The sequence below is a fragment of the Lactuca saligna genome, chromosome 8 (assembly GCF_052625555.1).
Source record: "Lactuca saligna cultivar CGN05327 chromosome 8, ASM5262555v1, whole genome shotgun sequence".
In the NCBI taxonomy this organism is placed as follows: domain Eukaryota; kingdom Viridiplantae; phylum Streptophyta; class Magnoliopsida; order Asterales; family Asteraceae; genus Lactuca; species Lactuca saligna.
The window spans coordinates 205,423,358-205,495,446 of record NC_136424.1 but is presented as its reverse complement, the minus strand read 5'-3'; the positions used below and the strand labels follow the sequence as shown (position 1 = coordinate 205,495,446).

The following is a 72,089-nucleotide window of genomic DNA, read 5'->3' as shown; positions in this document are numbered from 1 at the left end:
GATAAGGATTCTGAGAGATTGAAGTAAAAGACTAATTGGACTTAGTCTGACTACCTACTTGGATAAGGTGCTGAAGAGTTTCAGCATGCAAGATTCCAAGAAAGGAGAGTTACCTATCCAGAGTAATGCCAGATTGAGTAAGACTCGGAGCCCGAGTACCGAGGCTGAGATAGAAGAAATGATTCGAGTACCTTATGCTTCCACTGTAGACTCGATCTTGTATGTTATGACTTGTACTCGTCCTGATGTGGCCGTTGCCATGAGCATGGTCAACAGATATCAGGGGAACCCTGGCAAGGCTCACTGGACTGCGGTAAAGAATATTCTTAAGTACCTTCGGAGGACCAAGGACTGGGTCCTTACCTTCGGTGGGAGTGATGACTCGAGAGTTGTAGGGTATAGTGATGATAGCTTCCAGACTGATAGGAATAATTTCCGCTCTCAGTGAAGCTTGGTCTTTACCTTAAACAGAGGAGCAATTACTTGGAAAAGTTCCAAGCAGGAGACAGTGGCGGATTCAACTTGCGAATCAGAGTATATAGCAGCACGCGAGGCAGCAAAGGAGGCGATATGGCTGAAGAACTTCATTGGAGACCATGGAGTAGTACCAGCTATAAAGGAGCCTATGGAAATTTTCTGTGATAGTGAAAGTGCAGTTGCCTTAGCGAAAGAACAAAGGGATCATGGGAGATCTAGACACATCGACAGAAAAACCATTTCATCAGACATTGAATAGAAGAAGGAATCCTCGTGGCAAAGAGGGTATCATTGGATGAGAACCCAACAGATCCCCTCACGAAGGGACTGGGTAGGGTTAAGCATCTCCAACATACGAGGCGCATAGGGCTGAAGGATGATATTGGGCTAGCAGTGCAGCTTGTTGCCCGTTTGCCTTCAATCGATATGTATTGAATTCATGTCCAGCTGTAATTGACTCTAATTGACATTTGATGATGAATAAACATTGTGTTTATTTATGAGTAAAGTGTTGCTATCTTTTGTCAATCGTTTACTATAATTTCTTTTGCATGTTTTCACTTCCAGAATATTAATGTTGTGTATTACATATTATTCAAATTCTCCACAGTCGGTCATATGTCGGAAGTAGATATGAATCAAGACTGTCATGAAGTTGGCTTGTAGCAAAGTGGTGCTACAACACTTCATGAGTACTCATATGTTCCGAGTATTGGACTCAACCCACACTCACTGGCATCACTTCATGGAATTTATCTCAAGTGATCATGGGATGGTAATATCATATAAGTCTTGAAACCTAGAGATATGTGTTGTTGCCTATGAGTTGGTTATACATTGATCGTACGAAACCTCATTGGTAACTCGATGCTATAAAACGTGCTTTTGTGTATGATTCAACAAGTAGTAGAACAAGCATATGAGTCGAAGTTTATATGTTCCTTCTTGGATTAGAAGTGATATCTAGGCCCCTTGATGATTTTGTTTTGACCTATGTACCAAGCCCAGTCAGAACTAAAATGATGTGTTCGATTAAGTTCTTTGTCAAACAAATCGAAAATCGGGAAACAAGTTGTTGGACAATAAGTAAGGCTTTGTTCCATGTATTTGTCTAGGTCATATCTAGAACAGAGGATTATATGATCACTTGTCTTAAATGGCGTATCATCATCATCTCAGTTCCAAGAGACCTTGAAAGATCTATAATTGCTAATCGGTTCCTGAAGTCATACTTGCAGTTATAGTTATTAGACTAATTCAAGTGGGAGACTGTTGGATAAGGTGTCTAAGTCCATAGCTATTTCTGGTATGTACTTGACCCGGTTTGGCATGGTCCATTTGGGTTGTATGGCATCATGCATTTAGATAGACTAAAATGAGAGAAATAACATGTATGGTTTATTAATATATTATAAATTCTAATATATTAATAATAGTATTTAATTAGTGTTGATCAAGAATTAATTTAGAATTAATTTAGAATTAATTAAGTGATCAAAAGGTGACTAATTAAATATATGGGTTGATTGTGTAAATCACTCATACTTGTATAGTGGGCTTAATACTACATGTATTATCAAGTTTGGCTAAGGCTCATAGGATGCTCCATGGTGTTTATAGGACCCATGGGCCATAGAAATGAAAGGTCATGACAATTAGGGTTAACTTACATGGTGTAACCCCAATTGTAACACACTATATAAGCTTCATGTTACACACAAAATCGGCACCTAAGAGAACAAGTGAGGTCAAGTCGATTTCTAAGTGTTCTACATATCTCTCAAGTTTATTCCAAGTGCATTTGGTGTTGTGTGAGACATTTGAGGCATCAAACTTGGGGTGCTAGGCTCACAAGGTCTCAAGTTTATTCCATGTACACCTTAGGAGTGTTAGAATGCTCAAAACCCTACACAAGGTACCTCATGGATTAGCCAAATCTGAACATGAGGCAGCGTCGGCGGTTAGATATGGTTAAGGGTTACGATTGTGAGATCCTTTACCACCCGGGTAAGGCCAACGTAGTGGCCGACGCCTTGAGCCGCAAGGTTGTAGCGCCAAAAGTGCGAGAGGATAGTGGGCCGAGTAGCTTTGTTTGATTATGATAGCCGAGGATTGTTGACCTTGCATGGGAGGGTATGGGTACCGTAATGGGGCGGAGTACGACAAGTGTTGATGGATGAGGCCCACAAGTCTCGGTTCTCCATCCATCCAGGGGCGACGAAGATGTACATAGATCTTCGACCTAATTATTAGTGGCCCTACATGAAACAGGACGTAGCTTGGTATGTGGAGAGATGCCTGACCTGCAGGAAGCTCAAGGCAGAGCACCAGAGGCCCCACGACAAGATGCAACCGTTAGACATTCCCTTGTGGAAATGGGAGGATATCACTATGGATTTCATTACTAAGCTTCCTAGGACCGCGCATGGGGTTGATTCGTCATGGGTCATCGTGGATTGGTTAACCAAGAGCGCCCATTTTATACCGATCCAGGAGAGCATCTCGGCTGAGAAGTTGGCCGAGATTTATGTGCGACAGGTAGTGGCATGTCATGGAGTGCCTGTCTCGGTGGTGTCAGACCGAGACGTCCGGTTTACTTCCAGGATTTGGAAGCGGTTTCATGATGAGATGGGTATTCGTCTCCATTTTAGCATTGCTTTCCACCCTCAGATGGATGGGTAGAGCGACAGGATGATTCATATTCTCGAGGACATGCTTCGGGTATGTGTGTTAGATTTCAGTGGCAATTGGGATACATATCTTCCATTAGTGGAATTTTCGTATAGCAACAACTACCAATACAGTATAGATCGTCCTTCTTTCGAGATGCTTTATGGGAGAAAGTGTAGGACCCTAATTTTTTGGGGTGAGGTCGGACAGAGAGTCATGGGGAGTATGGAGGTAGTACTCAAGACCACGGAGCGGATTCAACAAGTCTGAAGTAGGCTCCAGACTGCTCAGAGCCGGCAAAAGAGTTATGCCGACAAGCGGCGTTCGGACTTAGAGTTTCAGGTGGCCGACATGGTCCTTCTAAAAGTGTCACCCTAGAAGGGTTTTATCAGGTTTCGGAAGCGGGGAAAGTTTGTCCCCAGGTTCATTGGTCCATTTAGTGTTTTGGCCCTGGTGGGCCAGGTTGCGTATCGGTTAGATCTTTCAGCAGATTTCAGCCAGATCCACAACACATTCCATGTTTCTCATTTGCGGAAGTGCTTAGTAGATGATCCAGCAGTGATACCTCTTGAGGACATTCAGGTTGATGATAGCCTGAACTACATCGAGAGACCCGTGGCGATTTTAGAACACAAGACGAAGGAGCTAAGGAACAAGAGGGTGGAGTTAGTGAAGGTGCAGTGGCAACACCACAAGGGTTCGAAGTGGACATGGGAGCCCAATGAGGAAATGAGGGAGCACTACCAAGAGTTGTTTCCTGAGACAGCTGACTTCGAAGACGAAGTCTAAGACAAGTGGGGGAGAATTGTAACACTCGGTCTCAGGTACACATTTAAATTTAAGTCAAACTTCATATTTTTCCCCTTGGACTCGACGAGTTGAAGGCTCAACTCATCAAGTATGATCGACTCCGGATTGGGAGATTAAGTGACCTACTCGATGAGTCCGAAGACCAACTCGGGGAGTAGGAGCTGTCTGAGTGAAACCCTAAATTCGAGGGTTTGCACCCTATTTAAACAACTTATGGGGCTTTCACCCCAGCCTCCATCACCCCCAAGTCCTGTCCTCGAAACCCTAATAAGTTGTGAGCATCTTTGGGCTATATTGTACTTTTGCATCTTGATTTGAAGCTAGAAGAAGGAAGGAAAGTTTGGTAAATCAAGGAGCAAGTCAGTGGATTCCTAGTTTGGTTACATTTCTAGTGTATTTGAGGTAAATAGCCCCTATCTTGACCTCATATGTATTAGATCTAAATTGGGGATTGAATCTTGACATCTTTAGGGGCATTTCCATGTCATTTCGGATTCTAAGGTGTAATATAGGGTAGAAGCTTTAGATCTGGAACCTTGGACGGTCCTCTTGGCATAAAGGTGCCATCTTTATGGCCATGAGAACCCCATGCATGTAATAAACTCCATTTTTGGTCCTTTAAGCTTAAAAGTCCCATGCATGGACGTAAAGTTCATGACTTTACGTGTTATATCGGCCTTAGGAGTCCAGATCTACCTTTTGGATGAGATTTGCACAACAGAAATCGAGCTATGGACTTGGACATAAGTCGACTCGACGAGTTGAGGGTTTGATTCCCCAACCTTTCCTGATTCGAAGGGATCTAGTTGAATCTAGAAGGGATCTAGATGAGTCCAAAATGGGGACTCAACAAAATAGACGTAGATATAGACCTGGAAACCATGGGACTCGGCAAGTGGATGAACGCACTCGGCGAATGCAAGGCAATTTCCCAACCCATGATGACGGACTCGACGAGTTGTTCATACAACTCGGCGAGTCACAAACTGAACACACTCATATGATGAAGATGAACTCGACAAGTTCAAAAAGGAACTCGACGAGTCAGTTGAAGATTATCCCAATGATTGATAGAAGGAGAACTCATCAAGTTCTTGCTATACTCAACGAGTAGAGTCGGGTTGGGGATAGATAAAAGAATAGGGACCCGGCGAGCTGGCGGACCAGCTCGGCGAGTCAAGTCAACTGGATGTTGACTTTAGCCAGGGGTAAAATGGTAATTTTACCCTAAGATTAGTTATCAGTTTTTGACTAAGTACCTTTATGGAATTTATAGTCGGAGAGTCGTCAGAGCAACAGACAAAGATTTCTCACCCAGAGTTGCAGCAGTCAGTTTCTCGAGGTGAGTTTCCCCCAGTAGGAATGGGTCTAAGGCACCAATGTCGGCCCGTTTATATATTTGTAGTATGTCGGGGTTAGCTCGAAACAGTTTACATGTTTCCGGACTTCGTTCTGATGCCGGGGTGGTCCCGAGATGTAGTTATGTGTGCTTGATGTCATTGTGATTCATGCATGTTTATGTTATGTGTGATATGTTCCGGACTCCGGTCCGATGCTGGGCAAGCCTGATGCAGTTTATGTGAATATGTTATATGTTTAAGTTCATGTTATGTTCAGTTTATTCCGGACTTCGGTACGATGTCGGGCGGCGCCCGATGCAGTGGGCGGGACCCAAGTTATTCTGGACTTTGGTCCGATGCTGGGCGGGGCCCGATGCAGTGGGCGGGGCCCAAGTTATTCTGGACTTTGGTCCGAGTTATTCCGGACTTCGGTCCGATACTGGGCGGGGCCCGATGCAGTGGGCGAGGCCCAAGTTATTATGGACTTTGGTCTGATGTCCGGCGGGGTCCGATGCAGTTGGCAAGGCCCACTACTTGTTTTATGTGTTATTGTATGGTATGTGCTAGTTTGGGGGAGCTCATTAAGCTTCGTACTTACAGTTTTCAGTTTTGGTTTCAGGTAATTTTTCTAGCAAAAGGAAGGGCTCGGGATGATCGCATGGCACACACCACAGCTTCAAGCATGGGATTTATTGAGACTTTGATATATATATATATATATATATATATATATTCTCATTTGTTTTGATATAGTATTTGATATGAGATTTTGAGATGCATGATACTTGGATTTCTTATTGATCATGGATGATTTTGGTTTTTATTTTATTTCAAAACGAAATTTTTGGACCATGTTTTTTGGATGTTTCAAAAATTTATCCCATTCCCAAAGGAATCAAAATCTTGTCCCCGAAGGAACCTCGATCTCATTCCTGATAGAATCATATCTTGTCCCTGAAGGAATCATACACTTGTCCCCGAAGCAACATCTTTCTCATTCCCTAAGGAATCATAATCTTGTCCCCGAAGGAACATCTATCTCGTTCCCAAATGAATCATAATCTTGTCCCTGAAGGAACATCTATCTCTTTATGTCATTAATAGATCTTTTATTTCTCATCTAGTACTTAACTCATTAAGTACTTAATCTTTATTTATGTTTAGTGGCATATAGATATTCTAGACAATAACATCATGTCTAGACATAGATATATACACTTATGATTATATTACATATAATCATTCTTTATCTATATCTAAACTCTCTTAGGTATACACATATACCTTTTCTCATCATCTACTCTTGCATTGAATTATAAGGCATATAATCACATACTTTCTTTATCTACTCTTAAGGGTATTTCGCATAACACCCTTGTTCTCTCTCTATACATATCTACATACTTTGATTATACACACATGCTCAGATACATGATCTTGAGTGTATAATTACAAGTACATGTCCTTACTTTAGATTATAATGCATATAATCCTCTTCTTTCTTTCTCTTTGTCAAGCTTCGATACAAGATTCTCATATACAAACATATATATATATATATATATATATATATATATATATATATATATATAACAACGAAGACTCAAGAATGAAACTTCAATACACCCTGAATGCAAGGACTATGTGGATGCTAATCAGAAGGATTAAACATGGAACGATCAAGAAACTATAGAAGATCACAAAATCGAAGAGAACACGGGTTAACTCTAGAAAACTCAAATAATTTGTTACAAAGGAAGTTCAGATTTCTTCAAACTTCAAAGTCCAAAGTTTAGTAACTTGGGATTATGAATTAGTTATGGGGAAAATGCTAAGAAGATAAGATTCCAAGTGTGACCATCCAAGTGTTCCCGTTACATTTTCCCCGTTACCGTTAACGGAATATTCCACTGTATAAAAGTTCCGTTAGTTAGAGGGCGTCAATTCAATAAACATCCCATTTGTTTATAGTGTATATGCCGATAAGTCGTGATATAAGGGAATAAAAACACATGACACGCATTTCCATTAAATTGGAAAATGTCAAGTTTTATAGTTACGACCACTAAATCGGGTGCGACCAAAAGCCTCGTTTGACGGCAGTATAGGGTAAAATACCACTGAGCCCCGACTCAAAACCCTATATAAGGGTGAGTGGAGTCTAATGGAGACTTGTTACACTCTCTCTATATATATACTCTCTCTCTAGACCTGTTTTCGCCCCGAATCTACAACCAAACGTTTCCAAATCGTAAGTCCGCTTACCCTAGCTTATTCTAAACATTATGATTTGTGTTTATAGCCCAAAACTCGGACTTAAAAGCAATGGAAAAGGAGTTTACGGCCTAAGCTCCTCCTTAGGCCGTAAACACCTAAAATGAGGCCAAAATGACCCAAACTTGTCCTTAATGGCTTGGAAATAAATTGAGGTATTAGCCTAGGAGTGTTTAAACATTAAAACACAATTATTTGAGGCATAAAAGAGAGTTTACGGCCCAAGCACATGCTTAGGCCGTAAACACCTCTAAACTATGTCAAAATGCCTCCAAAACACTCCCAAACCACCCTTAGGCTTCATACATAATTTAGGGACTTAGTATTTGGGGTTTTGATCACTTAAACACATCAAAATGAGGGGGAAAAAGGAGTTTACAGCCCAGACACATGTCAAGGCCGTAAACTCCCCAAAACATGCCCAAATGTTGGTTTTTGCCCCCCAAATGACCTTAGACTATTTCTATAAAATACTAGGAAGGAGTTAAGGACTTAAACACATGAAATGGAGGTGTAAAAAGGAGTTTACGGCCCAAGCAAGTGCCTAGGCCGTAAACTCCCCAAAACACACTCAAATGGTAGTTTTAATCCCCCAAAATGGCATCACACTTCATTATAAATTGCTAGGAAGGTATTAAGGGCTTAAGACTTCACAAAATCCAAGGTATGAGAGTTTACGGTCGTAAACTCCCATGGGAGTGTCCCTAGGCTGTAAACTCCAATATAATGCCCTTAGAAGCCTCAAATCCACTCATGCCTTTTATGAAAAGTACTTAGAAAAATCCCATGAACAAGCTAGAAGCATAAAACACCCAAGAACATACCCTTGGGAGTTTACGGCCGTAAACTCCCTTGAGTTGGGCTGTAAACTCCAAATTTGGTCCATGTTAATGCTTTAAACCCATTCACACACTTGATATTTGAGTTTAGCAAAGTTCCACAACTGATAGGAGACCCTTAGCACCCTTAAACGCTACCCAGGACACCCAAACACTTAGCCAAAGTGTTTTCCGCTGCTTTGAGTGTGTATATTTGTTTAATTAGTATTAAATATACTAATTGTAAGTGAACATATGATATCATATGTTAAATAGGTCATTGAGTGTGTTCGAGTCCTTACGTGGCACCGAACGCCCAAACAGCACTCTCGTCGGACCTACTTACACCAAGTGAGTTCATACCCCTGAATGAACCTTTTTAAATGCTTTTAAATGTTTTTATAGGGGGGGATTACAAGCTAAACATGCCAGTTATCATATCAATCACATGTGATTGATAACCCACATGCACAAGATTTTGCCACTATACACTGCTTTACCGAGTAGGACGCTATAACGCTTTTCAATTGTTTTAAAACTCTTACTTATACCTTTTTAACTAAATTCATTCTAAACTGGTTTGTGAAGGATTTTTTGAGATTTTCAAACATATTTTACAAAAGAATACAACTTGTGAAAGTTTCTGTTCATAAAGGCTTTTCATTAAAGATTCCCTTTTGACGTATATTTTTACTTGAAATTTATGCTGATTCGCTTATACTTATTTCGTACTCCTACTCTGTAATGCTTCCACCCATACTGATAGACGCTTATACTTGATGAACGCTTATACTTATCCACACACTTACTTAAAAATACAAATCTACTTCACTTATACTTGATATCGACTCTACTTCACTTATACTTGAAACGCCCCCGTTTCAATTATTGTTGTCTTTGCTTCGTGATACGCTTATACTTATTCGACACTTCTACTTCACTTGCGACCGCTTTTACTTCACTTGTATAGACGCTACTACTTCACAAGGATCACTTCTACTTGATTTACACACCCAGCTGTAGTTAGATGTATGTATGTGCTTATATAGATACATATAAGTAACGATTGAAAGACTTAGGAAGGCTCGTCCGCCCTATTTCCTTTTCTTCGTTTAGATGTGGTCTGGTGGGATCGGGTGGTCGTCCGAAGGTCGTTTGATTCATTAATTATATACTATGTATATTAGTATGGACATACAGGAAATTCTCTAGTCAATTCAGTTAAGAGTCTCTACCTCTATTCTACACTTACTTTAGAAACACACTACCCACTGTTTGGAAGTCTCTAGTACGCCACTTGCATCAGAAATCCACTCCCCTCTAGAAACACACTATCCTCTATTTAGGATGCATCTTCGGGATGCGTCCTTCTCCGTCATCTAGTTGGTAACCAGAGTCTCCTGTAGGGAGAGAGGACATTGTGTGTATAGGCCTATATGGGATTGACAACCCCGCACCCTGACTGATAGCTATAGTCTCGGCCTACCAAGCCAACGGGTGACAAATGTCACATTATATAGATGCTTGTAGGGCATCTAGAACTCTAGTCAGTATGGTTATGAGTATCCTGGGTTGCCTTATAATTCATGGCTTTAAGGTAACGGTATTTCGTCAGCAATTTACACTGTATGCTGATGTCCTTTTTCAGAGTCACACTGTTTTGACCATGGTAGACGTATCTTTCATTTGATACTGTCTGCGGTCTGTAGTCACTGTTTTGACCGTGCTAGATGTATCTTTCAATTGATACTGTCTGCGGTCTGTAGCCTTTGTTTTAACCTTGAGAGATGTACCTTTCATTTAGCATCATCTTCGGTTTATATTCACTGTTTTGGACCTTACCAACTGTACCTTTCAATTGGTACCTCATGGAGTCTGTGTCTTTATTTGTTAGACTGAACCAGGCGTGTCATTAGTTCGATACTCTCCTGGAGTCTATGATTCTTTAGCCTTAGATAGCAGTCCTCACTGCTAAGGCATATGTATTTCCCTGATGTCTCTTGCTTTCTTTAAATCAAATTCAGCATTTGAAAATAATAGCAATTAAGGGAAAACTACATCTTACCACATTTCACTGACCAGCCTTGGTAGAAGGCTGCTTTTATTAAAGAAAATATAGGATTTTCTGGAAAGAACACTGATGTACTGAAAACACTTAACCTACTACTTTATAAAGTTATTTGACAAAATGACACTTAATACTTATGAACTTACCAGCATTTGTAAAAATGTTGATACTCGCTTTTCAAATAACTTGTAATCTCAGGTCAGCAACTAGACAGGTACATCCCCGGAGCTGCTGATGAAGATGGCTTAGTACCTTGCTGCACTTTAGATATATTTGCTTGTATTACTTTCATTCTATGTAATGTATCCATGTAAAATTATGACTATTAATGCAATGTTTTGTTGTACTTTGGTTACTATATTCATGTGTTGTGATACTTGACATGATGTCATCCACCCCAGAACGTTTCCGTCGTTCCGGTTTTAGGGTGTGACACCAAGAGAGGTTCAACGAATCACAATTGGGACTTTGGATTCATGTACCGACTACATAGAAACAAGTTCAGTTTTATTTCGGTGATTCCGATGACGGAATCCTTTTAAGGGGTAGATATTTTTTAACATCCTAAATTTAAGACTAGATTATTAAATTAAAAAGATAAAGGGCAAAATGGTCAAAGAAGGTAAATGGGTTAGTTTACATAACCAACAAGGGATATAATAGTAAATATGTCATCATTTTACAAGTTATATGAGTTTTATATGCTTATGGCGTAAGGGATTAAGTTCAAGGGCAAAAGTGGAAGAGAATATGAAATTGTAATTCCATATAAAAGTGATAAAATGCCAACTTTGAAAGCATAAAAGCTAACCTTAGAGGAACGGTAAGGAAAAATGGTATAAAGGTAACTTGTAGTAGAATTGAAAATGAAGAAATAGAAAAAGAAATCAGCTTAAAAGAAGTTCATGCGAAGAATCTAAAAAGTTGAAAAGTTGTACCAAAAGTTAATGAAAAGCTGTTTTGGAAATTTGACAGCTGCAAGGTGCCAACTTTGGTGCTTAATAAGTCGATATCTATATCTATTTAGAAGTTACATTGTTCAGGAAAGTTGTATTATGTAAAACAAAGAATACTCAAGAAAAAGAATCGGACAGAATGGGTGTGTAATGAATGAGATATGGTCGCTTGAAGTTGGTTGTTCAAACACATGTAATGCTGAAACGTTCATAGACCACCATGTTCACGGCTAAATAACTTCAGATCTGGACAGATTCGGATGAAACAAATAACATGGAACTTTTAGTACTCCTAACAGGCTTTCAAAATATATAAATTTTGTCCAAATTTGAGTTCGTATGACCGAGTTACTAGGCTGTAAAGATAGGAAAAAAATCATAAATTTTGCTGATAAATTATCCAAATCAAGAAATTAAGTATTAACCATCAAATCTCTCTATTTCTTGCAAAATACGTCTAGCAAGAATGAGGGAAGTATGCTTGCATCTTATTTCCTCAATTATTCACTTATGGTCCCTCTAGTTTGAGCATTTTGCTAGTTAATACCATTACTTTGCATTTTCCCAACTCTAACATGTTATTTGACATATTTTATCCATTAATATCCTTATCTCATTTTTAAATTAAGTTTTAGGCTGTTACATGACATGCCACGAGGCAAAGTGAATTGTCATTTCTTCTTATGCAGATAACTCGCGCTGCATCGTGGAAATTCATCCACTCGCCACGGTGCGTGTTTCACATTTTTCCTTGATAACTTCTTCGTTACTAACCCGTTTTCGATGTTCTTTATATCCACGCGAAGGTGAGAACATACTCTACACATTTTTTAAGTCATATATCAATGACTTAATACTGGTCTTAATCTATTAAGTCACAAACTTGGCTCAAAAGCATTAAAATACCAATTCTACCCATTTAGCCAAAATGCATCTTCTCATGCATTCTTTCCCTTAAACTTACTCATCTAACCTCTTCTAAGTGACTTAAACTCTTATTGGCATTTTTCAAGAAGTCACAACTTCATAATCTTATCTATTTCTCATAATTGTCCATTTTGCCCTTTTGGTCAATATTTGACTAAAATGCAACTTTCTAAATTTCAGGTTCATCAACAATATAACAATATTTTTTTTATTAGTTTTCTTGTTTATATTGTCATAATTTTGAACAAATTTTTTCTTGTCTATATTCATAGTACTTGTGTTCCGCCCCTGAAAACATGGTGGTGCTTGTTTCTTCTATATTTTGAACTCTTGATGTAATTCTTCTATCCTTCATGGGCTCAATGACAACACGGGTAAAAAATTTACCTGTATTTGGGATACTTTCAACTGATTTTCTATCTTGGGAGAGGGTCATTCATAGCATGGTGTAGCCTTGGTGATGTATTTTCTTTTCACAGAATGGTGTGTGTTTGGTGTGTTTCTTCTTTCATTAGGATAAGTACACGTTTTAGGTCTTTTCCGTGAAAGATTATAGTTTTTTTGCGTGTGGGATAAAGTCCTTTGTGGTATAATAACCAATGGATGGGTAGTTTTTTGTGGTTTGAGTTTCTATCTATTCCTTTATTCACTGTTATTTTGGCTTGGTATCTCAATTTTGTGGCTGTCAATAAGTTCCATGCTATTAGGTGATACACGTATGTGCATAAATTTCTATGTTTTTTGAGCACTAAGTTCAAGTCATATGGATGAATCTTTGGTGTTTTCACAAGTTCGATGCTACCTCTGATATTCACACAAAGTATATCGCTATTTAGTGGGTAACAGTCCAAGACAGGTGGATACATTGTTGGTTAAAGTGGTTCATGTTTGCTGCTGATATTTGTGCTAAAAGTGTTGGTGGTTCTCTCAAGCACTCAGATTGATATTGCCTCCAAAATGCATTAATTCTCTCGTCTGAAATTTCGGTGTTGTTGCTGATTTGAAGTGCATTGCATTCTGATTGTTATTGACCTGATGTGAATTGAGTTCCTGGTAATTTTGTTTTCCTACATTGTCATCTGATGTTGTTTTGTGGTATTAATTAGCCTATGTTTACTCGGTTTGCTTGTATCCTTATAAAACTTCTGTATTGGACAGCTTCCTGTTGGTTTATTTTATCTTTTAATAAATCTTTGTCGTTCAAAAACAAAACTTATTTGTGATTTCGTATTTATATATGCTTTTGTGTTATTAGTTAGCTTGTTTGTTTCAAAATCCATCACATATCAATCTCTGTGTCATTTTAATAATTATTTGGCAAACAATTTATTTAATTAAACACTGGCTCTGTTTAAAAGTTACAAATTTGATCCTTATGGTATTTTGCTTTTTACGACAAAATCGTCATTTGTAACTAATTAATTTAATAATCAAATGTATTAATAAGTTTAAAAGTTATTTAAAATATATTGAGTTTGTTTATTTGAAAAAAAGAAATCAGGAGTAAAAAAGTTTGTGATAATCTTCTAAATGAAGGTTTTTTTGCCACATGTCCTCTTCTCATTCATTTGGACACATGGTTTTATTGTATTTTTCATTTTATTAAATTAAAATTCCACATTTAATGTGTAAGATAATATATATGTAAAGTAATCAATACATTAAAGTCTCATTAATTTTAATAATTCAAAATTTTCTTATAAATTCAAACTTTTCAAATTATTAAAATTTTATATTTATTTTTTTTAATTAAACTCATGTAATACATGGGTCTCACACCTAGTTTTGAATAGATGGAAGAATTAAGAATTATATAAACATATATTCGTATAAGAAATAACTGAAATTACAAATGAGTAAGTATCTTAAGTAATAAAATAACATACTTTATATGATTTATCTATTAGTTCTTTAACTTTCGTTTTGACTAATTCTGCCAAAAAAACATAGCTTATTGATATTGCCATCATTTTATTAAAAGTTATGTTTTTCAAATGCAAATTAGAAACAAATACTATTTTTACCCTACTCTTGTTAAAAAGATAAAAATTAATAAACTTCACATTTGAGTTTATTTGACATATTTATGAATCATCAAGTCATGACTTATACCAAATCAAACTCTTATTAATATGTAACTTACTAATATCGATCCATATGGGACTATTTGCAAAGTAAAAACTGTGATTTGAGTTTACAGAATGATAAACATTTAAATGATGATTGCATAATCTATTGTGCAAAAGAAAAGAATTTTATTTTTCACTGTGTTTTGTAGAACTTTATACTTCTAAAATTTTACTCGTCTACTAAACCTTAGGGTATCCTATATCAATATTTTTCTTCTCCTTTCTATTTTGTAAAAAGATTTTGATTTTGTGATGATACAATTCCTAATCCAACCAGTACCAAATGCATATTATTAAGCCTTATAAACTATCATGATTAGTATATGATGTACATAAAACAATATGGTTTAGTAGCATCAAAACATAGAAAACAAAATGCTTTAGTAATTCAAGTCAAAATGTGGATGAAATATTCTGTAAGAACTTTAAATGAATAACAAAATCATATTGCTTCATACCATACCAATGTAACCCCAACAGGAAAAAAAAATGTTTTGGTTTTTAAACCAATAGAATAAATAACAAAATCATCCTTGGGATTTCATTGAATTGTAATTTTTTTTTTTAATAAACATTGTGCTTTTTGTATCATGAATAGTTTACAATGTACCCTGAAGACTTTAATCAAGTACTTGTACACTTCATCCTATAGAATGGAAAAAATCTACAAAGCGGGTTAGTATATCTTTTTAAACTCTCAACTCCATTATTTCATCTGCTCAACCTCTACCAGGAAAACTAATTTATCTAGATTGCACTAATCGTTTGTTTGTGGATTTTTCTTCTTTGGTGGTTAAGATAGGATCACCAGTGATTGCTTTAGCAGATCAAGAAAAAATTGAAAAACAAAAAAACTTAGTAAACATAGTACATCAAACCTAACATTAACGATGTTGGAATCGGTGATGATGAAGGTTAGTTGTTTAATTTATATATAACATCCCAAAAATCAAGACCAAAAAATTTTGTTTTAATTATAATGCTTACATAACTTTTTTGAAGAAAATATTACTGATAACACATTAAATCATAAACCATAGTTGCATGACTCAAAAACTATATCATCAAATAGTAATAACGTCAGAGTATAATCCCAGAAATGTCAATGCGGAATCATGTGTGTGTGATGCGCTGCTACCCCGTCGGCTCTTTCCTCTTAGACGAAGAGGTGCCTGAAACCAAAACTGAAAACCGTAAGCATAAAGCTTAGTGAGTTCCCCTATACTACCACATACCACATAATAGTGTCTATTCCTCGATATCTTTCAACCAGTAGTCGGGAACTAACCTCCCTTTCGGTATCTTTCAACCGGTAACCGAGAGCTAACCTCTCCTTCAGTATCTTTCAACTGGTAGTCGGGAGCTAATCTCCCCCTCGGTATCTTTCAGCCAGTAATCGGGGACTCTTTCACCCCTACCGCTATCACATAAATATGTAACATGATAATACTACTAAGCATACATGGGTACTATCCACCCCTTCAATATCTTTTAACCAGTAATCGGGGACTATTTCACCCCTACCACTACTACAATATATCATAGCATCCTAGCACACAATATAACAGATTCAACATACCAGACGATTATCACAAAGACAATCATCTTTACTATGTGTAATGCCCGTAGATCCGGGATAGTCAATTTGGGGACAATAAGCATCAAAAATGAGTTTTTGATGGAAGATTATTTAGAAGGATTAATATTAACCAAGTTTTATTATATGTTACAAGGGTTCAATACATATAAGGAATGCCGAAATTCGAGTTATAACGAAGAAGTTATGACCCGTCGAAGTTTTTCGGCAAAACCGGCACGGCACCGGGAGAAGTAAATAGTGAATTTATGATAGATGACTTTTTAGCCTTAGTAATCTAAACAAAACTCATAGAATATGTTAAACTGAGAGCGTCCATAAAAAGAACACCCAAATTTGACTTCGTATGAGGAAGTTATGAATTTTCTAACATTTGGCATAGCAGTCCACAACCCGAAACTCGAATTTTAGTTCGAGCGGTTTTTGGCCTACGCGACCTAAATGAGAGTTTAAGATCTCATTAATAGGAACTCAAAGGTAAAAAGACAGACGAAAACGAAGTCCGTATGTAGAAGTTATGAATTTTACGCGGACATTCAACAATATAATCTTCTCCTACTGTTAAATTTAAGATCTGTCGAGAATTAGCCGATGGAGTCTAAATGAAAGTTTTAGATCTTGTTTTTACCTACACGCACGATAAATTCGAGCGTGATAAATTCGATACAGTTTTGTAAATCTGAGATAGAATGAGAATTAGTTGACTGCGTATAAATGAAAGTTGTAGTACTCATAAATACCAACGCGTAGATATAAATAACGTCAAAATGGAGTTCGTATGAACGAGATTCAAATTATAATAGCATATTTATGTATTAAAATAAAGTATAAATCATATATACGTAAACATATATATACAAATGTATATATCATTAGCAAGGTATCGATGATGCGGTTATTATAAGACTAGTGTTGACTACTTTCGACATTAGTTTAGTATAAATATCATTAAATCTATTTAAACTAGTATTATGAAGGGGTGTTTAGTCGTTTATATAACTATAAGGTCATTAAGTAATTATGGAGGGTAGTTTTTGTAAATTCAATTACTATAAATAAGAGGCTTGGGGTCTCATATTTCTTGCACCATTCTCTTGATTCAAGAGTCTTTCTCTTTTTATCCCCCGAGCATTTCGGTCCCTTATGATTCGGCTTCTCTTTCTGTAGTTTTTGTATAGTAAGGTGAGCGTTGAAGCGCTGCACAAATCTTTCTTAGAAAGATTCAGCGACAAAGTTCTGCCCCTGCAGATCCCAACTCCTAGCTAAAACCCCCTTGTAAGTAAGTTATGCTTACCTATTTTAATATAGTTTATCTTTAAAATTAGTATTGTTATTATGAACTTTTAATAAATATTTGAGCTATTATTATATAAGTGTCATTATAATATCTTTTTAACTACTCACAAAGGAGATTCATCGGCTTCTCTTCAACACTGCCATCCCAAACAATCAGCAACTGGTTGATGTTCTTAAAGCTCAATTTAAGGAGGTGTGTGCCAAGGTCGATGGTCTCAAACAATGGCTTGAGAAGTCTATGGGTTTGAACTCCTCAAGAGGGGGAAGTGAAGGACACCATCATGAAGAAGAACACTATGAAGAAGATCATCAATCCAAAAGTGCTTCTCATAAAATTCCTTCACCGCAACCGTTACCGAAACCATCTCCTCACAAGAGTCCAAGCAATCAGTCTCCCCCACCGCAACAAAAAATCATTCCCTCTCCTGAACGACCTAAGACTCCCCCTCACTTCAAGAATCTAGCGGATCACATGTCATCTCCAAACTCAAATGACTCTCCCGTCACCAAATAGAAGAAAGCTGACTGGAAAGTAGCTAAATTTGCTGAGCTCATATGGAGAGAATGCGGTTTCGACACTGTCATAGATGAATCCTTGACAAACTCTTGGATCAATCCCCACCGCAGACTGTTGGACGATGACTACAAACCATATCTCACTTATGTTAAACCCCCTCCTGATGGCTACTGGGATGTTCCAATATCCCCAAATGTTAAATACTTCACAGTATTTGAGTAGTTTGACCAGAGCCTACCAGATCACAAAAGACTACCCATGAAATTCAAAAGACTCAATCGATTATATGCCAAACATGCCTCTTCCATAGAGAAAATCTAGTCTAATGACAGACCATCCGCAGTCAAGAACTTCAAGCCCCGCAAATTCATGAAAGTTGACTTCATCCAATACACTCACAAGAAGGAATCAGGACTACTTCCGCACCACGCTGATTTCCCCTGTATGAACCCAGAAGAAGTCTTTCTTATAGCAAAGGTGTTCCAAAACAAGTGTGAAAAGTATCCTAAAATGAAGATAGCATTTGAAAAGGCAAGCATTTTCTGAAGGAAACCGTCTGCGACTTCACAAAGATTAATGCGGACATCCACCCAACCCTTGCCAAGAAGTTCGATCTACCACCACTAGATCCTGCACCAATGCCTACTGAAGGTTATCAAGAAAGATCCCTAGGTGCAACAAACTTCCCTGAACTTGGAGTCATCTTCAAAAAGGAAGATCGATCAGGTCAAATACTTCATTCCCATGATCTTCGTGAATCGTCTTACAAGGAAGCAGCTTGAAATCTGTCGAACCGCAGTAGAAAAATCAAAACACACGACTGCCGAAGTCAGGTTCGAGATTTTAAGAAGGATTACCTGGTTGGAAAATATCAGGAACTTTTGGTGGATTCTAATCAAGTTCCTTACACTTGATAAGTGAAGAAAAAGTTAAAGAGATCACTTAGGGGGGAATTGTTGAAGCATAAAGTGACCCTCTTAACTTAGTCTACCGCAACCCACAAGGATCCGCAGTCAAGGTCTCATCAGCAGCCTCATCTGAAGTCATCTATCCAACCGCAGTCTTACTTACTTTACTTAGTTTAATTTTATCTATCCTTTCTGTAATACTCTCTATTGTCCAGCATGCCTTGCATGGCTACTCTTAGAGAGTGGATAAAATGTAATTCTTGAGACTCTATATATAGAGCTCACTTTTTCCATGAAATAAAAAACATCTATCAATCTGAACTATCTTCAAGTATATCAATTACATTTCTCTTACGCATCTTATATCTTTCTTACTCTCTAAATCCTCTCGAACCTAACTGCTAATTACTTCTCTTCGGAGCAAGTCATTAGTGACTTTATCACTAAGCTTGATCACACTCACTAACTTGGTTTGAATGCATTCCATGTTATGAATCAACTTATGTGTTTACTTGATATATCACCTGCTGTCATTTATACTTTCTTACATTTCCGCAACTAATTATCTAACTATCTAACTCGTTAACTTATTATTGTTGAGCTTTTAGATCCTTTGAGATTAACTAATTCCGCAACTATACTTGTTCTAACGTTTATTCAAGTGTGTCTCAAGTTTTTCTCTCAACACATATTAGAATATGTACACACAAAAAAACCGTAATTTTTTTTTAGTTAAATAAAGTTCCAAAAACAATAATTAAAAAAAGAATTTTTGGATTTTTTCCTTTTATTTTGCATTTTAAAATTATTTTTAGATTTGATCTCACTGTTTCACAAAATTAACATGGTCTCAAATGAACTTGAATATATATATATATATATATATATATATATATATATATATATATATATATATATATATCTTTACTACTTATAAAAGAAATCTAACTATTTCTATAAATAGATTAAATATAATAATATTATTTTTTTAAGACGTCCAAACTATTAAGCTTGAAGTACAACCTATTTATAATATAATAATATTAAAACTTTAATCCTATCCTTTATCCCCTAAAAATCTCGTATCAAATTAATAGAAGAATTCATTTGCAAATTGAACCCGTCAATCTCAACACTTCAGCCATTTGAAGCGGTCAATGTCAACAATTTATAGAAGATCTCTTCTCTCACATTGGTAACAAGTCATCTCATAATATCTATCTTCGTAATCCCTTCAAAGTAAGAAATATACGCACACTCTCTCGAAGAACCTAACCAGTAACCAAGATAGTATAACCACCACCACAGCCACTCTGCCTCCTTTCGCTTTCAACTAACCACTATCACGACTACCGTCATTCCTCTCACCCACGACATGAACTTTCTTTTGGAACATAACATTTTTCTTAAAAAAATATCGTTGAAAGAAGCTATTTGTCCCCGCAGCTGTGCGCGGGTAACGGCTAGTATATATATATATATATATATATATATATATATATATATATATATATATATATATATATATATATATATATATATATATATATATATATATATGAAAAAAATACATTAATAACATTTATGTTGCTTGAAAGCTTTAAAACTTGCGTTAATTCATATCTTAGTGGTAATAGTTGTTTATCTATCAAAAGTTTAATGGTTTTTTATTTTGAAATCGAATATTACAGAATGCAACATGTTTATTTCGATAATATTATAATATGTTTTACATTTAATAGTTAGAAATATAGAGTTCGTTGCCTCATCTATTTATTTTAAAAATCAAACTTTTGGACAAGGTATAAACAAATGTGAGACAAATAGGTTGCATCAAAATGTCAACTGTAGTTGGTGTTGTTTGGTAGTTGGTTCCACTCATGGTGAACCATTTCCATATAATAGTTTCCTAACACAAATTGGTATAACAATATAGTATAAAATCGAACCAAACCAATCTTAGGTTCAATTTACCATTGTTTTCTACGAAATTTCCTTTACAATATTGAATGTTTTATAGAAAAAACTTGGTTAAGTGGCAGGGAAGAAAGATAGAAGGTTTATTTTTTAATCATTTAGTTTGATAATGACAACAATTGTGGAAAAGTTCGTTGCTTCTACTCTCTCTATATATATACTTCATTTCATTCATCTTCATCTATGGAGACCATCAAACAAAATTTGTTTCTCTTAAAATGGTCTTAAAATCACGATATTTCCTTAGTTTTTCTCTTATAATTGTTTCCACTATTGCAAGTTTGAATGTTGAGCCTTCAAGAAGAGCAATTTGGAGAGGCAAACCTTGATGTGGTGAAGTGTTATTTTTTTATACTTTATTGACAAGGTATCAAGATATTCTTATAGACCCAGGCTATGGAGGCCAATGTGTCTTTATGATTAAGTTGTGCATGAAGTTGTTGGTTCGAATACTAATCGACATTTACAACTTCAAGCACGAATTACTCATGGGACACATTGGCCAACAAAGCTTGGGACTATTAGAATTTCTTGATTCCCTGTTAATCAAGTATTAGAAGCCCAACTTCACCAAATGCATATGCATCAGTTGAACAAAATGGTAATCGTGATTATTTTACTTTCACAGCTTTAATTCAGACACTTACTGACTTTTTCTGTTTTGTTTCTATAAAATAACATATTTATACTTTCAACTGACAATCAAATTGTATTATTGTTTGGGATGCAACATGAAGACGTTACATCCATAGGCGATGCAGAAAGGAAAGTTTTTGAAAATTGTGATAGTCGACACATGGGTGTCACAGACAGTTGGTTTGTATTTTGTAATGTTTTTAGTTTAAAAACATAAAAAAAAAAAAAAAAAAAAAAAAAAAAAAAAAAAAAAAAAAAAAAAAATTAAAAGCTTTGGTGTATTAATATGAAAATTTTGCTGCATGGCAATTGGCAATAATGGATCCTAAATTGCATTGTTTCTTAGTATTCTTTGACCCTTTAACTTTGGCTATTGTTAGGATCCTAATGTCGGAGGGATCTATCTTTAAAGGGGAATAAACCTTAAGCATTGTCGATTTTTGTTGTAGAGATAGCGACCACATTTTCTTATTTCAACAGAAAGGGGTAAAGTGAGGGCGAAATGCAGCTTATTGATCATTCACATATGGATAAGGTTGGCATTTGTTTTCAATGCTAACTAAATCTTCATACCCTATCATGATGAAGAGAGGAAAAGGTTTAGAAATATTTTACAAATACAAATAGAAATTACGTTTCACATACATGTCCCATATTTTGATGATCAACAAAGGATCCGTAACACCTTAGCAAAGGGTTCATTTGAGAAACTGATGATTAAGAATTTGTATTATAAATTTATAAGTTATAACGAAATAAAGGATCCAATTACGTAAATAGAAAACTAATTTATGACGTGTTGGATATTAATTATCATGTTGATATAAATATTTAACCTTGATAAAATCATATGCCAAAATGAGACTGGTACAATAATACAAGCAAAGCTAAACAGCTATAATTATAATTACACACACCTAACAAACACTTTGATCTTTTTGTTCATAGAATAATAATAATAACAATAATAATAGTTTAGCCTTAGTCTACTAGTCATCATTTTGGTCTTGTTCTTGTTGTGTTTTAATAGTTGGATCATTTTGTTCATCTGCTTCCTGTGTTGTCCCCAATTTATTCAGACCATTTTCAGTGGAACCTTCTTCTTGTTTCTCTTTCTCTTTCTCTGATTCATTTGGTGTTTCAATTTGAGCATCATCTTCCTCCTGCTTCTTGTTATCATTGTCATCATCTTCACAAGGTTTGGCTTCCGTTTCCACCACCATGGGAGGAAGTTGTTCATCCTCCATCTTTTCACAAGATTTCTCTTGCTCTTCTTCTTTATCCCCCTCCTACACAATACACATACGTAGAAGAAACCCAATTAAAACACATTGAATTCTTTCATTTTTTTTAAACATGAAACATAAACTGAGAAACTCAACAAGGAAATTTTGGCTTACTGTAATGACAGGAAGTGCTTCAGCTTCAGACACATCCTCCTTAATCACACCGGATTCACTTTCTTTCTGGGAAGCATCATCAACCTTTTCAGTGGGTTTAACATCTGTATCATTATTATTTCTTTCAATTTCAATGTCATCATCCCCTTTACCCTGAAAGAACAGATTATAGGTATGATTTAAACATAATCCTTTTGGGAATTTCTGTACATGATGAGCCTTAAAAACTAAATAAATGAACCTGTGGTGATGTCTTGTTGGTATCCTCCACATCTTTAGATGACGTGGCCTCAGTTTGAATCTGCATATCAAGAGATGGTGACTTCTGCACAGAATCAGTAACACTTTCTTCAACAGCAGGAGGATTAGCCTCCAGAGTCAGGGTGTCTCCATCCTTGATTACAGGATCTTTCTCTTCATTCTGTAAATCCATAAATCATCAAACCACTAAGACCAGATAGATATTACTATTACATATATATATATATATATATATATATATATATATATATATATATATATATATATATATATATATATGTATGTATTATTAAATGCATTCTATTAACCTTGCCACCATCTTCTGAAGCACTGCACTCTGTTTCTGCCTTCAAGCCCTCATCTTTTTGAGGCTGATTAATTTCAACTTCTTCAGAGGGTTTAGACTGAGTCTCTGATTTTGACTCACTTTCAACCTGCACGAATCGTTAATGATATTAGCTACACAAGTGAGAGCAACCTTAAAACACATAACAGTTGTTAGACCCAAAAATGGCATGAGAGAGAGAGAGAGAGAGAGAGAGAGAGAGATTACCTCCATTAGTTTTTTGGAATCCGAATCTTCCTTGGACTTGGTATTTTCAACAGCATCATCAGTCATTGATTGTGATTCAGTTGCCTCTGAAACGTCTTTTTGTTTCTCGATCTTCTCCCCATGGAGATTTATGGTATCAGCTACATTGCTTGACTGTTGTTTCACATCTGGGGAATCTTTGAGTGGTGTTTCAGCTAACTTAGAAGCAGCTTGGGTGGACTGATCATCATCATCCATGTCCATCATCTTCTGAGCTTCATTTCTTAACATACTTCTTGTAGCAACAGTTTTTCTACTAGAAGAGGCTCGTGTCCTTTTCTGTGGTGGTTCATTAGGTTTTTGCTCCTGAGCTTCTACTGTGTCCAGTTTCCTCCTTTCCCTGCGACGCGGTGCCTCCGGTCTACTTTGAACCTTCCTTCCTCTTCCTCTCCCTTGTTTCGGTGCAGATTCAGAAGGAGATTCAATTGGGGTAGCTACCGGAGTATCAACAAGTGGGGTGGCTGCCGGAGTATCAACAAGTGGGGTGGCTGCCGGAGTACTAGCTGGGGTGGCTACCGGAGTAGCAACAAGTGGAGTGGCTGCCGGAGTACTAACTGGGGTGGCTGATGGAATACCAACTGGAGTGGCCGCCGGAGTACCAACTGAGGTGGTGACAAGTGAGGTGGCTTCCAGAGTACTAGCTGGGGCGGCTACCGGAGTATCAACAAGTGGAGTGACTGCCGGAGTACTAACTGGGGTGGCTGATGGAATACCAACTGGAGTGGTGACAAGTGGAGTGGCTGCCGGAGTACCAACTGAGGTGGTGACAAGTGGGGTGGCCGCCGGAGTACCAACAAGTGGGGCGGCTGCCGGAGTACTAACTGGAGTGGTGACAAGTGGGGTGACTGCCAGAGTACCAACTGGGGCGGTGACAAGTGTGGTGGGTTCCGGAGTACCAACTAAGGTGGCTGCCGGAGAACTCAAAGTTCCAAGCTCAGTGGCCTGAGCAACAACAGACACCGGTGGCGGTGGTGGTGTCGTGATGGATGCTGGAGAACTCAATTCTTCAACCCCGGTGGCAACTGGGGTGGCTGTTTCAGGCTCAGTGGTAACTGGAGCGGCTGCCTGAGCACTCGTAGTTTGAAGCTCGGTGACCTGAGAATCAACAGAAACTGGCGGTGGTGGTGGTGTAGCCCCCACATCAGTATCCGGCACAGCCTGACTGACTTCCGGCAAAGTAGAAGATGTAGGTAGAGATTCAACAGGGAGAGATGGTTCTGGTATTGGTATATCAGATTTAGAAGTTTCAGAAGGGGGTGGTGTTACTGTTACAGCAGGTATACTAACAGTCCCTGGAGCTGCTGCTGGAGTGTTACTAACAGCAGTTGAGGTGGAAACTGGAGGCTCATTGGTGGTGGAGGGAAGTGTTTCTGACATGTTGATTAGAGAAGATGTCCGAAGACCTGGCATAGCTAATACCACATGATGTTGCTTTGTAACTGTATGTTGTGGCTGTGGCTGTGGCTGTGGCTGTGGCTGTGGCTCAGCCTCAGCCTCATCAACTCCACTACTTCCAATTATTTGACCACGGCCTCTACCTCTACCTCGTGGTCTACCCCGACCCCGACCCCTACCTCTACCCCTACCCCTACCACTCCCAGGTGTCACTGATGGAGATACAGCAGACTCTGAGTCATGAGAGGATGGAGAGAACACTGGGATTGAAACGGGTAATGTAGGGGTTGAAAGAGTGCTAGGAGTGGGATTACTCGGTGGGATATTCTGGTTGGGAGGAGTCATGGTGGTTGTTGGTTGAGAACTAGGAGGGAGGGTAGAGGTAGATAAAGGAGTGATGGTGGTGGCCTGAGGAGGTGGACTGATTTTAGGTTGGAATCCGGGGGGTGGAGGAGTGGCTGTGGGTGTAGGTGTGGCTATTGGTTGATAACCAGGAGGGGTGGTGGTGATTGGCTGATAGCCCGGAGGGGGGGAGGTGAGTGGTTTATAACCAGGAGGAGGTGCGACTGTTGGCTGAAAGCCAGGAGGATGACCGGCTGGTGGCTGAAAACCAGGTGGCACAGACAGGGCAGCAGAAGGCAAAGTAACAGTTGGCTGACCACCATCAGAGGGGGTTGACTTGGGAACAGAAGGGGTAGCAACACTAGGAGGAGGAGGAGCAGCAATCTGTAAACCAATCGGATGAAGAGGTGGAGGAACAGGTAACGGAGAAACCTGAAGAGCCGCCATTGGAGGTGGAACTCCAATTCCAGGGAGTTTCTTTTTAGGCGGCCTTCCACGACCACGTTTCATCGGTGGACTTGCCCCGATTTGTTGAACTGAAAAAGCTGCAGGTGGAGGAGGTTGCATTGGGTGTTGTATGTTTGGCAACCCTGTGCCTTCTGCACCAATAACCATGCCAGATTCACTAGTTGTGACACTGACACCACCAGCCAACTCCCCTTCTTCCTTGGTGGTGTTTGGTGACTCTGGTGCTTCAACTTGACACATTTTCTCAAATTCATCTTCTGTCCATTGCTCCTCATAAGAACGCACCTAGGTAAAGTAGCAACAAAAAATTATAACAGGGATTCAAACAACAAAATGCATCAAAATATATATATATAAGTTGAGGAGAACAAACCTCCCTTGCTCGTTTTCCTCTTCCATAATTATGTGTGTCCAAGTTCCCAAGCTCACTCTTCCTTTTACCTCCATAGCCAGGTATAACAACTGGTTTTGGAACTTCAATTGCCTTCATAGCTTCACAGAATGATTTCATTTCATCTTCTGTTACAAGTCTTGAAGGAAGGGGAGGTGTGACTTCATCACTTGTCCCCCCTTGTTCTGATACCACCTGTTTCCACAGAGCCTGCACAATTTTACATATTATTATTAATCAAACTGAACAGACAAATGCAGGATGCCTTTTTCTAGGTTGAAGGAAAATAGATTGAAGAGCATTCAATGTAAAAAGGGTATACCATCTCTTCTTCCTGCCTTTTTTTATCGAGTTCCTCAAATACGTCAATTTCAGACTCACTGCCATCATCAAAATTACAAGTATGAATAAATACCACAGCATATTTAAGATTGAAATTTCTGAAAATCAAAGTTACTCGACTATTTAAATTTAACTAACATCAGTTGGCCACACATACAATAAATGGCATTTCAAAAAGTTGTCAATCATAATGGTTTAATAAGAACCGGTTTTCATTTGGATGCTTATGTTAATGCATGCAAAAAGATTTTTACCATAGTGCTCAACAAAGTAAATGGTTAATTTTTTACCACATTTCCACATCACGAATACACATAAATTATATAATTAGCAGGTTATGTTATGAATTTCAGTTAGGATAAGCCTTTTGCATCTTGTTCTATCAAATAATTCACTTCCTCACTTTGTTTCTGATCCCTTTTTCTCTTAATAATTATGGTATGTCATGGCAATATTTTGATCAACTATTTTGGTATGTGAAGAATATCAAGAAGATTTTGTTTCCTTTGTTGTAATTATTTATTGTATTATTGAAGAATATCAAGATAGTGTTTCCTTTATTGTATTGATTGTATTTATGAAAGTTACTCTATTAGAGTTTATAGATGCTCATATTTGCCTATATATGATTTCATTTTAGAAAAACAATTAGGTCTTTTATTCTTCTCTATAACCAAACTTCATCATAGAGTTTCCACAATCATTTTCCTCGTCTGATTCCTCAGATTGGTCTACAGATTTGCCTTCTGTTTCACATCTACTAATATGATGATTACAAACAAAAAAGAGAGGATTGCTACTGCTAATATTCTATCTGGTTTGTTGATAATTTACATATTCCAGCAAAGGTGATTGATCTGTTCGGTTTTTCATCCTGTTATTAGTTTGGTTAGTTTGATTTTACTGTGTTTTATATTATGGTGTCAATCTTGAGAATATTAATGTAATATGCTAACCTCCTGGCTATAAGATCATTAAGACCATCATCATTCAAAACAGGAGCAGCTTCCTCTTTCTTACATTCACGCAGCAGGGCCTCCAAGTATTCTCTTCGATCTTCAGCACTATGATCCAATCAACCACATAAATAACATGTACAGGTCATGTGTGTGATTGTGTGTGTATAACTACATGTATACTCGATAAAAGTAACAAAAACTACCTTGTGTTATTGTCAAAGAAGCCAGCAGTAATGCTCTGATTAGCAACTCCAAGTTTATGCTCAGCTGAAGCTCTAACTTGTTCTTCAACAGATTTAACCTTACATGATCAACACATTTTTAATGAGTTGAAATGTACTTTAAAAGCAGACATGTTAACCTAAAAGATTCCCAAGTAGTGATGTGAATGTGAGGTCAACATACCGTTTCTAACCGAAGAACAAGCACCTCCTTCTTCTGACCAATTCTGTGAGCTCTAGCCTGTGCTTGCAGATCAACCTAACCACACACATGAACATAAAACCATTAAGCATAAGAGAAAATACAAATTACTATTAAATTAGAATAATTGTTTTTTTTTAAGTATATATTGCCTGTGGGTTCCAATCGGTGTCGAAAATGATAACTGTATCAGCAGCTTGAAGATTCACTCCAACGCCTCCAGCACGTATACTATGAAATAAAAAAGGATATATGGAATAAGAAATAGAATTTTTTTTTTTTAAATAGAATACAACAAAATGTTGATTACCTGAGAAGGAATATGAAAAATGGAGATCCAGGTTTGTTAAACTGGTCAATTAAGGAGCCACGATCACCACCACTTGTATGTCCATCAAGGCGAAGGTACTTGTACTGTTTATAATATAAATAATCCTCCATCACATCAAGCAGCCTAGTCATTGTTGAAAACAGAAGAACCTGCATTTTGTACTTCCAATATAAGCATCTAAAGAGAAAATGATAATTACAAAGGGAAAATTAAGGTAAATTAGTGATATTATTATACCCGATGATCTGTAGCTTTTAGTTTGGGTAGTAGTCGATCTAACATCTCAAGCTTCCCACAAAATCTTATCACATTAGGAAGAAAATGCTTGGGAATGAAATCATGGACCTGAAATTGAAACAAAAACAACATTCAGCATCAACAACTCCACAATGAGTTTGCATTGATAATAGAAGAAAGAAAGAGAAAAGCAACCTGTTCTGTATGAAGTTGGCTGAGGTAAGGATGATTGCATATATTTCGTAGCTCAACAACAGAATTGTGCACTGATCGACTCTGGTGGAAAGATAAAAAGTTAGAGCAAAGATACCTTAAAAACCTAATTTCAACCTGAAAGCAGCTGAATTTTATTATGATTTATGCCCTGTTTGCCTGTTTGGATCATGGGTTCTGAAGGAATCCAAAGGAATTGGAATGGGAAGTTAACAGATTAGTGTCGATGACAAATTTGTGTATTTTATTTCTAGTAAATCTGTTTATTTTGCTTCATAAATAAAATAAAATAAACATAAACTGGTAAATGATCATGTTTATAAAAACAATAAAGACTATTTTGGTCATTTAAAAAAATTTATTTTCCAATGCCTTGGTGAATTCATGCAAACAATACATTTTGTATAGTATTCTTGCTTCAAAACTCAAGTATTATTCATTAAGTCTTGAAAGAAATTGAAATTTTAATTTGTGCTTTGAAATGAGGATGAATATCATGCTCCAGAAAGCAAAAGCTGACACCTAAAACAAAGTTATTGCAAAAAATGAACCTTGGTAGCACCAAATGCACCCATATTGTCTTCTACTCTCTGCATCAATATCTTCTGATATGCAGAAGATTCGCATCTTACAAGTCTCTCTATCTTTTCAGGCAACTCATTTTCAACCTATCAAATCAAAAGTAATTAAAAAAAATATATCATTTGCAGGAAAAAGAATAAAACATTAACATCCTTTAATATCGTTTCTGTAGGGATAAAACAGACCTTGTGTTTGAGTCTCCTAAGAACAAATGGTCTGAGAACTTGGTGAAGACGATTTATGATTAATAGATTCTCCTCCTCAGAGAGCAAAGCCTGTGTATAATAAGCAGAACCTCGTGTTAAGTAAGAATTAATTAAACAAGAATGTGTAGAGATTGATTAAATATAATATAATGCTCACTTCTTCAAGGGAGTTATCTGCGTTACTTTCAAAAGGTTTGTTGAACCACTGAGAAAAATCCTCAGCCGAATTAAAAATATTTGGCAACAGAAAGTTAAGCAGTGCCCACAGTTCCTCAAGATTGTTCTGCAAATTTAGATAAGTGACACAGATTTCATACAAAGAACTGTTCAATTATGTGAACTGCTTATAAATTATAGGGATAGATACAAGATATAGCAATGTACTTCCATTTTTTGTGTATTATAGACTCCTACTTTCATTTATTTCTGTTACAAAGTGTTGTACTTTTGTTTATTTCTTGTTAAGGCATTATACTTTGAAAGTCTACTCGATTACAGCATTTTTTTTCTTATTAGACATTATTTTGAAAAATCTACCAATTATAGCAGTAAAAATTACTTGGATTACACTGCTGTAATTGGTAAATTCTTCATAGTACAATGTTGTAATAGAAATCAGTGAAAGCAGGTTGCTTTTTCTTGCATTTAACCCTAAAAGATGCCTAGAATCATACTCAAACCTGCAAAGGAGTTCCAGTCAACAGCAATCTGTGAGAGCTATTATAATGCTTCAACTCAGCATTTAACTTGCAAGAAGCATTTTTGATGCGATGCCCTTCATCAATTATAATATAATGCCAATGTATCTTGCTCAGTTTTGGCCTATCATGCTTGTTCATGAGATACTCGTAGGTTGTCAAAAGAACATTGAACTTTTGCTGAACTATCTTTTCCCTGCAGTGATGCAAATAAAGCTGTAATATTAAAGAACTTACAGAATTTTTAAAAACAAAATTCAAATTTCATACTTGAATAACTTCCTTCGCTCCTCAGGATGTCCAGAATAGACAATTTTGTTAATGGTTGGAGCCCAAAAGTTAATTTCTGACTCCCATCCAGGTAGAACAGAGGAAGGTACAACCACCAAAAATGGCCCTCTATCATTTTTATTTTCCATTAGGTAACACAGTAAAGATATAACCTACACAAACAACAAATCTTACTCATAAAAGGGTAAAATGTAAACAAAAAAAAAATGATTTTAAAGGAGCCTTATACTACCTGAACAGTTTTCCCCAGGCCCATTTCATCAGCTAGAATTCCATTCAAATGGTTGTTGTATAGTGACAGTAACCATCGTAATCCATTCATCTGATACCTAAAGACAAACAATATTATATAAATATAAGATAAAAGAAAAAGAGTATGATTACAAAAAAATTCAGTTTCTCAAATAAAATCTGTTGATTGTTTTTGCAACTTATTACTTACTCTCGCAATTTTCCACCAATGAGAGTTGCTGGCTGTTCTGCTACAAGTTCTTTGACACTGCAACATGGAACTGATGATGAGTTTGAAAAAATAAAATAATTGATTAAAGCCAAGAGCAATAACATAGCTATTTCTTGCATTTAGCCTTATTTTACATTAATGCAAGAAAAAGTGATGGGCTACAAAAGGGAAAAAAAGGAAATACAAAAGTTAATGAAGTACCTATGAGCCATCAAATAGTACTTTTCATTGCTCTCCATGTAATGCTGTAGAAGCCAAAAATATTTTGTTAATAACATATTAAAAGGCAAACAAAGGTTATAAGAGTGTAAAGTAACAAAAGATAGAACATACCTTGGCCTGATCTGTTTCGTCTTCATTCTCAATAGTAAATTCACTGTTATCATTTAGACCATTATCTGCTTCAAAGGCTCTGCTGATAACTTTTGCCTCTTTCAGCTTTGATCCAAGCTTCTGGAGATACTTCTCAGTCTCTTTCAATAGTTGCTTCACTCGATCCGATTTTGCATCCTATAAAAGCAATTTTAATTCTAAGTTTTTTTTTTTTGAATTCGGATCTTTGTTGAATTGTATTAATAAAATCAGAGCTCACCTTAACCATTCGAAGATAACCCTCCACATCATTGATTTTTAAAAGATTGATCTTTTCCCTTTGGATTCTGTCAATCTTCTCCCGATAAAGTCTTTCTTTCCTTTTATGGAACTCTCTTACGTACTTGTTAAACCCCTTTGCCCTTTCTCTCCTATATTTATGTAAATCTTCCAGTCTTTCCCTAGAGAACAGTGATTGAACCACATTATAGAACTTCACAAAAGTTGAGAAAAAGATTAAGGGGCGTTTGGTTAGCAGAATGTTTTATAGCAAAATACATACTTGTGTGATTCCAGTTCACCAAAGAAATCCTTTTGTCTTTCTCGAATTCTTTTTTGTCTCTCTTCCTTCATCTTCTGTTCATACCTCTCGAGTTGCTTTGATCTTCTTCCTATCCTATGTTTCTTGATTGATTTCAAGCGATCCATCTCATTAGATATAGGTCTAAAAAAATCATTCAGTATATCACTGCAACAAAACAAGTATATAATTAATATAAATCACTAAAAACATTAAAGATAGAATATAACAACAACTCATAACATTGCTAAAGAAAAGAAATTACTTCCTCAGTCGACGCTGGAGATTCAAAAGTTCAAGCTTTTTTAACTCGATGACACTTTTGGTTTTTGCAGAAATGTCTTCAGAAGAACTAACTGTTTCCTGCATAACAATTGTCAAAAAAAATGAACCTAGAAACATAAAAATACAAGTAGATTTAGCCAACAACTGATACATTAATGAAAAGCTTAAAATATTAGCAAACCTTTAACTTCTCAACACAAACCGAGATCCTTTGCTCTGTTTTCATCTTTTTAGCTTTCCAGTTATTATCAGCAGCAACTTTTCTCTTTTTGCAATCTGCAATCCATTTTTCAGATGTAGTATACTTTGGTGATGCTGGTGAAGTACTTAGTTCAGAAGTATCTTCTCCCTCACGATTGTTTCCTGCTACAATAAACAAAGTCTCTTAATACAGAACTTTAAAATGTAGAATCTTTATAGCTTTTATGAAAAGAATAGTACCAAGTATTACATCCTTTTCAAGAACATTAGCATTCTTCACCATCACCATGTGCCTTTCACCTTCCATTACTGAATGAGGCTTCCAGCTTGGCAAATGACTATTATGCCCATGTCGATTTCCTTGGGTATCAGCGTGTAGTGGAATGTTGATAGGGTCTGATTGTGCTACTTTGATTGCAGATGTCTGTAGTTCCTTTGTTTCAAAGACTGGCATTTCTGGCTCAATTTTTCTTGGAATCATGGTATTTCTCATTCCCTCCACATGTTCAGGGAGACCATAAGGTGGCTCATTTTTATCTATCATCTTGTCGAGTTTTTCGCCTTCTTTCATTTCTGAAATGAATCCACTGCTCTGGCCTCCAAAAGATTGGTCTTTTCCCTTTTGGTCAATGTGTTCTTTGCTAGATGCATCTGCAATACCACTTGTTATTTGCACATGTTTCAATTGCAGCTCATAACTTAACCTCAGAGTAAAGAAGTAGATATAACATAGTAAATTATGAAAATAGTCCATGTTCTTTTTGATTTCTATCGTGCTTAGTCCAATAATGAAACCTTCTTTTCAACTTTGATCCTTATTTCACGGCTTCCTATCGACTTTGGTCACTGAAACCTTGAAATAAGGACCAAAACTGAAAAATATTTCAATTTTGGACTGAAAAACTGTAAAAATCAAAGGGCACATGAGAATCATAGCATGCCTGCATATCTTAAGTTTGTAGAAAGCAGCCAAGACATGGTTTTCTGAATGATAGTCTTTCAGATAGTGAAAGATTAATTTGTTAAATGTGGAAAAAAGCAGTTACCTTCCTTGGAAAAGAAGTTCCCCAGTGCAATCTCAAGATGCAACTTTTTAGGCATTAAGTTATTCCTGTATGTCAAAAATGGTTAAGTAGGAATAAACAATCAGATATTGAACAATGAAAAGATTAAGAGTGTTCATTAGAGCAACCTGAAGGCTAAAAATACAAGACATTGAGCTCTGAGCTGTTTCAAATGATGTTCCTTAAAAGGCATGGAAGGTCCAGCTGGAGAAGCCTGTACAACTGGTAATTTTCCAGTATCTCTTGAAGCTTCATTTCGAAGCAAACCCATTTCAGCAACATTGTTTGAGATGCCACCCTGTCAAAAGAAGATAATGACTCATGAGAACACAATATCTACAAGGTCTTACTATATGAGAGCAACCAGAACAAAAATATGATTCCATTAAGGAGGTAAAATGGTAGAAAAAGCATATACTGGAAGTGTCTTGCTTGCATTTGCCATCACATTTGAAAATCCTCCTTCATGATCCAATGCCTTTCCAGCTGGTGTTTTATGCATCAACATTGCAGCAGTCTGGTTATCATACGAATTGCTGAACTGCATGGATAGTGGATTCCCAGGTTCTGATGATTCATATGAACCAGAGAGACCAGCATTTGATCCATGACTCTTCATAGCTGTACAAAGTGACATGGTTATGGCTAATATTACACTAATTATACACTCTAAGTCTTATTTGTGTGGTTCAATCCATGTAAAGCAATAGGAACAGAAGCCATTAGGAAGAGAAAAACTTAGATACTACACTCTAAGCATACAAAATCACTAGAAATTTGACCAAAACTTAGGATTACATGAAGAACTTCAAATTCAAATACTTACAGTTAAGTTGATTTGCAGATCCTTGATAGATATCATGACCAGCACTGCTAGGACCATGTAATGGTTTGCTTGAAAATGTTGCAATTTTTGCTGTGTCTTCAGTAGTTAGAGGTTTTTTGGAGTCAGTTTCCACTGCAGTTTGCTGTGAAGGACCTGCAATTTAATTTATATCCTTGTAAATTGTACAAGAATATAAAAACTAAAAATAGAAGAGGCTAAAACAATACAAAATTAACTACTATGCAAACCTGCAATTTGGGATAAGGATGAATCTCCAGGTTGACTCCCACTGGTCAACGGTTGTCTTTGTGACATTAAAGCCTCAATGTCAAGACCATGTCGATTTATAACTGTCTCCATAGCCCTTCAGAAGATCAAAATAGAGCATCAGAAAGAATAAAAAGTGGGATTTAAAATATCTAGATATGGTGTTGATGATGATCTTACCTTGATATAACTTGGTATGGCATTGAATTTTCCTTTCCACTGGATCTCATATGCTGCAAAATCTGTGAAACCAAGAAAAGAAATAAGAGGACAAGACAATGTTACAAAGCAAGACATAACCAACAAAAAACATTTATAAGTAACTTGTGTCAAGATAAAAGTTTTGGTGGAAAAGTGTTAGACATTCTTATAGATATGAGGAAAAAGGATGAGATGATGTTATCATTCTCAGTAGGTCTTAGGTCCCACATAGAAATTTATGTCTCTATTTAACAAAACATCAGATAATTATTTATTGTGTCTCCTAGATCACCCTCCCTTTTAGAAATATAAACTCAGATAACAAATTATACTACTACTTGTTAATTGTTATGGATCTGGAGTGTAATGTTAAGTGCACCTAATTTAATAGCATATAATATTTGTGTTGTAATGCTGACATGATAATTCCCTACAACAGAAGTCTGGCTCTACAACCTTTGACAATAACTTGCAAAATCAGAGCTCTACCAACTAAGCTAATATCCCTCAAGCCATGCATAAAGTTCTCAGACTAATTGTTGTTTAGCACTGTAAGCTGAAGTACATAAGAATTTCGAACTTGGATCACCATACAAAGTGATCCAAGCACACTACTGAAATGTGAAAGTGCAAAACATTACATATCATGCATCTTGTAGTTTGGATATTAAAACAGTTGGGATATTCAACAGGTTTACTTCTAAGTGGTAGGCATGAGCTTTGCTAAAATGTTCTTTTCATCTTCAACTAATTAGTTTTGAACAAGTACGGAAATTTTGGCAGTTATGCATGCACAATAGATTGACAATACTGCCAATTGAGTTGGGTATATCCATTAATGATTTAAGAAACCATTATCATAGAAATTACTCAAATGAAAATCAAAAAGATAAAAATGTGAAGACAATCATGCATGTGACATACCACATGTAGTTTTGTAGCCAATTTTGTGGGCTCGTCGGTGGATTCCTGAATAAGCTTATGCAGGAACTTTGCTGCTTCCATCTCAACATTTTGGGGAGTTGCTGCCATATTTACTCGTATCTATTCAATATTAGCAAAAGACAGTTACTACATGTAGGCGATGTAGCTTTTCCAGTGCAGCAGTAAACAACCCCGAGAAAGGTTTAATATCCCAACTCGAAATTAGAAAACAACACATATCAACAACAGATACGTTATACTTTTAACAAAAGCCATATTAAGATAGATTTTTACAGTCAAGGATTTCAAGCAGATACTATAACAGCAAATGTAACAAAAATGGGGTTTCTGCTTCCATAAAAGTCCCAAACATCAGCTAAAACGGGGATCTTAGGGCACAATTAAGCGTATATTTAATTGACCTACCTGATGTACCTAAAATGGGTGCGCGATCCTCGCGGAGTTCTACTAAACCAGTCGGTTGCTCACTTTGTTTTGAAACGTATAGTTGCCAAAATTCATCTCTCCCACAAGCATATATATATGGTTGTTCTTCGATGCTTGGTTCGTTTGATTTCACATCGCATACTTCCTCTAGGTCAAATGCATATATATCGCACAGAACTCCGATTTTCCAATTCGGGAATTTAGCAATGAACACAGGTTAGGGCAGGGAGTGGATACGCGATGGTGGTTGAAGTTCTTACGGGGTTTTTTTTGGATGTAAATAAAGAATTTGGTGTAGAAAAAAGATACACTTTGTTCCACACATTTTAGGCTTATGCCAGAAAACATCCCTGTACTATTAAAGCCAGCATAACTACCATTATTTTCAAAAATTATATCGGATCGTCTCTGATATGTTTAAAACTTGCACGTTTTGTCCCTACCTAACCTAAAATGACTATAGTGTCCTTCCACATTTCTTTTTTGATTTCTTTTTAGTTTGTTTATTACTTTTAATATAAAAATATTTAAAAAAATGTGGACCCACATTCATCGCTCCACCTTCAACTCAGGTACGTGTATTTCATCTGTTCCACCTTATTCCAAAACCCCATTTATGAACCCTAAAGAGCACTGCCACACTCCGATCAACGTCACCGGCGACACTGATTGAGCACCGGAGGACATAAATCGCCATCGAAAACCTTTATTGTCGGGGCAACCGTCATGCCATCTATGTGAACTTGAAACCCAAACCATCACCCCAAGATCTACCTGTAAATCTGGAGTACACCCCAACTTCGAAGCAACTTTCTTACCTCTCTTCTCTCACCGGTCTTCTTCCCCTCATTGTTTTACTTAGTCGGTCACCAGCATATTTCGAAGTTGGGATTCCATACATTGGGTTTGGATTCGGTGTTTTAAAAATCAGGTTTTGGAAGATGGAATTTCAAAAATCAAGTCACGGGCAGATTTCGAAGTTGAGATTTCATTTCACTATATTCACCTCCGCCGGAAACCACCTCCCCCCCCCCCCCCCATATTCTTTGATTCTTTGAATCTAAAGTTATTGTGTTCAATTTATTTTTTTGATCTCATTTGTATGTAGCTTAAGTCTGGGTTTCGATTCTCAAACTGAAACTAAAAAGTTATTGTTGGATAAGATGAGCATTGGATTTCGGCGAAGACTCTACAGCGACAACGACCACCATCTGTAGGATTTTGAATTCCATTTCAATTTCTCGAACCATTTTCGATTTTGTTTTGTGGAACTAATTGCGAGTTTCTTTTTAATTTTGGTTTTGTTTGGTGCTCACTACAGGTGGTTGTTGGAGGTAAAGGGTGGTGGCTGCCTGAGGTGGTTCCCCGAGCTGAAAATGAGGACAGGGGAGAGATGGAGATATAAGAATGATGGAGGTAAAGGGTGGTGGGTTTTATTGGAAATCAAATTTGGCTTGGTGTATGTTTTTATGTGTATGGCGTGTTCAGAAAGAGGGAAGGAATAGTTTTTGATGGCTAGGATTTAACCACCGAAGATGAGAGTGGTGTCGGAAAGGTGGCTGATGGTGGTGTCGGGAAACGTATCTTGTGAAGAAGGGGGGGGGGGGGGGGGAGGGAAGGGATAGGGGAGTGTCAGAGGTGGTTGCCCCCACCAAACTATAAATCATAATATTTCAGTTATTCTAAGTTATAAATAGTAAATAAATATTTAAAAACCGAAAAAGAAATAGAAAAGGGCAATATAGTCATTTTCTGTCTATGATGGACGAAACATGCAACTTTTAATTATATGAGAGACGGTCCAAGTTAATTTTTGAATATAGGGACTAAACGTGTAATCTGACACTTTGACTAGGGACGAATCGTGTAATTTACTCTAGATGAAATAAACTTTACACCATATGGAGGAAAGTGAATTCCTTCCAAAGTTGGATGGAAAACATTCCTTCTCATCAACAAAAGTGGCGGATTACAAAACACCCCATGTACTTATCAGAAGACTCACTAACACTACCATCACCACCATTACCATCATCGACTGCCACCGCCGCCGCCATTACCATCACCACCCTCACCACTACCACAACCGTTTGTCACCACCACCTACCACCCATCACCACTGTCATCGCCACCACCGCCACCATTACCACCACAGTCGTTGCCACCGACCACCACCACCACTACTGCCGCCATTGCTACCATCGACCACTACCATTATCATTGACACCATCGTTGTCACCACTGCCACTACCATCACCCACCCCCACCACTACCAATATCGCCGCCACCAATGTCGCTTTCACCCACCACCATTACCAACGCCGCCACCACCATCACCGTCGCTGCCACCATTACCAATGTCGTCTCCACCACCACCGCTATTGCACCACCACCACCATCGCCACCACTAGCAACACTACCACCATCACCATTACAATCACCCACCACCACTGTCACCGCCACAACCACGACCACTAACGTCGCCACTACCATCACTCATGACCACCACCAACGTTGCCACCACTGTAACATCCCAAAATTCAAGACCAAAAATTTCATTTTAATTAAATTATTACATAAAACCAATAGTATAAAAACATTCATAATAATATCTCATGCTAAAACCAAAGTGTCAATAATCAAAACATAGTATCATAAAACCGTATCAGAGTGTAATCCCAAAGATCTCATGTGCGGAAAACATGGTGTGATGCGATGCGATCGAGCCGACTCCTTTCCTTTAAAAAAACGAAGTACCTGAAATCAAAACTGAAAACTGTAAGCACGAAGCTTAGTGAATTCCCCAAATACCACATACCATACATATCAACATACAGCCTAGCATATATGGGTGTTGGCCTACCCCTTCGGTCTCTTTCAACCAGGTGTTGTCTAGCATATGAACATGTGACATCCCCATTTTCACGGTCAGAAAATACCGATTTTGTTTATGCTTTATAAAAATCAGAGTACCTCTTTTAATAAAAATATTGTGGAATTTGTTCACAGTAAAACATGATAAATACATTGTTAAATCATTTCCGAAGAAAAGTATTTTTATTCATTTAAAACATTTGGGATGTTATCATCAATACAGAAACATAAGCATAAACAGAACTTACATTCATTATCACTAGTGACTTATATTTCCTTAATCTCTCAGCGTAATGTGACTTTATATCAACATTTGTGGTATAAATAAACTAAGTGGGTCAGGTTGGGAAACCTGGTAAGTACATAGGGTTTTCAACCCACAATAATATAATTATTATGTTTTAATCTTCAAACAATTAATCAACTCAATTATCCATCCCCATTATCTTCTTTACTCTTAAGGATCTACCCTAAGAATCAGCTATTCCTCGTTCATTTGTTCCTAAGGATTATCCTAAGGAATCAGCACGAAATCCATCGTTGCCAGGTGTAACATCCCAAAAATACAGGCCACAAATTTCATTTTTAATTACGTCGTTTTAAAACCAACAGTGTAGTAAAACATCTGTAGTATTATGTCATGTCAAAACCAAAGTAGAAATAATCAAACATGTTATCATAAAACAATATCAGAGTGTAATCCCAAAGATCCCATGTGCGGAAAACCATAGTGTGATGCGCTGCGATCAAGCCGACTCCTTTCCTTTGAAAACGAGTACCTGAAACCAAAACTATAAACCGTAAGCACGAAGCTTAGTGAGTTCCCCCATCATACCACATACCACACAATCATATAACATACATATACTGTCAGGCATATCTGGGTGCCCGACCTACCCCTTCGGTCCTCTCGACCGGATACTGCCTAGCATATCTGGGTGCTAGCCTCCCCTTCGGTCCTCTCGATCGGATACTGCCTAGCATATCTGGGTGTTGGGCTCCCTTCGGTCCTCTCGATCGGATACTGCCTAGCATATCTGTGTGTTGGGCTCCCCTTCGGTCCTCTCGACCGGATACTGCCTAGCATATCTGGATGTTGGGCTCCCCTTCGGTCCTCTCGATCGGATATTGCCTAGCATATCTGGGTACTGGCCTCCCCTTCAGTATCTTTCAACCGATAACCGGGGACTATTTCACCCCCTAACACTACCACATAAAAGCATAACATAAACACATAAGTCATATACTGCCTAGCATATCTAGGTGCTGGCCTACCCCTTCGATCCTGTCGACCGGTAAGTGGGGACTATTTCACCCCTACTACCACTATCACACAACATCATATCATGCTAGCACATAAACATAACAGGTAGTAGCAAACATAGACAATTATCACAAATACAATCATCTAACAACTCCTACTGGTGGGCCGACATTATGGTCGTAGACCCACCGCTACTGGAAGGTAACTCACCTCACATTGCTGAAGTCCTTAATCCCCAACCCAAGCTAAAAACATCCTCAATCACCACTTTCTTCTTCTTCCTTCTCCAAATCAATGGAGCTTAGCTCCAAAGGATTTTAGGCGTGTTTTCGGCAGGAATAATGGCTTAACAGCCTTTAAATTTATGTTATTTCCACTTTCCAGTGACTTAAGTGAACCACGGTCTTATTTCTTTCCATGTTGTAGCAATTATTCTCATAGCATCCTACATTGCTTTATCACACCATGGTGCCCATACATTGTGTCGTGGTACAAAGTACATTGCTCTTTTTCTCTATACCTTATGAATAATTGTTGAATAGCTTTTAACCATTAACACGGAATGGTGAGCATATGGCCAGGAGCAAGTGGTTGTACATCAGTAGCCTCATGGTTAATTCTATTCAAGCTTCAGGATAACTTTTTTCCCAAGTTCTAACCTTCATAACATCTTCATTTATGGCCCATTTTGTATGATCTTTATATCCACGTGAAGATGGTAACATAGAATACAATGTTGTTAAGTCATTTCTCATTAAATTAATATGGGTCTTAATCTGTTATGTCACAAAATAGGCCTAAAAGCATAAAATTCCCATTTTACCCTTTTAATCAAAATGCATCTTATCATACATTCTTTCTCTTGAACTTACTCATCTAATCTCCTTTAAGTGACTTAAACTTATTTTGGACATTCTAATGAAGTCAGAACTTCATATTCTTTTATTTTTCTCATAATAGATCATTTTGCCTTTTTGGTCCATATTTGACTAAGTCAACTTTGTCTAAATTTCAACTTCTTACATCCCAGGATCTATATTGTAAATCCCTAAGGTTCGTAGAGTGATGGGCCTAGTCTAGTAATTTCCAATCAGTGTAACCCCTAAATGATCCTTTTGCCTAAAACTAAACCTTTAGCCCAAAGCATTATATTCTTGGCCCAAAATCCTCATTCCTTTAAGGACCAAACTCCAACCCTTCCGACCTAAGAATTTCTCATGACTAAATTAAAATCTAACTTTACATTCAAAGAAACATCCCAAAAACGGATATTACAATTCTCCCACACTTAACTAGATTTCATCCTTGAAATCTGCCTTGCCTAAAACTACAAAAGGCAACCCAATGCAACTCCAATGGCTTCACGAATCACTAGTAATCCATTGCAATAAACATAGGGGTTTTCGAGGCCACTCGGAACCTAGACCATGTCACCTTTAAAACCAACTAATCTGAATTGTCTCATCCTACAATAACTACCACTAACGGTTCATTCAACCACCTTGCAAAGCCATGTAAATTAGAAATCCCAACACCGTAATCCTAAAAACTCATACGATAAACCTCTCCATAATGGAAACCCATCATTATGAAACCTCATAAATCATACCCTTAGACTGTCAGTCAACCTCTTGGTATACCTATCAACTAAACCCCCTCTGACGAGGAATACCCCAACTTATAGTGAATAGAGTATCTAAAAACATTTCGACTAGAAAACTCAATAAATTTACTTGACTTCATGAAAAAGTCATCACTATGACAATGGTTTCAAAACTATAACAATAAGCTAACCATAACTTCCCAACTAGTTAGTATCCACTAATACAATACATTTTTAACACTAATCATCGCTACCAACTCTACACCAGCATATTGATTCCCAAATGGTCTATTTTAGACATTATCATACTGGAAACTGGTGACTACCCCTGAAGGGTCTATTATGATCATACATATCTTGCCCACTTCCTCTGAAAGGTCTATCATGGTCAGGAATACTAATCCTTGTCCACCCTACCCTAGATGATACCCATGGACCACTTAACACATGATCTAAAACCTAGTGGGTTCAATCTAAATAAGCCACACACATGATTTTTCACAATATGTCGTAACACCATCTAGCCATTGGAATAATAAGCTCACAGTACAACACCATTCTTGTTATTATCCCTTCTAACACTTATCAACTAACAAATATCCTAACCCGCTGATAGGCAATACCATATCCTACAAATATAACGTCTTAATGGATAATGTTTCTAACTTTATCCATTTGCATGTTCTTAACAACGTTATTGCAAGTCTAGATCAAAAATAGGACCAAACTACTCTCAAACTTATACATGGACCAAATGACAATATAAACTTCTCATCTTACCACAATGGGTCCAGAAGACATAAAAAATAAACCATTAAGGCTGGAGTTCATCAAACTTCAACCAAACATCATCTAAACTACTAAAACATGCATAAAACCATATATCTAGACATAAGAACTCATAAAGCTTCAAGCTTGAAGACTTATAATGATCTAGAAGGTGCTCAAGAGGTTGGATGTGGCTTGCTTAATACTTCCTTAATTCATGAACACAATTCCTCTTCCTGCAAAACATAAAACACAAGCTAAAGAGGCTTAAAAATTGGTGGAAATCATTAAGGGACAACATGGAGGCTAGAGTTTGCTCCCAAGGAGTCGCTTTGATGTATTAGAGGCTAAAAATGACAACAAGAAGATGGTTACTTTAAATATGAGATTAAAACCTAAAATAAAGTGGGCTTAGGATGCCTAGGAGTTGTGTCGTAAATCCGTAAGGTCGCGCCATGAGTGGCCTGGTATAGCAGAACTCACCATTGTACCAGTAGAAAAGGGAAATAAACGCACTTGTGCTTTTCAAGTTTGTAATATGTTTTCTTATTCTATGTTAATCATTACCTTAATATATGCAAACAACTTTTTTCTTTTGTTTTTTTTAATAAGTTATTATTATCAAAAATTGATTTTAAATATATCAAAATTCAAAAAAAAAAATTATTCTCAATAAATGGACATCCATATTGATATAGTTTTAATAAAGAAACAAAACTTATAATTTCACCTCTCGTTATTCGTAAGTGAATAAAAAGGTTTTTGATTTTTATTATAGTATATTTAGTATTCACTTATGAATAAAACATGTACTTAATTTTTTTTTTACAGTTTAAGTATTATTCATATATGAGTATAAATGTTATAATTTGTTTTTTTACCTAAAATATATTTTTATCATATGTGAATAAAAGTTATATTTATATGTGAATAACACATTTATTAAATTTTTGTTATAGTTCATTTTTATTGATATATCAATAAGTAGTTCGAATTTTCAAAACACTTCACATTTTATTAATATACTACCTATACATATATGAATAATAATATAACAAAAATCTGATAAATACTTTATTCATATATGAATATACCATATGAAGAGAGCTAATACACCATTTATTCATATATAAATATAGCATGTGACAAAAGTTGATGTAAAAAAACATATTTTTGATTAAAAAAATAATTAAAAAAAAACGTTATTACCTATTATATTCATATATAAATAATACTTAAACTTTGAGAAAAAATTAAATACATATTTTACTCATAAGTGAATAGCAAATTACTATAATAAAAAATTGATGAATATTTATTCACTTACAAATAATGATAGTTGAAACTATAAAAAAATTGTTAAATTTATACAGATATGGTTGTCTATTTATAAAAAAATAAAAATTTATGGATTTTGATATATTTAAAATCATTTTTCGATAAAAAATAACTCTTTAAAATTAAAAAAAAAAAAACAAAACATAACAAAAAACAAAAATAGAATTCTATGTTTTTGTATATATTAAATTAATAATTAATATAATTTAAAAAAAAACATACCACAGAGTGTTTTACGAAAAAAATAAACGTATAATTAAGATTGATTCATTTATTCTTAACTCTTTTTTCTTAATTGTTCTCTTTATATATATATATATATATATATATATATATATATATATATATATATATATATATATATATATATATATATATAAGTGACTAAAAGATAACCAATTAGTGGGTGTGTAGGTGGATTCTCTGTGAGTGAACTTTGTGTGTGTGCAATGATCCATACAACTTGAGTGCATATTTACTCCATATTAAGAGGGTGAATACTTTATCCATCGTAAAAGACGAGAAAGTAAGTGTAGCCTATGATAATGATGGAAGTGAGCTGTGTGTATAACCTGTGCATTTTGATGGAAGTGAGTGAGCTTAATTTATGCATTTCGGTGGATTGTGACTTGTTATAGGGATTAAATAATGCTCTTTGATTTGCTGTGTAGCTTTATAATATCCGCACCATGTATGCTTGGGGTACTGATAACCCTTTTTCTCCATCGTGACTAAACCTCATCCGTGTATGGGTACATGAGCATTGCATCTCCTAACTTTTTTTTTTGAACGTCAGGAAATATTATTAGAAAAAGCTAGCTAGCCAGAGGCTAGAAGTTTGTAATACATTCCATTTGAGGGTCGAGAACCCAATTTTCCAGCACAAGGAAATACCTTATTGAATCTAATTTTAAGCCAATTAAAAGCATAAAATTTAACCTTAATAGCTAAAGCACAGCTACTCTTGATCTTGGAGTTAACAACCCGTTTATCCTGTAATTCCATATCACCCACAGTAACGCCATGAGAATGAATTGAAGAACGATTGTAGGTCTTTTGTTAACCTTACCGGGTGCAATTTTGTTCCACATCGTTCAGGAGTGAGTGTTTTTGCTTTCTTTACAATAACTTTTATTTGAAAAGCTAGCCAAAGGCTATGGGGAAACTGGGCAAAACAGAGGTTACAATCTGATATCGGGTAACACCACCTCTGAATCCAAGGTCGATAATATATATAGTCAGAAAACAAACCGAACATTTCGAAAATATTAACAGAGTTTTCGGAAATCTGAATCTTTGTTACATTCTTTTATATCTCGATTTTGGATTGTTTAGACTGAACTAGAGAGTAAACGATAATTCGTTGGAAATATGAGTTCCGACTTCTTCCCACAAACCCTAACTTTCTTTTACACGTTGATTTCAAATGTATTAGACCGGGTATCTTTATATGGATCTATGATGATTGGTGAGTGTTGGTAACTGCCATTGTTTCTCTCTTTCTCCATCTCTTGGACCAAAAAAAAATGATGCGGGCACCATGAGAGGCTAAATACGATGATGTCACTCAAGGCTTAATATTAACGCATTGGAAAAAAAACAACCATCATCGTGTCCATCTGTTTTCTCTAAGTTCTTTTAGTACAACCGATAATGGTATGTTTTCTTCTTCTACTAGTTGTTTCTAATTTCTACCTACAAACTAACAATACATAGAACGGTTAGGGTTTTATATTATTGTCGGAAGTACAAGACTCAATAAAAGGAAAAGAGAGAATATATAAACTAGCTAATTAGGTTTTCTAGCTAATTGGCCAACATAAAACCCAATACAAAATAAAGACCAAAATCTTATTAGGCTAACATCGCCCCTCAAACTCACAATGTAATAGTAATAAGTATTGAGAGTTTGTCGGATACAAAATGAAATCGATGAGCACTCAATAGCTTTGTAAGATTATCAACAATCTGCAAAGTGGAAGGAGTATAAGCAAGGGAGATAGTGCCTTTTGGAGATGATGTGTGAAATTACATTCAATCTCAATATACTTTGCGCGCTTGTGAAACACTGAATTCTGGGCAATCATTATCGCATTCTCATTGCCACAATACGAAGGGGCAGATGGAGAGATGTGAACGCCTATATATGCAAGAAGCCATCTCAACTAAACCATTTCACAAGTGGAGATAGCCATGGCTCGATACTCAGATTTTGTAGAAGATCGAGTGACAACATCTTGTTTCTTGCTCTTCCATGATATCACTGAATCTCTAAGAAAAACACAATACCCAGTAGTGGACTTATGATCATAAATATCAGTATCCCAATTTGTGTCACTGTAGGCATGCAGCTCAAGAGAGGATGTAGATGGAAATACAATGGTGTGAAACAAAGTAGGGGCAATAACAAACATGCTAACCACATGAACTACATCAGCAATATCTGGTATAGTGACTCCCTAGAATGGTACGATAAAGGCTTGGATATGATAAGGAGACACGATCAGTTGGATAATACTTTGCATTACTCTGTATAGGCGTATCAACTGTTCGATTATCCATGAGTCATGCGCTTTTAAAAAAAATTGAAATATACTTCATTTGAGATAACAGATAACCCTTTGGAGACAAAGCAACTTCATTCCCCAAGAATTAACTGTTAGGGGTATATTTCAAAAAAAAAAAATCTGAAATATGCAATCAACAAGACTTACCCTATAGCAATATCAGGTCGTCGTGGTTGATGCACCTGGTGAGTAAGTGTGAATTATATGAATCTTTAAAAGGCATGCCCTAAGGCTCCTTTCCCCCTACCACACATAGATTCCATGATAGATGACACGGCTGGTCATGAGCTGCTAACGTTCATGGATACATCAACAGTATTCGAACAAATTGAAATGGAACCATCCGACGAGGAGGATATTGTTGGGCTTTGAGCATTCTAACACTCCTATGGTGTACATGCAACCCCGTAAACCTTTGATCTATGTTTTCTCTATTATACATGCAAATAAGAACTTTCCAAGGCTTTAATCCTAACTAGCATATTATGAAGTTCTTATACTACAAAGTACTAGTTAGATGACATACCTTTTGATGTAGCTTGATGTCTTCAAGGTTTAAGAGCTTAGCCCCAATAGTGTGGAAGCCTCAAGTGGAATCAAAAATCACCAAAACACCTTGGAAGACTTTAGAGAGTATGGATACTTGGTTCTCTCTAGTGAAATCGGCTAGCCCTTCTTAGTGTACCACACTAGTGCCCATTTCACCAACCAATGACATCTTTATATAGTATGGAGACTAGGGTTAAACACATGACCTTTCATTTCATATGATCCATGGGTTAAACACTCCATGGACTATCCATGAGAACTTAGCCCAACCTAAATGAACTTGGCCCATTCCATATATATAAGATTCCATATTTAATTAGTTCATTTTTTATCACTTAATTAATTCTAAATTAATTCTTGATCAATACTAATTAAATAATATGATTCCATATTAATATATTAGAACTTATAATATATTAATATTAATCATAAATATACTATTCTCAAAAAACTATCCATATAAATTGTGTTGGTGAAGTGCAACCCAAATGGACCATGTCGGGTCGGGTCAAGTACATACCAAATATAGTTATGGACTTAGACATTAATCCAACAGTCTCCCACTCGGATAAGTCTAAAACTATTATTTAGTATGACTTCAAAACCTAACTGGCAATCGTAGCTCTTAAAGCCGCTGTCGAACTCTGATCTTGTCAACGAACTTGTCCATTAGATAAGGGATCATATATTCCTCCATTCTAGATATCATATGGACTGAGACATGGATTATAGTCATTCTCTCTGTCCATTTGTTGTTTCCCGATTTCCGATTCATGACGACCGACTAATTGAACAAATCAAATCAGTCTTGGCTTGGCCAAGCACTCACATGTGTCATCATTAAATCATCGAGGGGTCCACTGATATCGCTTTTATCCCGAAGGTAAAAGGAATGGATAAACTTCGACTCATATGGCTTGTTCTACTACTTGTTGAATCATACATAAAGGCACGTTTTATAACACCGAGTTACCGAATGTATTTTCGTGCAATCAATGTACAACCAACTCATAGTAACAACTCATATCTCTAGGTTTGAAGAATATAAGATATTATCGTCTCATGATCACTCGTGATAAAATCCATGAAGTGATTCCAATGAGCATGTGTTGAATCCAATACTCAGAACTTATGAGCACCCATGAGTGTTGTAGCCCTTTGTCCAACATCTTAGACCTCTACAAGCCAACCCATGACAGTCTTGATTCATATCTACTTCCAACATATGACCGACTGTGGATGGTTTGAATAACTTAGTCATTCCGGAAGAATAACGTAGTTTATTATGGAAGTCAAAACATGCAAAATGAAACACAATAATAATTGAATCCAATATGGTATCAAAACCTATGAACATAAATAAAACACCTTTTATTTATCACCATATGATTACACATTATTCATTGTATACTGTTTCAGCTATCAACTTTATTCTTGAATTTAAAACAATAGTTGTCCCATGCTCTAAGCATGTACACTATGTTTTCTAAACACTAGTCATGCCATACACCAAGTATGCATACTATGTTTGTATATGATCTTTACTTTGTGAACTAGATCAATTGAACATAACTCCAACGATCCTTTTTTCACAGTCCCAAATCCTTACTGCAAATGCAAGAATTCCAAATTCATGCGATTTACTGAAATCTGTTAGATTCTAAACTTATATGCATTGATCCTCTTGTAATGATTATGCACGAAGTCAGAAAGACTTGACAACAACCATTACAGAGCATTCCAAAGGAGATCAGATCCTTAGAAACATCCTTCTTGCATTAAGTTTCCTAATCTTAAACAGATTGAAAAATTCTAACTTTGAAACATTTCCAGATTCCATTTTGACTGTCACTTCTGAACAAGAGCTACCTCCTTACAGATTATGTCAATATGGACCTTCCAGAATTATCACTATACTTCCAACTGTCCTTGAGCACCCAATCTTTGGTAAACTTTAGACCGTCCTCGACAATTGTTTAATCCTTTTAGTCATATCCAATTCTAGACCTTTTCCCTTCTTAATGCCCCAAACATTTGGAAAATTTGAGAACGGATGAATATAGCACATGTAATCGATCCTATATTCGAAGCATATGGGACACGATTCATGATGTCTCACATAAAGACTACACCAGTCTTTTGCTATACTATTTCCATTTCAATTTGCCAAGTTCTTATAATTCAGATTATGAAAAGGGATGCCGTAATCATAATCGAATTTTAGAACGCAAATAATGGACCCATATACAGAATTTTCTTATGTTGAGCCATTCCAACATGAAATTCATATATATATATATATATATATATATATATATCCTTGACTAAATACGATTAAAACCTCAATCTAAACTTTTAGATTTGATATGAATTATAATTTCCTCTCCCTTAATTATAGCAAAACAACCCTTTCCCAATTGAAACTTTGTTTTCTATAATTTACATTGCTAACTTGTAATATTTATCATAATTATTATGCTCCCACTAACATGATGATTATGTGCATAACACTTATGCTTCCACTAGCTTTGACATGTACTTAGAAATCAGCTGATTTTCTTACCAAATATCAGATTTCTAATACTAGATTTTTTTGATAAAACTTTATCAAAATCGTACACCTTGCCTTAGATAGCACACTTGTGTGTCTGAACAATTTTTAAGAACTATGAAAAGGGATGCCGTAATTATAGTCTCGATTGTTTAGACCTTTGCCACTTCTTACAAGTCCAGGTTAGTGTGCCGGTAAACCACACACGCTCCACTAACGACTTTGAGAATGCAAATATTACAATTGCTATCTAGCTAAAATCTACTTAGTGAAAGAGTTTCCTCACCATTATTTTCATGAATCGGAGAGAAACCTTATGACACTTAGATTTACTGGTGTATGTGTTCTTATCCATGTGAATTGTCAAAACCATAGTCACAAGACATGGATGATGACAAAACCAAACTCATATGGACTGAACTCAATCTTGATTTCTTGCCACCTAGCAGCTCAAGGGCCTGCCATTGCTTCCAAGTTGTTGTGCAACCAATTGAGAACTCTAAGAACTCATATGAAAAACCAACTTTAACTGGAATGGGCACAGAATATGTCAACATGATAGGTTATAAACCTCAAGTCGTGTGTTAGTGAAGAACTTCAGGTTTTATTCTTGATTAGTTCTTGAGAGTTTCAAGACCTTTAAGACTCCCTTGTCAAACATCCAAGAGATAGTGCGGATTCTAATCAAGACAAACACTTCACACAATTGGTCTTAGTTGGTCTTTGTTTTATCCAAAACATCACAACTTACTCATTTCAAATATACACGAGTAGGAAACTTTTACTCTTACATTTGACAAGTGTTTTAAACCTTCTTTAAGACATGTCACTAAAATTACAATCTTGGAGTATGACTCTAAGACTTATATTGGAACGAAGTATGACTCATCTTCTTGACTTAACCATTTCAACAATTCAAGATTCCTCTTCTTAGTCATAAGAATGCACTAAGATTCCCTTAGAGAAATAATTGTTCTATGGTTTCTTAATCATTAAGATGATCACAAAACTGATATTAAAGTACTCTCCCATATTTTCAGATTTGAGAAACTTTTATCCTTCTGCCTAAGTTGATTCTTCTTATTCGCTCTGCCTTACATTGGAACCTTTTCCAATGTCTCAGAGTTACATTTAAGCTTGTAAGTATAACCATATTTACTGAGCTTTAGTAAACTATGACGAATAATCTTATCAATCTTTTGTGGTTGACTTAATCAGTGCACAAGAATGTGTACTCGATTCCTTAGTCCGTTACTTGACATCACACATCCATGTGAACAAGTAGTTAGTCTTAATTTTCCAATACTTGAAAGTTCTCATTCATCATGCTATACAACTTGCATGATTCCAAGTTCCGGTCCAATTGTAACTTGGGTGATGAGAATCTTTCCTTATTTGGTAAAGTTAGACATTACCGCAAATGAAAGAATCAATTTCATATTTTCATTATTGCTCTTAATGGAATCTTTATAAGCAACAATTTTTCCTCAAATGCCATTGTAAGGATATTTTAAAATAAATAAAATCAAAAAATTTTCTTTTATTTTAAAACTTTGCGGAAAAACTTATCCTTACAATCCATATGAAAACTTGTTGTTATCTATTCCTAAGCAATATCTCATAACTCCTAAGAAGTAGCTCAAGAATCCAATCTTCAAACTATGCGATAGAAATCCATCTACGCGATCAGATTCCGCATATTCTTTCTGTAAGTTTCTTCACTTTTCTTTGATTCTTAAAACATCACCATGTGACCCAGTCACATCATGTATAGAGAATCTCAAAAAATGAATTTGTGAGTGAGAATGGTTGAACCTGGATGTACTTTGATCGCTTAAGTAAAGAGTAGAAGTATGTTCTTGAAGTTTTGAACTACATCTCTATGATGCAGTCCTAGTACAGATTAGAAGTATGTTCATGATAGTTTGACCTACATCCCTATGATGCAGTCCTAGTTCAGAGTAGAAGTATATTTATAGAATGGTCTTTAAACGTTTATCGTTCAAGCCGAGGTATTATAGGTTGGTGGATAAAATGATCCAACCTTTAAAAGAGGCTTGAAAATGATTTTGGAGTTAAATTACCATAGTCCAATAACATGACTAGATGGGGTTTCAGATAGACTCCAACGGTAGTAAAATGAAGGTATTTGAACAAAGAGTAACACGGAAGTTAGTCGACTTTCAATATCATTGATGTTTAAGATGTAATAGGTTTGGGGAAATTGACCTTGTTGTAGGTCATACATCATATTCGGAGTAGAAAAGTATTTGATAGCATAAAGACTTAACTAAAAGTACTTATAGTACAAGGTAGTCACATAAAAAGTACTACACAGAACATAGATAGGAACACGGTTCTTTAAAACAAAGAAGGAAGTAAGGTATCTCCTACTGGCGACGGTCACCCCTATGGTGAACCCTTAGTTTGGTTAGTTGGTGTTTCATATCAAGTAGGTATCTCTCGTACACCCTCTTGCGTACTTGGGGCTCTATGACTTTGGCTTGGGTTTTAGTTAGTGCTTGTAGCAGGGTCTCATGGTTTCTCTCAGATCTCTCACTGGTGATCAAGGTGATTGGTGTGAATGGTATGCATTCTTGCATTAGCCTTAACCTCTTTTATACGTTGAAAAGTTGTCCTGCTCTGGATTTCGTTTCGGGAAACTCTACGGATTATGATCTGTAGAACTCTATCTGCTGAGATTCCTTCACTTGAGTGGTAGAAGCTTCGGTATCCATTAAACGGCATAGGTGGATCTTGCTCTTCACACCATGTTTCCAAGCATTCTTCCCAAGGAGGCGTCGGGCCATGAAGAGTTGGATGAGGGTTAGGGTTTGAATTGGGAGCTACTAGGGGTAGGTTCTCATCCTCGGGTTCGGAGTTATCATCATTCGAAAGGTCTTCAGCATGGTGATCATTCAAAAGGGAGTGGATGATCATTCTCTGGTTCTTCTCTGAACCATCCAGTACTGCCTTCGTTCGGGAAGTACGGGTTGTCGTGGGGATGGAGTCCAACTATGTTTTCTATGCGAGAATTTAAGGGTAAGAGAATAATTATTAGACGAACTATATAGATAATTATTTAGAAAACCTTCATTAGTTACATCACTATTTGTGAAGTGCATACCAGCTATGTGTAATTTAACAGGATAGACCTTCGAATAAGTGACCTTAACTCCGTATTCACACAGAATAGGCGTGAAGTAAAATTTTCATAGATTCTAAGTCTATAACATCCTAATTACATATAGCCTTAGTGTATCCACTTAGAAACTATCAACTTAGTGATGAAGATCCCATTTTTAGTTCTCAAGTATAAAGTACTTATAGTAACATCAAATACTCCTATAGTATTTTAATTTTAATGTTATGTTCTATTGCTCTCATTGAGGTAGGGTTGGTAAGATTTTAGCATTATTGCAACAACCCAATTTAAACTTAGGCACATGCTAGTCAACCCTCGGATAATATAGGTGATCAGGCTATATCTTCCCAGTTTTGACCATATGTCTCTAAGCCCACTTGTGTTGCTCAATAATCGTAATTCTTATGTATTGTCCTAGTGACACTTGTTTTAGTATGAATGCAGGCACGTATACTTACTTAAATATTTTATTATTTAAAGTATAAACTCTAAATCAGAGTATTTTTAATCCCATTGTATTTATAGTTAGTATATCTTTTATGGGTTGATATACTCAATTCACTATAAACAATGCTTTGATACCAATCTGTCACACCCCAAAACCGAGAACGGCGGAAACGTTCTGGGGCGGAGGACGTCATGTACAGTATCTCAACAGTGTAATATAATAAACAAGCAACAACATCATCCATTACATTATAAGTAAAGTTTTAATACATGTGTGTTATTTCATTGTAGTAAGACACCAAAAATATACAATCAAAATAAAAGACGAGATTTGTCTGTTCCGTCTTCTCAAAACCTGGCCTCCGTACCTCTCTACTGATGACCTGAGAATACAAGTTATTTTGAAAGCGAGTATCAACTTTAAAGCTGGTGAATTCATAAGTATATAAGTGTCATTGCCTTGTTTGTGAAAAGCTGTTATGAAGGCCTTGTGGATCGTTAATTGAAAATGTTGATGTAAGTATGAAAATCCTAGAAAATCCCTTATTTCCTATCAGTTTGAGATGTAGTCTTCTACCAAGACCCGAATGTTTTGTTTGTAAAATGATAGTTTTCCTTTAATTGTTTAGTACTAAAGTACTTAGTCTAACTCATCGTTTATGTGAAAGTATCACAAAATAAAGTAAACAGGAAAATGCACTACTGTAAGTGTTGTCACTGGGTACTAGGACTAACACAACATATGTAACTGTTATCCCAAGGTACTAGGGTTAACACGACCTATATAACCTAATGAACATCCGAAGATTATCCAATTGTCCTCTGTAGCAGCAGCAGGGGGGAGGAAGGGTTAGTCCCTGTAAAGGTACTCCTAGTATAAGTAATAACCGTAGGCATCCGTAGATGTTCATCACCCACTATTGCTAACAGATGGGTTCCGGAATGGTTAGTCCCGTCCATATATCCCGAGGTACTGGGGATAGGGTCCTGTTCTAGATATCCCAAGGTACTAGGGATAGGCAGGATAATTTACACAGAAGGTACAATTAAATTATCCTTTCAATTCGTGATACAAATATTCAAATAAGTATACATAGGTAAAGGTATCCACGTAAAGGTACTCATGTAATGTGTTCATGTATCATGTAAGCATATGTAAAGGTACTCATGTATCATGTAAGCATATGTAAAGGTACTCATGTAATGTGTCATGTATCATGTAAGCATATGTAAAGGTACTCAAGTATCAGGTAAGGTACTAGTAAAGACTCATGAATGAACTGACTCTTGTGTGATTCTTTGTAATTGGAATAATGTTTTGTTATCTTCAAATTATCCCTATGATAATTTACTGTAATCTAACTAGTTGATCATGTAGGTTTACACACTCTTACTACTCAAGGGTGTGGGAAAACTTAAATGAAAGATGCAAACTATAACATCAATACATATATAAGAATATAAGTGTATTATGCATAGTTTAGTTCAAGAATGTAAAAATGGTTTTTGTAAGACATCTTATGGGTTTTGAACAATGATTAACAATAACCTGAGGTCATTTTAATATACATTTCGAAGGTAAAACTTTTGATAACAATGTGTTTTTAAGATTTAAAACCATTTCATGCATCATATTTTGTAGTATGTGAAATCTGTTAAATGACAAACACAGTTATAAAATACATATCAATGATTTAATAACATGTTTGTGATGGGTTTTGGTCATAAGACATCCTATGTGCTCATACAAACCCTAATGCTTGGATCTAGGTTTCTCTATTGTACATGCTTTGAATCCAAGACTATAAACCCTAATTCTAGCATACAAGTAATCATATTAATATGTAATTAGGTTTAAGATCATACCTTGATTGTTATGTAGCAATAACAATCCCAAATCTCCTTGTATTGACTTTGGAAGGCTTAGAGTCACAAGTGTGACTCCTCTAATGGTTCACAAACACCATAAGGAAGAGGATGAAGAGGATAGAGGTTGGAGGCTGCCAAAAAGGTGTGTAAACCCTTGCATTGTAAGGAAAAATGTTTTTCCGCTGCTTTTATAAATAAAATAAATTTTGTTTGACTTATTTATTTATTTGTTTACTTCCTTGCAATGAAATCGTTATGTGAAAATTGATGTTTGCATATTTCTACAATGAATGGATATGATTCTTAGTTATGTTATTTATGGAAATGTCGAGAATTTACCAAATAGGTAGAGTTTCTCATCGCGCAAGTTTCAATTGGACAGAAACTTGGAATCATGCAACATGGATGCACGATGAATGAGAAATTACGTATTTGGAAATTAGACTAACTCATTGACAAAGTGTCAAGTGAAGGACTAGGAGATCGAGTACACAAAGTTGTGTGTTGATCAAGTTCACCATAAGAGTAACAAAGATATTCGTCATGATTTACTAAAGGTTTAGTAAATATGATTATACTTACAATATTAAGTGTAATTTTGAATTGATTAAAGGGTTTAGATCAATAGAAAAACGAATAAGAAGAATCAAATAGGCAGAAAGATAAGAGTTTCTCCATTCTAAGAAGAAGGGAGAGTAGCTTTTATGCTTTATGATAGGTCTTAATGATTAAGAACCATATCTCAATTGATCCTCTAAGTGAGTCTTAGTACAATTGTATGTTTAAGAAGAGGAATCAAGGATTAAAGAAATGGTTAAATCAAGAAGTCTATCATACTTTGTTCCAATAACAAGTCTTAAAGTTAAGATTGTGACAATGAGTGAAAAGTATTAAAGGTTTATAACATTCATCAAATGTGGAAAGTTGTGATGTCTTGAATAAGACAAAGATCCACTAGGACCAATTTATGAAGTGTTTTGATAAAAACTACACTAACTCTTAAACATTTGTTTGTCAAGAAATGTTTATTGACAAAAGAATCTTATATGTCAAGGAGTCAGTGGGAGTCTTATTGGTCTGGAAAGGTTTCAAGAACAAATCAAATAAACCTTATCGATCATCACTAGCACACGAGTTGAGGTTTACAACCTATCGTGTTGACAATATTTTGATTACGTGCTGTTCCAATTGAGTTAATTATGCATGTGTGTCCTATGAGTTCTCATCTTGAACGCATAAAAGGCGAGGCACCTTAATCAATGAAAGGTACATTGATAGGAAAAGGTGAGCTACTTAACTACTTGGAAGACGTGGTGGACAGCTGTGCTACCATAAGGCAAGAAATCAAGATTAAAAAAGGTTCGGTCCATATGAGTTTGAATTTGTCGTAAACTTTGGTTTTAACAAATTCACATGGATAGAAACACATACACCGTTTAAATCTAAGTGTCATAAGATTTCTCCTTCATGAAAATGATTGTGAGAAAATGCTTTCACTAAGAAAGATTTTAAAAGATAGTGATTGTAAAATTGCATTCTCGAATTCGATCATGGTTACGGCATCCCTTTCCATAATTTTAATTGTGAGGTTTGGCAATTAGTCTTAATTGTTAAGACACACATATGAACTATCGAAGGAAAATGTGTATAAGTTCAAGAAGCCTTGATAAAAGATTATCAAAGCACTAAGTATTAGAAACATGAACTTAAGAAATTCAATAAGTATTGTTTTTTCTGAAAGTTAAGATGTTTATGAATACATGTCGAAGCTAGTGGGAGCATAAGTGTTATGTTTTATAATAATCATCATGATAGTGGGAGAATAAATGTTATGATTGTATGATTATTAAGGCACGTATTGCATAGTTGGCAATATTAATTATAGAAAACAAGAGTCATACTTTGCAAAGTTGTAAGAGTTGAAAGGTTGTTTTGCTATAATTAAGGGAGAGAATATTATGCTTCATTTCAAATCTAAAGGATTAGGTTGTGGAATGTTAATAAATTTAGTCAAAGGTACATAGTGTGTTCTTAAAATTTCGATTATGATTACGACATTCCTCTTCACAATTCGTATTTTGAGAACATAGAAAATAAAACATTGTGCGTCGTGTCCCATACGCTTCGGGTATAGGATTGATTGCAAATGCTTTAATGTTTGACCATTCTAAAATTTTCCAAATGTCTAGTGCATTTAGAGGGAAAAGGGACTAGAATTGGTTTTGACTAAAATAATTAAACAACTATCAAAGGACAATCCAAAGTTCGACGAGGATTGGTCGCTTGTGAGTAGTTGGAAGTATAGTATTGGAAATTATGGAAATGTTTCCATATTGGATGGACAATATCGACATCATTACGAATAGATAAGATTCTATTAAGAAATGAGTTGTCATATGGAAAATATGGAAGCGTGTCCATATTAGGAAGTAAATATTGAAAATCTATGTCTAGATTAGAAACTTTTATGCAAAAGGATGTTCAAAGGAATGTACTTTGAGAGAGAGACATCATATCTAAGGAATTGTCTTGTAACAATCTCCGATAGAGGACTTTGTAATATCATTGGCAATAGTCTTTGTGACTTTGGTGCAGTGACATTACGAAAGGATCGTTGCATAAAGTGTTAGAATCTAGCATATTCTATAAGTAGCGAGAATTTGATATTCTTGCACTTAAGAAAATGGATTTGGAGTTGTAAAATGAGAATGATTGGAAATGTGTTCAATTTGTCTATTTCACAAAAAGTAAGAACCATAGGTAAACATTGTGTGCATGCTAGGAGCATGGGACAAGTGTTGGAATTCAAGTAAGAAGTTGATTACCCGAAACGACAGATAATGAGTAATCGATATGGTGATAAATAAAACGTGTTTTGTTTATACTCAAAGGTTTGAGGCCATATGGGATTAGTATTATTCTTGTGTTTCACCTTGCATGTTTTAACTTCCAGAATAATTGAGTTTATTAAGAATAATCGAATTATTCGAACGGGCCACAGTCGTTCATATGTTGGAAGTAGATATGAATGAAGATTGTCATGAATTGGTGTGTGGATTGTCTAGAAAAGTATTAGACATAAGCAAATGTTTGCTACAACATTCATGAGTGCTTATGAATATGATTTGAGCATTGGATTAAACCCACGCTCACTTGGATCACTCCATGAATTGTATCACGAGTGATTGGTGAGACGATAACATCTTATATTCTTGAAACCGAGATGTGTGAGTTGTATCTTGCTAATCGGTTGCACATTGATAATATGTAAACGCACTAGTAACTTGGTGTTATAAAACATATTGTTGTGTGTGATTTGGTTAGTGAGTGCAAGCAAGCATTGTATCAAAGTTTATCCGTTCCTTTTATTTAAGGTAGGATAAAAGCGATATCTTTGGGCTCCTCGATGGTTTAGTGATAACAAACGTAAATGCTCGGCCGGGCTAGGGCTAATTTGATTTGTTCAGTTAGTCTGTCGTCATAAATCAGAAATCGAGAAGTAGTACAAAGAGAATGATTAAAAATCATATCTCATACGATATCTAGAATGGAGGAATATATGATCCCTTATCTAAGGACACGCGTATCTGATATGATCAGAGTTGACAGCGGCTTTGGAAAGCTACGATTGCAGATCAGGATCTGAAGTCATACGCAGAATAGTTGTTAGACTTATCCAAGTGGGAGACTGTTGGATTAGTGTCTAAGTCCATAACTATTTTGGTATGTACTTGACCCGATGGTGCATGGTCCTTTTGGGTTTCCTTCACCAAAGCAACTTGATAGGATGAATTATGGAGAGTAAGGATTAAATATGATTTATTAATGTATTATGAGAATAATATATTAAAGGAGAAATCATATTGTTTAATTAATATTAGTCAATAATTAATTGGTAATTAGTTTTGTGACTAAAAGAGATTAATTAAACTTAAGGGACTGGAATTATAATTATAGGATAATTGCAATTTGGGCCATGGATTGCCTTGTATTAAGGGATGGACGAATTCTAATGGGAAACCCATAAGGAAATCGTCCATGGGCTTAATTAAAGGAGTCTATGGGTTGCTTAGGGCTTAAGCATCCAAATTAGGGTTTCCTTGTTAGATAACCCTAATAGCCCAACTATATAAAGACCCCTTAAGGCTCAAAAACGTGGCTAATGTTCTTGTAAGGGTTTACACACGTTTTTGGCAGCCTCCAACCTCTCTCCTCTTCATCCTCTTGCTTATGGTGTTTGTGAGCTATTAGAGGAGTGACACTTGTGACTCTAAGACTTCCAAAGTCAATTCAAGGAGATTTGTGATTGTTATTGCTACATAACAATCAAGGTAACACTATAAAATTATTCTCATGTTAATATGATTATATGTATGCTAGAATTAGGGTTTATAGTCTTGGATTCAAAGCATGTACAATAGAGAAACCTAGATCCAAGCATTAGGGTTTGTATGAGAACATAGGATGTCTTATGACCAAAACCCATCAACTAATCCAACAGTCTCCCACTTGGATAAGTCTAATAACTATTATGCGTATGACTTCAGATCCTGATCTGCAATCGTAGTTTTCCAAAGCCGCTGTCAACTCTGATCACATCAGATACGCGTGTCCTTAGATAATGGATCATATATTCCTCCATTCTTGATATCGTCTGAGATATGATTTCTAATCATTCTCTTTGTACTACTTCTCGATTTCTGATTTATGAAGACAGACTAATTGAACAAATCAAATTAGCCCTAGCCCGGCCGAGCATTTACGTTTGTCATCACTAAACCATCGAGGGGCCCAAAGATATCGCTTTTATCCTACCTTGGATAAAAGGAACGGATAAACTTTGATACAATGCTTGCTTGCACTCACTAACCAAATCACACACAACAATATGTTTTATAACACCAAGTTACTAGTGCGTTTACATATTATCAATGTGCAACCGATTAGCAAGATACAACTCACACATCTCGGTTTCAAGAATATAAGATGTTATCGTCTCACTAATCACTCGAGATAGTGATACAAGTGAGCGTGGGTTTAATCCAATGCTCAAATCATATTCATAAGCACTCATGAACGTTGCAGCAAACATTTGCTTATGTCTAATACTCTTTTATACAATCCACACACCAATTCACGACAATCTTCATTCATATCTACTTCCAACATATGAACGACTGTGACCCGTTCGAATAATTCGATTATTCTTAATAAACTCAATTATTCTGGACGTCAAAACATGCAAGGTGAAACACAAGAATAATACTAATCCCATATGGCCTCAAACCTTTGAGTATAAACAAAACACGTTTTATTTATCACCATATCGATAACTCATTATTTGTCGTTTCTAGTAATCAACTTTATACTTGAATTATTACACTTGTCCCATGCTCCTAGCATGCACATAATGTTTACCTATGGTTTTTACTTTGTGAAATAGACAAATTGAACACATTTCCAATCATTCTCATTTTACAACTCCAAATCCATTTTCTTAAGTGTAAGAATATCAAATTCTTGTTACTTATAGAATATACTAGATTCTAACACTTTATGCAACGATCCTTTTGTAATGTCACTGCACCAAAGTCTCAAAGACTATTGCCAATGATATTACAAAGTCCTCTAACGTAGATTGTTACAAGACAATTCCTTAGATATGATGTCTCTCACTAAAAGTACATTCCTTTGATCATCCTTTTGCATAAAAGTTTCTAATCTAGTCATAGATTTTCAATATTTACCTCCCAATATAGATACATTTCCATACTTTCCATATGACAACTCATTTCTTAATAGAATCTTTTCTATTCATTATAATGTCAATATGGTCCATTAATACCATGCTTCCAACTACTCACAAGCAACCAATCCTCGTCGAGCTTTGGATTGTTCTTTGATAGTTGTTTAATTATTTTAGTCAAAACCAATTCTAGTCCCTTTTCCCTCTGAATGCGCTAGACATTTGGAAAATTTTAGAATGGTCAAACATTAAAGCATTTGCAATCGATCCTATACCCGAAGCGTATGGGACATGATGCATAATGTTTTATTTGCTATGTTCTCCAAATTCGAATTGCGAAGAGGAATGCCGTAATCATAATCGAAATTTTAAGAACACACTATGTACCCTTGACTAAGTTTATTAACATTTCTCAACCTAATCCTTTAGATTTGAAATGAAGCATAATATTCTCTCCCTTAATTATAGCAAAACAACCTTTCAACTCTCCCTATTTGGTAAATTCTCGACTTTCCATAACACAATAAGAAACAAATCTATTATCGCTAATAATTTTAACATCAATTTTTCATACACGCCATTGTAAGGATAAATAAATAAAATTTAAAATCAAAATTTATTTTATTGCGGAAAAATTTGTCCTTCACAATGCAACTCATTGAAAAACTTATGCTAATACATCTTTCTTAGCAATCTACTTCTAACTCTAAGTAGTAGCTCAAGAATCTAATCTTCGAGAAACGTGATCGAAATCCATTCCTTCACGGTTAGATTTTGCTCACTTCTTCCCTTAAGCTTCTTTTCTTTTCTTCGATCCTTCTAAACATCAATTGTAATCTTATCACATTATGTATTCAGAATCTAGAATGAAGCTTAAAAGAGTTAGTCAATGGATTTTACCTAAATTAGAGCCATACGTTCCGACTCTCCCATCTCTTAGATCTCTTAGGTAAATAGGGCAACTTCATCTCCAATGCCCCTTCTCTTGGCAATAAAAGCAAATTGACTCTTTTGGAACAACACATGGAACTACTTCAGACATCGCCTTTCTCTTATGATCAAACTTTTCGATCATTGCATGTCTTTCATTGCCATTGTCTATATCCATAGAGGTCTTGAAGGCATATTCACCAATCAACTTTGCTTTTCTATTGCGCCAAATCATTGCAGATTCAGCAGCAATAAGCATATAGGTGAGATCTATAAGGGTCACGTCGTAGCTCATCATATAGTACTCTCTTATGAACTTACTATATGAGTTGGGAAGTGACTGAAGAACCCAATCAACAGCCATTTCCTCACAGACAACGGATCCCATCATTCTTAACCTATCAATGTGTGACTTCATCCCTAGGACGTGTGCACACACGGACTTTCCTTCTTTATGTTTACTTGCCAAAAGGGCTTGAGTGATATTGAACCTTTCAATTTTACAATCTTGTGGGTTAGGGAGAATAATTAGGAGGAGGAGGAGGAAGTGAAGCGTGATTTCTTGTTCCTCGATCGAATCGTGGAATATCACCTTCATGTGGAATGCTTGTTCCACGGGATTTGGGAAGACCATAGTTGTCGAACTTTGACATCTACAAAACGGGAGAAAAACGAATTCAAGTTAGTTGATAGATTGAGTCCTTAGTAAATCACCCAAATGAAATACTAAGGCTAGGACCCATCACAATATTCTACAACTCGGGAGAGGGATGCCGTAACCCAAATTGAAGAACACTTGAAGGTAAGTGAATGACGATTCACTAATTTCCACCATGAAAAACGAAAAATAATTTTAAGTTTTAAATCTATGAAAACTCCTAGATCCTTTGAGATTCATTGAATATTTCAATGGCATGTTTGAATCTCGATATGCCCCTCTTGTTTGTGACTGGGATGCCGAGGATCACAAAGCGGGTGTGAATAACCATGCAAACTACATGGTGCCCTCACATGTTACAATCACCTATTCGATGTGTCGGTAAACCACACACACTCCACCGAACTATGACAAACATTGAGTCACCCTTTGCTACCTTTGCTTAGAACCATTTAGTGTGCCGGTAAACCACACACGCTCCACTAACGTCTACGCAAGGGCACAAAGTGTAATTTCATGGAATTGCATCAATTCACTTTTGCCTAAGTAACTAAGATTGGGAATTTGAAAAACATTTAGTTACTTTATATTTCATTATACTTATAATGGAAGGTTTCATCCTATCCTACCCATTCGGCTAACGACTCTCCACTAGTCAAGAGTGGATACCCATTCAATCGCCATTTTATAGGCAATTTCCTTAAACACCCCTTATAGACCAGCTTCGTGAATGAGGCCTACTAACGGTAAGACTGACTTTTACTCATACATATATATAATGTTATACTTTTAATGTTATATATAGTATAAGGTGTATTTTATACTTTTAAAATACTATATGGTTAACTTTAACAATTACACTTTTAATTCAATTAAATGGTTAACCTAAACTTTTATGGATTTATTAAACCTCTTTTAATTATACTCCTTAATTAATTAATAATACCATAAGGGTGTGATTTGAACTTTTCAAAACATTACTAGGGTTTTAGAATTTAACATTCCTAATTAAACTTTTAATCAACTTTTAAATTCCAAAACTTGAGGGCAAATTTTGAAACATTTCAAAACATTAGGGTTTTAACTATTTAAATTTCAAAACTTCAAAACTTTTGGGTTCAAATTTAAACTATAAAACCTAAAGGGGAAAATATGAAACTTTTCATAACAACAAGGATCAAATAACAAATAATCTAAACTAACATTTAATTACATAATTATCCATATTTGATTTGTTTAATGATTTATTGCAAAACAATTTATCAATTTACTCAAAATAATTAATCAATTATCTTATAAGGAAACAATTATCTTATTAATTGATAATTATCTTTAATTAGATCAAGAATATAGTCATATATATCATAAAATCGGATTTATATTGATCTAACATGATAAGGTAACTATCCATATGCAAAAACAGCAAGAAATCCCGAGATAAGCATTATCTGACGAGTTGACTCGTCGAGTCAAGCCTGGACTCGTCGAGCCTGCATGGACTCGGCGAGTTCAGCCATGGACTCGGCGAGTCCAGCCTCCAGAATCCAAAAAATCGAATTTTCCAGTTATACAATGCATCAATACAATTGAAACCATCCTAGGCTCTGATACCACTGATGGGGTTTGGTCATAAGACATCCTATGTGCTCATACAAACCCTAATGCTTGGATCTAGGTTTCTCTATTTTACATGCTTTGAATCCAAGACTATAAACCCTAATTCTAGCATACAAGTAATCATATTAATATGTAATTAGGTTTAAGATCATACCTTGATTGTTATGTAGCAATAACAATCCCAAATCTCCTTGTATTGACTTTGGAAGGCTTAGAGTCACAAGTGTCACTCCTCTAATGGTTCACAAACACCATAAGGAAGAGGATGAAGAGGAGAGAGGTTGGAGGCTGCCAAAAACATGTGTAAACCCTTAGAAGAAGCTTGGCCACGTTTTTGAGCCTTAAGGGGTCTTTATATAGTTGGGCTATTAGGGTTATCTAACAAGGAAACCCTAAGTTGGATGCTTAAGCCCTAAGCAACCCATAGACTCCTTTAATTAAGCCCATGGACGATTTCCTTATGGGTTTCCCATTAGAATTCGTCCATCCCTTAATATAAGGCAATCCATGGCCCAAATTATAATTATCTTATAATTACAATTCCAGTCCCTTAAGTTTAATTAATCTCTTTTAGTCACAAAACTAATTACCAATTAATTATTGACTAATATTAATTAAACAATATGATTTCTCCTTTAATATATTATTCCCATAATATATTAATAAATGACATTTAATCCTTTCTCTCCATAATTCATCCTATCAAGTTGCTTTGGTGAAGGCAAACCAAAAGGACCATGCACCATCGGGTCAAGTACATACCAAAACAGTTATGGACTTAGACACTAATCCAACAGTTTGTTTCTACTTGTATCCCCCCATTAAAGCATTTATAATCACTTAAAACATTGATTAGGGGTATGAACTGACTTGATTGATTGAAGAAAGCGTGACGAAAACCGAGCAAAACTTCTACTCGAGAAAGCGGATCTCTCGAGATTCTTGGGAAATCTCGGGAGTCTCGGGAGTGTAAAACTTTCTTCCCACCTTGGATATGAAAACCGGGCCTTTGGGATGATTCCGAGGGTTGAAACGCAGAGCTTCGGCGTGAGAAAGGAAGGAAATTAGCAATTTTGGTCGGCACCCTCGCATCTCTATTTATAGGGGTCTGAGAGGTTGCGTTACGCGGGGCGTACTAGAGTACGCGCTGCGTACTCATGCGTCATATATGAGCGCATCCTCGGTCGAAACATTGGAGCGACGTGGACGAACCAGAGCCTAGCATCCGAGTACGCTAGGTGTACGAGGGATCGGACCGGTGACTCGTTCTTCGGATAATACCGGGTTTTACTTAAATTTATATTTTAATTAGTTAGCAAACTTCAAAAATTCATATCTTTCTCATACGAACTCCGTTTTCGACGTTCTTTATATCCACGCGAAGATGAGACTACCATCTACAACTTTTGTTTAGACTCCGTCGGCTAGTTTTGATTTAATTTTTAATATTATATTTTTAATAGGTCGGGACAGGAAAAGTCCGTTAAAGTTCCATAACTTCTTCATCCGACCTCCGTTTTCGTCAGACTTTTTACCGTTGTGCTAGTATTGTTGAGCCCTTCGATTCTCATTTAGATTGTGTCGGCTAAAAGTCTCTCGATCTCTATTTCGAGTTTTTAGCTGTCTATTGTTATATCTGTAACTTAGAAAAATCACAACTTCCTCATACGAAGTCAGATTTGGACGTTCTATTTATGTACGTTTACGGTTTGATGATATCTAAAACTTTCATTTAGATACCTAAGGCCAAAAACTATTGTATTGAAACTTCGCGTTTTACATTTATCAGTATTGTCGGTTTTGCCGAGAATCTTCGATTGGCCATAACTTCTTCATTATAACTCGGATTTTAGGGTTCTTCATATGTATGAAAACCTTGACACGATTCATACTACTTTATTTAACCCATATAAGGTTTTAGGAAAGTTTAATTTTTACCTATATTCAACTGATGTTATATTTCATTGTCTCGAGATATCGGGTTGTCACATCATCCCCCCGTTAGAGGGAATTTCATCCCGAAATTAGAGTTTAAGCAAAAATTCATATTACGCTACGGATAAAAGTTTAATTTGATCTTTGCGTTCCTAAGTGAATTCAAATCCTCGCATGGCCTTCCAGTGAACCTTTCATTATCGGGGAACGACTTTGTTTCTTTCGTTTGCCTTACTGGTGTGATAACTCTTCTTGGTCGAATGTATGTTGGATGTTTTGTGGACTGTGAAATTAGTACACCTTGTACCCTACAAGTAGTGTCTCCAGATCTTCAGAGCGATTATCACTGCTCCTGACTCAAGATCATGTGTTGTATAGTTAACTTCCTGTGTCTTAAGTTGTCTTGAGGTATAGGTAGTGACCTTTCCTCTTGCATAAGAACACAACCTAGTCGTACTGATTATGAAGTCAAAACCTTGTGGTCGATTAGATGTCGTGAAGATCTAAAATAAGGTATGTTTACTCATGAATTAAGGGAAAAGGATAGGTACTTTTGTTCTATCTGTCTTCCTTGTCCCAATCGACAGAAAGGGAATGCGTTGGGCTTCTAAGTTTATTTGCATGGCAGCATGATCACTCGTAGTCTTGGGAAGTCTCCGTCCTGGAGTTCATAGTAGAACCCATACCAGGTTCATCAATCATAGTCTCGGGTATATGAGCTGTATATAAATAGGCTTGAAACTGTGGGTCTTTGGATTGAACTTGACGTACTACACGAGTAGTACTTCGGGGCGGTTTATTGAATTTTTCTTCGGAAAGGATGAGAAACAATAAGTGCTCTATGCACAAGTACTTTGGTATTCTGGAATGACGACTTTGCTAGAAAGAAAATTTCGGAGGAAGAGATGTACGCATGAAGCTGTTTTTGTGAGGATCAAATTGAATCAAGTCATATGATAATGTCGGAATCATAAGGAAACTTAAAGACATTAGATTTGAACGTAAGATGTTTACAGACAAAACACAACCGTGCAACCATCAACAGAGTTACATCACTTTAGACTACTATAAGACTATTGCTGCGAATAAGGTATACTACAAAAGGTAAGTATACGCAGTACGAGCATCCCTATACCGACGGGATCCCGCAAGAGATAAGACTCTAGTTGCACTAGTTTTAAACATGTTTTAAAAAGACATACATAATACTGACGAATGGAAGTGAACGTATACTATAGTAGGTTCTTTCGTTGCTTCTTTCCATTCTGAGGTCAAACTCCTTCGGATTCGCCGTCGTCCTGCTCTGTTGAACAGTCCCTCTTGAAGTGTCCCATTACTCCACATAGATGGCATATTCGAGAGATTTCGACATTGGTGTTTGAGGTAATGTGTTGGGTCCGAGTCCGGCAGCAATTGGTAGTATGTCCGTTCTTGTTGCATTTAAAGCAGTGTAACGGACGACAACTACCCAGATGATGGAAGCCGCACTTATTGCATTTCGGTAGGTTTCCGGCATATTGTCTAGCTGGTGTAGGGACAATTGGGATACCAGAAGGGATGGTAGTAGGATGTACAGATGTCATGGCTGCGAAGGTTGCCACATGTTGTTGTCTTTTGCTCGCCTCTTGGGGTGATTTTCCTTTAGCTTTAGCCCAAAACTTTCGTTTGTCATTCTTGGGCTTGGGATTCGGGGTTTCGTGGTAGTTTGTTGCCCGTTGAGGTATTTGATTGTTACTTGGATTGGAGTTATTGTTAACAATCCCGCCAACATTCGCGTTGTTAGCGTTAAGGTGGGTCAGAACAGCTGACACGGCAGCCGAGACTGCAGCTTTAAAGGTAGTTGCATCAATCTGAAGTGTTGGTGTTTGGTTGATGGGTTGATCGTTTTTCCTTGGCGACATGATTCTGTTACATGGAAATAAAATGAATTTGTGAGTGAGAATGGTTGAACCTGGATGTACTTTGATCGCTTAAGTAAAGAGTAGAAGTATGTTCTTGAAGTTTTGAATTACATCTCTATGATGCAGTCCTAGTACAGATTAGAAGTATGTTCATGATAGTTTGACCTACATCCCTATGATGCAGTCCTAGTTCACAGTAGAAGTATGTTTGTAGAATGGTCTTTAAACGTTTATCGTTTAAGCCGAGGTATTATAGGTTGGTGGATAAAATGATCCAACCTTTAAAAGAGGCTTGAAAATGATTTTGGAGTTAAATTACCATAGTCCAATAACGTGACTAGATGGGGTTTCAGATAGACTGCAACGGTAGTAAAATGAAGGTGTTTGAACAAAGAGTAACACGGAAGTTAGTCGACTTTCAATATCATTGATGTTTAAGATGTAATAGGTTTGGGGAAATTGACCTTGTTGTAGGTCATACATCATATTCGGAGTAGAAAAGTATTTGACAGCATAAAGACTTAAGTAAAAGTACTTATAGTACAAGGTAGTCACATAAAAAGTACTACACAGAACATAAATAGGAACACGGTTCTTTAAAACAAAGAAGGAAGTAAGGTATCTCCTACTGGCGACGGTCACCCCTATGGTGAACCCTTAGTTGTTGGATTAATGTCTAAGTCCATAACTATAATTGGTAAGACTTGACCCGACCTGGCATGGTCCATTTGGGTTGCATGGCATCATGCACTTGGATAGACTATAATGAGAGAAATAAGACACTTATGGTTATTAATATATTATAAGTTCTAGTATATTAATAATAAGAATAATGAGATTATTTAATTAGTATTGATCAAGAATTAATCTAGGATTAATTAAGTGATCAAAAGAAGACTAATTAAATATATGGGTTGATTGTGTAAATCATCCATACTTGTATAGTGGGTTAATGCTCCATGGATAATCAAATTGGGCTAAAACCCATAGGATGGTCCATGGATGCTCCATGGTGTATTTGAACCCATGGATCCAAGGAAATGGAAAGTCATGACAATTAGGGTTTACCCTAATTGTAACACTATATAAAGATCTTATTCTTGATCAAAATCGGCCACTAGAGAGAGAAGTGAAGGGCTAGCCGATTTCATGAAGTGTAGAATTCTCTCTAAGTTATCAAGTGTTTATGGTGTTGTGTGAACCATTTGAGGTGTCACACTTGGGGCACTAGGCACTCAAGCTTCATGAAGACAAGCACTAACAAAAGGTATGTTATTCTAACTTGTGTTATTCAACGTTTAGTATGCTAGAATAGAACAATACCTTGGAAAGTTGATATTTGCATGTATAATAGAGAAAACATAGATCCAAGGTATTTAGGGTTGCATGTACACTTAGGAGTGTTAGAATGCTCATAACCCAACAGTGGTATCAGAGCCAGGTTTGTTTTCTTGTTATACTTGCAATAGAAGCTGAAAAATCGAGTTTTGTTGCGGTCTACCCAGCAGACTCGCCGAGTCCATGAAGGGACTCGATGAGTCCAAGGCAAAAAGCATCCAACTCGCCGAGTTGGTTAGTGCACTCGACGAGTTTGACCCCCAGACAACATAAATTCGATCCTTTTGGCTGGAATTGGACTAGGAACATTACCCTAAGAGGTTTTTGAACTTATAAACTTGTTTTTGATGTGGTAATGTTCATGCTAATCCAATTTCAAAGATAATTGTCAATAGATTCATGTTTTGTATTAGTTTAAGGTTTAGACTAATTACATGAAAAAGATTGATTTGAATTATCTTGTTCTTATGAGTTGCTTAGATTAATAGAAAAGTTGAATGAAATAGTTGTTTTCAATCCAAATTAATCTAAGAGTTGATTCTAAATTGTGTTTTTGTAACTTGTCCTCAAGTTATATGAAAAGTCACATTTAAGTTTCATAAAACTCATAAAAGTTGGCAAAGGTTACAAAAATGAAGAGTCTAGTTCTAATTAATTGGAGTTATGACTCCATAATTTGTCCTCAAGTTATGGAGGACCAAGAGTCTCTTCATTAAATAAAAAAAAAAAAAAAAATAATGTAACCTTAATTAATTCCATAAGTTATAAAATAAAGAAAAGTTAATTCTTTATTAGTTTAAAGTCTTCCATAATTTGTCCTCAAGTTATGGAACTTGAAGAGTTTTTGGATTAAAACTACTTTAAATACATAAGTTATGGAATTAATTAGTTTTGAATAGTTTCAAAACTTGCCCTCAAGTTTTGGAAATTGAAAAGTTTTCACTTATGAATACTTTAATTCCAAGTTAGCCCTTAGAATTTTAAAAGTTAAAATTCAACCCTTATACTTTATAATATTATAAGTTAATAATATATATATATATATATATATATATATATATATATATATATATATATATATATATGTATAAGAGTAAAGTCGGTCTTACCGCTAGTACGCCTCATACACGAAGCCGGTCTATAAGGTGGGTATAAGGTTGTTGCCTATAAAATGGCAACTTAATGGGTGTCCACTCTCACTCACCGCTTGCTTGACTGGTGGAGGGTCGTTAGCTGAACGGGTTTGACTGGACTAGAATTCTCCCTTCATTAAAAGTATTAATGATAAATACTAAGTAACTAAACTCTTAATAATACCCAATCTTAGTTGCTTAGGAAAATGTGAATAAGGTGCTAATCCATGAAATTACACTTTGCACTTTGTTTAAGTCGGTTAGTGGAGCGTGTGTGGTTAACCGACACACTAACTCGTATTTAACAAGGTAGGCAAAGGTTAACTTAATGTTTATCATAGTATCGATGGAGCGTGTGTGGTTAACCGGCACATCGATTGAGGGGTAAACACTTAAGGGTACCAAGTAATTTGCATGGTTACTTCACACCTTGTTTTGTGATCCTTGGCATCCCAGTCACAAAACCTGAAGGGCACACTCGAGATTGAAACATGCCATTCAATGAATCTCAAAGATCTAGGAGTTTCAAATCCAATTAAAACCTAATAATACATTTCGTTTATCTTGGTGGAAATTGGTGAATCGTCATTCACCTACCTTCAAATATTTTATAGCTTGGATTACGGCATACCTCTTCTAAGTTATAAAAATAGTTTGTTGGGTCCTAGCCTTAATATTTCATATTGGGTGTCATATTAAGGACTTAAATCAACTATCTTGAATATCTCCCAAAACATGTCTGGTTTAGACATTTATGATCTTCCCAAATCTCTTGAAACAAGCTTTCCTAAATGAAGATGATGTCCCATGGAAATCATACTTCTTTCTCCTCCTCCAATTATTCTCCCTAACCCACAAGTTCTTGAAAAGTTTAAGGTCACTCAAACCCTATTGGCAAGGCAAGGTCTAGGTGTGATCACATCTTGGAGATGTAGTCACATATTGACAAGCCGGGAGAGTTGGGTGTCAAAGTCTTGAGAAAGTTAGTGGTTCAACTACTTTCTAAGTCACATAGTGAGTTCTTTTGGAACACCTATGAAACAGACTATGACAAGACCCTTAATGATCTTATTTAATTGTTAAGATCAACTTCCTCAAAACTTGATGGACATTGACAATAGTGACACAGGAAATACAGAAAAAGCATTCTCGTCCCAAGGAAAGGGATTGACCATAGTCAACTAGGTTGACCAAATGGTAAAGAGAAAAGGCTAAGTCTGTGATAGTCCCGTGTACCATTATCAAAGGGTCCATATGTTTATATTGCCAAAGGAAGTGTCATTAGTTGTGAAGCTGCCAAATTTACCTAAGGATGTTAAAGTCAATAAGTTTGACTCTACATCAGGTAAAGTCCACTATCTAACTCTGCTAAGTTTCTATTATGAGATTCTTAATACATGATGTGACTGGGTCACATGTTGATGTTTTAAGAATCAAAGAAAAGTGAAGGAACTTAAAGAAAGAATATGCTGAATCTGATCGCATAGATGAATTTCTATCGCATAGTTTGAAGATCGGATTCTTGAGCTACTTCTTAGGAGTTATGAGATATTGCTTAGGAATAGATAACAACAAGTTTTCATATGGATTGTAAGGATAAGTTTTTCTGCATAGTTTTAAAATAAAAGAAAATTTTGATTTTAGCTATTTTAAAATATCCTTACAATGGCATTTGAGGAAAAATTGTTGCTTATATGATTCCATTAATAGCAAGAGTGGAAATATGAAATTGATTCTTTCATTTGTGGTAATGTC

The 72,089-nt window shown here is 36.1% G+C and overlaps 1 protein-coding gene across 1 annotated transcript; it reads right to left on the bottom strand.

Moving 5' to 3' along the window:
* Positions 1 to 22,218: 22,218 nt before the first annotated feature.
* SYD (P-loop containing nucleoside triphosphate hydrolases superfamily protein) lies at positions 22,219 to 36,362 on the bottom strand. The gene is made up of 36 exons (XM_078967279.1): positions 36,081 to 36,362; positions 35,655 to 35,774; positions 34,710 to 34,771; positions 34,511 to 34,626; positions 34,263 to 34,415; positions 33,855 to 34,057; positions 33,565 to 33,734; positions 33,419 to 33,483; positions 32,613 to 33,023; positions 32,353 to 32,537; positions 32,152 to 32,249; positions 31,869 to 32,054; positions 31,587 to 31,767; positions 31,328 to 31,504; positions 31,196 to 31,239; positions 30,974 to 31,030; positions 30,764 to 30,860; positions 30,511 to 30,683; positions 30,223 to 30,436; positions 29,700 to 29,825; positions 29,522 to 29,611; positions 29,306 to 29,422; positions 28,737 to 28,817; positions 28,542 to 28,649; positions 28,284 to 28,453; positions 28,126 to 28,204; positions 27,956 to 28,030; positions 27,754 to 27,851; positions 27,548 to 27,655; positions 26,572 to 26,629; positions 26,232 to 26,459; positions 23,615 to 26,143; positions 23,370 to 23,495; positions 23,042 to 23,221; positions 22,801 to 22,953; positions 22,219 to 22,689 (listed from the first exon to the last, which is right to left on the bottom strand). Exons 2-36 carry the CDS (start codon positions 35,760 to 35,762, stop codon positions 22,390 to 22,392), a joined length of 7,326 nt encoding a protein of 2,441 aa, XP_078823405.1. The 5' UTR covers positions 35,763 to 35,774; positions 36,081 to 36,362; the 3' UTR covers positions 22,219 to 22,389.
* Between the last annotated feature and the right edge of the window lie 35,727 nt (positions 36,363 to 72,089).

What these genes read in the sequence shown, in the direction of transcription:
- SYD (XM_078967279.1), bottom strand. Translation starts at nt 35,762, where the DNA reads ATGGCAGCAACTCCCCAAAATGTTGAGATGGAAGCAGCAAAGTTCCTG. An exon ending in ATTGGTGGAAAATTGCGAGA is followed by an intron (nt 30,861 to 30,973) that starts GTAAGTAATAAG and finishes GTTTGTCTTTAG; the next exon opens with GTATCAGATGAATGGATTAC. An exon ending in GCCAACTTCATACAGAACAG is followed by an intron (nt 28,650 to 28,736) that starts GTTGCTTTTCTC and finishes TTTCAATTTCAG; the next exon opens with GTCCATGATTTCATTCCCAA.